The sequence below is a fragment of the Mustela erminea genome, chromosome 3 (assembly GCF_009829155.1).
Source record: "Mustela erminea isolate mMusErm1 chromosome 3, mMusErm1.Pri, whole genome shotgun sequence".
In the NCBI taxonomy this organism is placed as follows: Eukaryota; Metazoa; Chordata; class Mammalia; order Carnivora; family Mustelidae; genus Mustela; species Mustela erminea.
In genome coordinates this window covers 41,747,153-41,819,241 of record NC_045616.1, presented here as the reverse complement: position 1 = coordinate 41,819,241, position 72,089 = coordinate 41,747,153, and the positions used below count along the sequence as shown (strand labels likewise).

Here is a 72,089-nt window from a genome sequence, read left to right as displayed (position 1 = left end):
GTCTCCACAGAGCTATTAGGAAATCATACCATTGAATGAAAGCATAAATAGTGAAAGCTTTGAGGTCTGTAGGAAAAATGATGGCAATAATATTAGTCTAGAAAAGATGTGCAGCTCATTTTAGTCACACTTCCTGATTTTTTTTTTAGAAGTGTGTATCTCTGTGTATTCTTCAGCAAATTTGTAGGTACAAAAAATATTTGTACCCACAAATATTTACTAATGAATGATCATACTACGTATTCCAATATATGTGTCATTGCTGGAAACAAAGCAGTAAATTGTTGGAAGACATGTACCAAAAGGTAATACATGCCTTTGGTTTTAGAAGAGCTGATGTGAATTTATTCTTTCTGACATTAATTACTTAATCGATTCAGTTGGCTCCAAACTTAAGAAAATGGATTTCTGTCATTTGCCCAAAGAGAACGTGTCCTATTCTATCTGTAAAGGACATGCTCAAGAAAGTGGCAAAAGTGGCAGCAAGTCAAAATTTTTCCTACCAAACTTACTTTTCTTAAAGTATCAAAATACAAGTTCTGCATAAAAATTGGTGATGAGGTTATCTACATTGATCCCAAATAGCTTTTATCTTAGGTGTTATACATGTATGACATACATTTAGAGATTATTCCGATAAAAACAGACTTGTGATTTACATGGACCAATGAATTCCTTTTTTAATTTTTAAAAAAGATTTTATTTTTTTGTCAGACTGAGAGAGAGAGAGAGAGAGAGAGTGCAAGCAGGGAGAGCGGCAGGCAAAGGAAGAAGGAGGATCCCCACTGAGCAAGGAGCCTGATGTGGAACTCAAACCCAGAACCCTGAGATCGTGACCTGGGCTGAGAAAGCCTCCAGGTGAGCCTCCCAGGTGTCCCTGAATTCCTTTTTTTATTAAACTATTTTGAGTCTTGGTGACTTTTAATCAAAGGGATAAAGGACAAAGTAAGGTTGACAAAAGTTCAGCATTATTTAATACTCTTGTCAACAGAAATTTCCACAGTGAGGAATAATACAGAATTCAGGGATGAAATCATTAACTTTAAGCTAGTCTACTCTCCACATGAAGAAGGTGACATAAAAAGGCCTAACTACAAATTGTCAAGAACATAGTTTACTAAACATTTTATATGGGCTATCCATGGCTAGGACCATAATAAACTGAAAGTAGAAGCTTGCTTTAACAAAAATGGATACATTTCTTTCAACCAAACTTATTCTGCTTTCCTTTGTTGCTACTACTCATCGTTCAGATCTATACTTAAATGTCTCTTTTTCAGAAAACCTTCCTTCGCCTGACAAACTAAACCAGCGTGCTGTTACGATTTCTAGTTTTACCTTTTACTTTTGTATAGCTTTTCATTACGAATTAAGTTTCTGTACCTTTGTAGAATCATTCCACAGCACTACTCCTCACCCCTCGAGACGAAGTCTTGTGAGTGTTGTTTTCTTCTCTTTTCTTCTTTACCCGCTCACCCTTGTGCTTGCTCGCCCTCTCTCTCCCTCTCTTGCTCTCATTCAGTCCTGCTAGCTTGCGTTTGCTCTCTCTCTTTCTCATTTGGTTTGGTTTCCATCCTATCCTCAGCACCCAATATTGTGTATGAGACTTCAAGGCAGTACGTCAGTTATTTGTTAAATTGATGAAATGAATGGAAGAAGAGCCGGATGAGGAATGAGTAGCTGGTTGAATATCCATGCGTTATCTTCTCCCAGTCTGTAGGCTGCCTTGTGGTTTTGTTCATTGTTTCTTTCACTGTGCAGAAGATTTTACCTTGATATAGTCCCCAAAGTTCATTTTTGCTTTTGTCTCTCTTGCTGCTGGAGACGCGTCTGGTAAGAAGTTGCTACAGCCCATGTGAAAGCGGTTGCTGTCTGTGTTCTCCTCTAGGATTCTGATGGTTTCTGGTATCACATTTAGGTCTTTCATCCATTTCAAATTTATATTTGTATATAGTGTTAAGAAAGTGGTCTGGTTTTATTCTGCTGCACGTGGCTGCCCAATTTTCCTAACACCGTTTGTTGAAGAGGCTTTTTTCCACTGGATATTCTTTCCTGTTTCGTCAAAGATTAGTTGACCATAGAGCTGTGAGAGCCCATTTCTGGGTTGTCTATTTTGTTCCACTGCTCTATGTGTCTGTTTTTGTGCCAGTACCACACTGTCTTGATGACTACATCTTTGTAGTATAGCTTGAAGTCTGGAATTGTGATGCTTTCAGTTTTGCTTTTCTTTCTTGAGATTGCTTTGGCTAATCACAATCTTCCATGGTTCCATACAAATTTTAGGATAGTTCATTCTAGCTCTGTGAAAAAATGCTGATGGTATTTTGATAGGAATTGCATTAAATGTATAATTGCTTTGGGTAGTACAGACATTTTAACAATGTTTGTCTTCTAATCCATGAGCATGGGATGGTCTTCATTTCTTTGCATCCTCTTCAGTTTCTTTCTTAAGTGTTCTATAGTTTTCAGAGTACAGATCTTTTACTTCTTTAGTTAGATTTATTCCTAAGAATCTTACTCTTTAGTTAGATTTATTCCTGAGAATCTTACTGTTCTCAGTGCAATTGCAAATGAGATGAAGTCCTTTATTTTTCTGCTGCTTCGTTGTTGGTGTATAGAAATGCACCAGATTTCTGCACATTGATTTTATATTCTGTGACTTTGCTGAATTCATATATGAGTTATAGCATATTTTGGGTGGAGTCTTTCAGGTTTTCTATATAGAGTATCATGCCATCTGTAAATAGTGAAAGTTTGATTTCCTCCTTGCCAATTTAGATGTCTTTTCATTTTATTGTCTGATTGCTGAGGCTAAGTCTTCCAGTAGCACGTTAAATAGTAATAGTGAAAGTGGACATCCTTGTTTTGTCTGATAAAGGATTAGTACCCAAAATCTACAAAGAAATGATCAAACTCAACACTCAAAAAACAAATAACCCAGCTAAGAAATGGGCAGAAGACATGAACACCTACTTTTCCAAAAAAGACAACCAGATGGCTAACAAAAACATGAAAAGATGTTCAACATCACTTATCATAAGGGAAATACAAATCAAAACCACAATGAGATACCATCTCACACCTGTCAGGATGGCTAAAATAAACCACAAAAGAAACAACAGGTGTTGGTGAAGATACAGAAAAAGGGGAACACTTTTGTATTGTTGGTGGGAATGCAAACTGGTACAGCCACTCTGGAGAACTGTATGGAGGTTCCTCAAAATGTTAAAAATAGAATTACCCTGTGATCTAGCAACTGTAATAATAGGTATTTACCTAAAGGATACAAAAATACAAACTTGAAAGGATACATGAATCCTGACGTTTATTGGCCATTGTCAACAATAGCCAACCTATGGAGAAAAACCAAATGTTTTTGGTTTATACATATATATATATATGTATAAACCAAAAACATTTGGTTTTTATATATATGTATATATACATATATATACATATATATATACATGCATATATATATGTATATATATATAATATATACATATGGTTTTGGTTTATATATATGTATCACTATTTTATATATATAAATATTAAATATATATTTAAATATATATATATAATGGAATATTACTGAGCCATCAAGAAGAATGAAATCTTGCCATATGCAATGACATGAGTGGAGCTACAGTATATTATGCTAAACAAAATAAGTCAGAGAAAGAAAAATAACATACAGTTGCACTCATATGTGGAATTCAAGAAAGAAAACAGATGACTATATAAGAAGGAGGAAAGGAAAAAAAAAGAGAGAGGGTACAAAACCATATGAGACTCTTAACAATAGAGAACAAACTGAGGGTTGATGGAGGGAGGTGGGGGGGAGATGGGGTAGATGGGTTATGGGTACTAAGGAGGGCATTTGTTAGGATAAGCACTGGGTGTGGTACGTAAGTGATGGATCAGTGAATTCTACCCCAGAACCAACATTGCACTGTATGTTATCTACCTAAAATTTAAATTAAAAAGATAATACAAATAATACCCATGCCCTAAAAAAAATACATATTAATAATCACTTCTCAGTCCCAGCTCCAGAGCCCTGCATTATCAAAATCAAACCAAAGCCGTGATTGGACTGTATCATTGAATTTTTACTATATATATAACACATACACATAATGCAGCACATTATAGTTCAGTTGCTTTCAACGACTCAGCTGCTATGGATCACATTATTATTTTTTTTTTCATAGACTACATTTTTTTCTGTTGTTTCCTCCTAGGCAAATCCTAAAATTTAAGTAGCAAGGAACAAGGTCTGAACTCACTGGGAGTAAATCAGTTGCCAGGTACTATTTGTGAAATACAGAATAGAAAGGGAAAATTGCATGGAAGTTTTAAGATTGATGCCGGAGGGATGGGAATAACATTGAGTGTATGCTGGGTGTCAGGCCTATCTTATAGAGTTTCACAATAAATCAAGAGGTGGGAACTAATATCCCCATTTGGTAGAAAAAGAAATCTAATTTCAAGTTTAAATAAGCAGAGGGGCACAGCAGAAGCATGCTGGGCCCATAAAGTTTAAATAACTCACCCAAATAACGAATCACAACTTAGCATGTGTTAATTATAGAATGGTGTGTGACATTCATATGCCTCTAAAATGCAACCATGAGCTTTCCACTCTAACAAACGGCCTCCTTAGAAAAATTATAATTTGGATGTCTATTTTATTATTCCCATCAGTCTAGTTTAATAAATACATATGTGTGCTAGTCTTTCATAGCAAAATTTAAAAATGATTTAAAATTATCTTTGTTAGAAATAGGCAAGAAATATAAAAGCATCTGAGGGGTGTTCACTTTTAAGGAGAGGGCAACAAAAATGTGTATTATGCAAAGAATATGTAAAAGTGAGTGCAAAGTTTACAGAGCTACAAACTCTTTTATGAATCTCTTTAATGAATGTATCCAAGTAATGCAGTACCCAGTATAAACCAAAAAAAGACAAATAGAGTCTCAATAATAGACATACACATACAAGATGCAGTGTAAATATAAAAAGCTGGGTTATAAAAGAGCATGCCTTATATGATCACATTCATTACACAGATAAGGAGAATGATAGAGAAATACCATATTTAATCAATTCTAAAATGCTTATTTTGCTGGCGTTTCCATGGTTGCTCTCAGATCCATTTCTCACCCATCTCTTGCTCTGCTGGACCTGCAAACTCTATTCCCCAGGCTTCTTCCCAGCTGACTTCCTTAGTTTCAACTAATAGAAGGTAACCATGAGCAACTGGTGGAGGCAAAGGGAAAAGGCAATGCAAGTGCACAAATGACAACACCTCATCCCATTACGTGTCTGCCTTAGAAGTGAGAGCAGCTTCCATCAGTGGCAAATCTCCAGTCCTCTTACCTACATCTGTTTTGCCTTTTTAGTTCTCTAAAAATTCTCCAAGTAGTTTTCTATTAAATTCTTTCTATTGAATTTCTTGACATTACTTCTGTTTTCTGACTAGATGCTAACCGATGCTCACCTTGCTTTGTTATTCTAACATCTCTGAAATTGGAGTGGATCTAGCATTTTTGTTGATGAGATAGCAAAACTGACTTGTCTGCAACTGTCTGTATGTGCATCAAAACTTATAGAATAAGTATCAATAGCTTAAAAGAAGACTTCAGAGAAGACAATAGAATACTTTTTAAAAAAATATTTTATTTAGAGAGAGAGAGCATGTAAGTGGAGGAAGGGGCAGGGGAAGAGGGAGAGAGAATCTCAAGCAGACTCCCTGCTGAGCGTGGAACCCCCACACACAGCTTGATCCCATGATCCTGAGATCATGACCTGAGCCAAAACCAAGAGTTAGCAGCTTAACCAACTGAGCCACTTATGTACTCCAGAACACTCTTTTAAGAAAAACTGCATCATCTATGCCCTTATAGTCCAGCAGGTATTATGGGTAAAAACATGTACAAGGAACCCCTCTGAGACAAACAATGCATCAGCAGAATTTGTATTTCATGTAAAGACAATTTAGGAGTATCTTAACCAATTTGTTTTGCTCATATTTTCTTCCTTCTGCATGCATGTACAACTGTGATCTGTGACTAGAGTTTTTGCTAAATTGCCAAAAAAAGACCTTTCAATACATAAAGGTAAAAAATAATGTGTCATGGACAAGCATTTTATCATAGTTTTAATTGGAAGCATATTTCTTTCTTAGTGTTCATAATATAATGGAACATCTTATAATTGATGGTATCTTACATTGGATAAAATATGTACAGGCCCAGAAGGATTAGAGGGATTATTTCCAAGTTCAGTATAGGGGTTTATATGATTTTTTAGTTCTCTTATGACTTTACTTCCTTAATACTTTCTAAGTTATTATGTTAAAGTATTGTAAAAGTATTTTTTACAATAAGAAAAATCTTTTTTTAAACAGTAAAATCTGTATTAACGCTGTATTAGTCTGTCAAAATATGTATTAAAGGTGTATTCTAGACTCCTTGCTTATGTGGCAGAGTCTGCATTCAAACCTAGCTTCCTAATATTTTTCTGTTACTCTCTTAGGTTAATCAGCTGCTGGTTCCTTTTCTCATTAAAGGACTAATGATTATTGACATTTTCTTTTAATGTTAAGATGTTTAGGATGATCTCTTCTTTAAAAGGTAGGCTATATTTAAGTTTGAATATTATCCAATAAATTGATCCTGGCAAAGGGATGTACCCCAAATCTAGAGGGTTAAGGTAATATTTCGAGAAACACAAAGATCTTCATAAGATCTAGGACAACAAACTCTGGAAAGAAGTGAGAATCACAGGTTGAGATTTTCTTCATAATATCTCTGTTTGTCAAGATGATGAGATGGAGATAATACAGGAATGTGCACCTACAGAGTATCTGCAAAATTCCAGGCACTATTTGAAATACTTTACCTATATTTACTCATTTTATGTAACAAGCCAGTACTATTATTATCCTCAACTTATATATAAAGACTAGTACAAGAAGCTAGATTTACTTGGAGAAAGAGGGCAATAAAAATACTTAATAGCAGAATGTAAACCTTTACAGGCCTTGTAGAGATTGTCCCTAATCTTAGTGTCTGCCATGTGTCCTGGACACTGTGAACTAAATTAAGACCAGTAAATTACAAAAAACTGAAAGGATACAGTCCTACTCTATGAATGACAATAATAAAATAAAAGAATCTTTGTCATCACTTTTTTTTTTTAATTTATTTGGCAGAGAGACATCACAAGTAGGCAGAGAGGCCGGCAGAGGGGGAGGGGGAGGCAGGCTCCCCGCTGAGCATGGAGCCCCATGCGGGGCTCCATCCCAGGACCCTGAGACCATGCCCTGAGCCAAAGGCAGAGGCTTAACCCACTGAGCCACCCAGGTGCCCTGTCATCATTTATTTAAAAAAAAATCATTTCATAAAGGAAAAGCTTGGTTCCAGGGTAGATGAAAATAGACATGAAAATTGACCTCACTACTGCTGCATAACAAATTACTGCAAAATTTAGTGTCATAAGACAAGAAACTTCATAGGGTCACACAGTTTCTGAGGATCAGAAATCCAGAAGTAGCTTATCCATGTGTCTATGGCTCAGGGTATCTCATGAGGGTGCAATCAAGTTGTTGGGTGGTCTGCATCTCTATGAATGGAAATGGAGAATCTGTTTCCAAGCCCACTCACATGGCAATTAGTAAGAGGTTTTAGTTCCTCACTGTGTGGGCCTCTACAGGGCTTCCCCCAGATGGAGTGATCTGAGAGAGAAAGCAAAAGAGAGTGAAAGAGTGAGAAAGTTGGAAGCTATACTCTCTTATAACTTAAACTCAGAAGTGACATACCATTCCCTCTGTAATACTTGATTCACCAAACAGACCGAGTCTACTGTAATTCACAAAGCTATGAATACCAGGAGGCATTAGGGGCCATCTTTAAGGCTGGCTACACAAAGCCCTTGACATGAAATCTAAAGATTTGGGTTAATAAAATCATTTGGGTTGTAGGGGAGGATGAAACTTCTTCCCTTACCGTCTCCCAAATTCCTATAATTAGAAAATATCATCCTTGCTCTTCCCTTAGAGGTACTGGATATATTCCCGAATTTGTCTATTCCTTGGGAGACAGCGTATTTGAGAAATGAGGCACTGAATGCTCCCTAAAATCCTGAATTCCCCTGCTTCTGTGCACTTTCTAGTTAAAGCAATGAATTTACTAGAAAAGCCTATTGTTAATCAGAAGGTGAAGCGGTTTTCTTACTGGGAAGAACTGAACAGAACAGCAGAGCAATTGCACCTTTGAGATGCTACATTCTTCATTCTCCTCAAAGTTCCCATTTATCCTTCTGGGATCCATGAAATAGTTTAGCTCTTTGAGGACTTATGAATTCCTCTTTGATGTTTTCTTGAAAAGTTTTCTATATGCTTCAAGACAGAACACAGAATTAAGTTAGCCCCAAGGTGAACCTACACTCCAGGCTGAGAATTCACAGTCTGTTCTTTATTCACTCTTAATTAGTAGTAGAAGTGATGCAGTCTAGAATGACAATAAGGTGTGTGGTTTACTATCGTATAGAGAGGGTTTTATAAAGTGTAACCTTGTTTTAAGCTTGCCTCTTTAAACAGGATTTTTAAATAAGATACACATTTTTCAGTGTATTATTAAGTATACCAATGTATACAGTTTTAGAATAGACTCGCAATCCAGGGGAATTGAAAAAAGCAACAAGTATTTATTTCTGTGCTAAGCTCTACTGCTTAGAGTGACTACTTATATGGAACAAATGTAGTTCAAACATCAGCCTGTCTCTTCTTCATTATTTTAAGAGAGAGGCTCTTTTTTTTCCCTTATTGATTTTTCTCTGCTCATTACGGATCATTTCATCTCCCTTTGATTTGTTTCTCTTACTGATTTGGTACTTCTTGTAGGTGCTTCACTTCTCACTAATGGCAATTGTTGGCAATTGACCAAATATGACATGACTACTGAATTGAAACTTTTTACATCATTATAGCTCAATACTGGTAAATGCAGTTTTATATTCTCCAAATTAGCTCTTCCAATGGCATTAAAAAATGTAGAGGTTACCAAGGACAAAATCATAATAAAAATGTCCAACAATAAAATCACAGTTTAGATCTCTCCTGATACTATAAGGTAAAATACTTTTGCTTATCTAGAATTACGTAAAGAAGAAGATTCCACAAACACCCCTGTACTTGATGAATATCTATGTTCATTCACTCGGATTTTTATTCTACTTGGTAACAGAACTACAAAAATTAAATTAATACTATATGTAACTGTTTGGCCACTGAATAAATAAACCAAAGAAAGCACTTATTTTTTTTCTTTTTTAGATGTTGCATTTATCAAATCCAGCTTTTTGAATGTCGGTAATTGCTAACTTAGTCCATCTTGTCAGTATGGAAAACAGATTATATCTATTGTTTCCTAACCTGTTTCTAAGGCTAATCGGAGTTACTGACTCTTCATTTTTTCCTAAAGTTTGCATTTGCAATGTAACATTCTACAGAATATGTGCCTGTAGCAGAAAATGGAAATACATTCCTTTGTGATATGTGCATATTTTGGAAACATGGATAGTGAGATACAGAAAGGATGAGGCATTAAGAGATGGTAAGAGGGAAGAAGCTAAAACAAAATCTAAAAAAAATCAAAGAGTATGATGTATTTCATAAGTATTTTTGCCATACTTATGAGGGCTCTAGGAATGATATATACATCTCATAACAGGACACACTAACAGAAACTGTAGAAAATCTAAGATGCAGAGCTGTGTGTTGAGATTTAAATTTTTATTTGAACACAGACCTTTTCCTTTTTCTACTTGAGCATTTAAGTATATGATCATTTGTATGAATGATGTAAGGCAACACCTTCTTAATGACTCCTTTTCCCATTCTCCTCACTGGTTTCATTGTACTTTACTCCCCTCCCTGAATCCCTAGCCTGCAAACATGCTCAGTCCTTTCCACTCCTTCTAGAAAATGAACAAAATGATCAATGTATTTCAGCTTCCACTTCTTTCTCCTTTTTTGACATAGACTCTCAAGTGTAATCTACACCCACTTTCTTCACTCTTCTGCCTCTAGTGAGTCTTGAATTCACTGCACTGTATTTTTTTCCTCTACCACTCCACTGAAACTACTTGAAATTGACTCCTGGAATGTGAAATAGACTCCTTTTCACCTGTCTTGCTTTCTTTGTGATATCTGTTTTCCTAATTCTCCCCTCTTATAGCTTAACTGCCAGTACTATTTGGATTTTCCTTCTTAATACTTAAAATTACTTATCTGGTGGCTTACCATTAGTTTTTCATCTGCTTTCTTATCCACAGATAACCAACCATCTTTGTTCCTGTTTTATATGGTCCCTTCCATGATATCCACTATATAAAATTATTTCTTCATCATTAAACTTTCTCCTGAATGCAAGGCTCATTTTAGTTGACTTAATAGACTCTAAACATCTATACAGTTCTTCAATAGAAAGTATATTAGGTACAAAAATAATATTAATAACTATATTAATGTTATGATAGAAATAGTAATATATTTCATATACAATATCTGTTTTAATTTCTATAATAATCCCATCAAAAAAATTGCTCCATGTTTTATCATGAATGAAACTAAGAAAGATTAAGTAATGTGTACAGTGTCAAAAACCAGTAAGAACAAGTACAGTGATTTATTTATTTATTTGTTTGTTTATTTATTTTAAAGATTTTATTTATTTATTTGACAGAGAGAGATCACAAGTAGGCAGAGAGGCAGGCAGAGAGAGAGAGGAGGAAGCAGGCTCCCTGCTGAGCAGAGAGCCCGATGTGGGACTGGATCCCAGGATCCTGAGATCATGACCTGAGCCGAAGGCAGCAGCTTAACCCACTGAGCCACCCAGGCACCCAAGTGCAGTGATTTAAAGTTCACTATTTCATTTGAATTTCATTGCTAAATTCTACTGCTTCCCAAAATAAATTTTATGTAGAATGAAACCTTCTTTTCTGTCTTGTTTAAAGCTCAGTTAAGAGTTGTAGCATCCAATAGTCATTCATACCTGAAGTCTAAGAGATAATTCTGACCACAATAATACCCACATGTAATTTATATATGAATTTTGATAAATTGGTGACAAAAATATCTTTATATAAGTTCTTTCTCCCCCTACCCTTGTTCAGCCATCTATCTCAGTTCTAAGTCATTTTTCACTCATTACCTGAGTTATTCATAAATGTAAAAGACTTTTCATATTATTCCCTTGAACAAAAAGCTTTCAATTATTCTAATTGCATACAGGATAAAGTTCATACTCCCAATCATCTCTTTCACATCCCCATTATCGATTCTAGTTAGATCCCTTGCCACTCAGTCCCATGCCCTTTGGATTTAGATTCACTCTATCATTATTTGGTGTGTGAAAATGCCAGTCATTTCACACCTTCTCTTATTCTTTTGCTAAGTTCTTCCTTCTGTCCTTATTTTCTTCCCTGACACCAGTTCATCTCTATTCATTACTGATATATTTGAATTTTAATAAGTTGGTTATATGTGTATCTTCCAAAATAAACTGACAAGTTTTCAGGTAAGAGTCAGTTATTCATTTTCACAGATCCCCTCTTCTTCCCCTAGAGACTCCATTGTCTAGAATTTCTAGGACATAAAAGCTCAGACTAAGTTTTTTTTTTTTTTTTTTTGAGATAAGTTTTTTTTACTATCGTGGGATAATGAGAGAAAGTTTCAACATTCATATATGAAGTTTTAAGATCCGAGGGAGAGTATAAAAGTGAGAATAATCATAACAACTTTTTAAAATAAATTATAATGTGACAATGATATATGCAAAAATCTCACCATTACCTAGGAACATTTCAAAACAGTTATAACATGGAATTGACTTTAAACATTTTTGAAATAGAAAAACAGATTGTACCTAATGGAAATCAGAAAGGCATCACATTTTCTTAAAATCTATATCTTTATTTTTTTTTTTTTTTTTTTTTTTTTTTAGAGAGAGAGAGAGAGAGAGAGAATGTGAGCAGGGAGAGAGCCAATGGGAAAGGGAGAGAGAGATTTTTTTTTTTAATTTATTTTTTATTTTCAGCATAACAGTATTCATTATTTTTTCACCACACCCAGTGCTCCATGCAATCCGTGCCCTCTATAATACCCACCACCTGGTACCCCGACCTCCCACCCCCCGCCCCTTCAAAACCCTCAGATTCTTAAGCTGGCTCCATGCTCCATGCAGAGCCTGATGTAGGGCTCTATCTCAGGACACTGAGATCATGACCTGAGCCAAAATCAAGAGTCTGATGCTTAACTGACTAAGCCACCCATATATCCCACTATAAATGTTTTTAAAATTAAGGACAACTCTACAAAAACACAAACTTGACACAAAAACATTACAACCATGCCAGGGAATAATGGAATGAATAAAGTCTTATTTTAGCACAATTCATAAAAAAACAAAAAATAAAAGAACGCATAAGAAACTTAGTAACATAGAATGTAAAATCAACCAAGATAAGTAAGATAAATAAGAGCTTGTTATAGTAAATTTCTTAAAATTAAATACTAAATAGATTAAATATTAAATAGATTAAATATTTGCTTTGCATTTAGGAGACCCCTTGATTTAAAAATAAACACATTTAAATACTAGAGTAAAAAGTCATCTTAGAAATCTTCCAACAATGAGAGATAAACAGGAATGGAGTTTATCTGAATAAAGAGATACATGTTTTCCTACATCATCCTATTTCAGAGGATGTTTGCACTGGGTCGAAGGGCAGAAAGAAGTGCTACTAGTTAAGATTTACTATCTAGCCATTTTGCATTTGAAGGAAACTAACTTATCATGATAAAACTATATCCAGTGGGGGCACTGGGCACTTGTGTGGCGCCCTTAAGTCCCTTAAGCATCTGCAGGTTATGATCCCAGGGTCCTGGGATTGAGCCCCACAGCAGGCTTCCTGCTCAACTCAAGGAGGGCAGGGGCTGCTTCTCCCTCTCCCACTCCTCCTACTTGTGCTCCTTTTTTCACTCTGTCAAATAAATAAATAAAATCTTTAAAAGAAAAAAAAAACTATATCCAAAAAACAAATGTACACTCTATGCATTTTATAAGTAAAACACTAGAACCAATTCCATTTAAGTGAGGTTGGGGGGAGGATAAGGATGTCCATTAACACCACCAGAATTTCAGAATTTGATATTGTATTAGAGGTCATAATTGGAGCAATATATCAATTAAAATAAATATTTAAACTTAAAAAATAACAAGGCAACTTTTCATTATTTCCAAGAATATAATACTTAACTAAAAAAAATAAAATTATGCTAAGAAAAAAATACTATTAGATATTCCAGGAGAGTTTAGTGAAGTTCCAGGCAAATATTGATATATCTTTCAAATACTAAATCTTTTTGAAAGTGAAAAAATAATTCAAATTTACAATAATAGCAAAAACTATAAAACACACAGGCATAAACCAAACAAGAAATGTGTAAACCTATAAAACAAACTGCAAATCTTTGCTTAAATATATAAAAGTTAAAGGAAATATATACTATACTTTTAGATGAAAAGATTTGATATCATAAAAGCAAAATGATGCAACGGTAAATGCAAAACTCAATAAAATTCTCAGAGGGTTTTTCAGGGGAGGGAACAACAAATTTATTAGGCAGCTTATCTGAATGTGTAAATGTTCAAGAATACCCAGGAGATTTCTAAAAAAGAAGAAAATTAAAATAAAGCTGAAATTTTTTAAAATATGGTATTGATGTAATAATGGACAAAGAGGTCTAAAGAAGCTACTGAGGAGTTAAGAAAAAAAACACAAACATATAAAGGAGATTTGTATCTTAAAAGGAGAAAATTTTACTTCAATAGGGACTAAATAATAGGGGGATAATTCCAGTCTTATGCACTAATGAAAAATAAACTATAAATGACTGGGCAATTTAAAATTTTATGTAAAACATGCAGTATTAGGAAAAAATATATATTTTAATGTGCCTAAGACTCTTCTAACCATGATGTGAACAAGATGCTGTAGAAGATAGATTTGACATTAAAACTGTAAACTTCTGTATATTACCAGAACTATAAACAAAATTAAAAAAGTGACACAGGAACAAATATTTTCAACATATATAAAAGAGTTAATATCCACAATACATAAAGTTTCCACAAGTCATAGTGATACAGGCTGCTTTAGAAATCAAGAACCAGGGGCGCCTGGGTGGCTCAGTGGGTTAAGCCGCTGCCTTCGGCTCAGGTCATGATCTCAGGGTCCTGGGATCGAGTCCCGCATCGGGCTCTCTGCTCAGCAGGGAGCCTGCTTCCCTCTCTCTCTCTCTCTGCCTGCCTCTCCATCTACTTGTGATCTCTCTCTGTCAAATAAATAAATAAAATCTTTAAAAAAAAAAAGAAAAAAAAAAGAAATCAAGAACCAATTTTCACACAAAACGCAGAGATGAAAGTAAAGAATGCTTATCACTGCAGTGCTGCTAATGAGAAAATGTTATAAACCCTCTGCATGTTCATCAGTCAGGGAATTTAGATATATTTATCATAGTAAGAATGTTTTAAGGCATAAGTTTTGTGAAAGATCAGCTTGTTTCATATTCTTTCCAAAAGTCTGTAAATGTCTCTTTAAGTATTTTGGTGCTATATAAGGTTACTACATTATTATTTCAACATGCATATCTTTTATAACTATGGGGGTGAGCACTTTCTTACATGCTTATTGGTCATACTGGACACTCTCTTTTGTCAAGAGCCTATTCAAGTTTTGCTCACTTTTCCCTGTTCTTTTTCTTAGAGATTTGTAGGATCTCTCTCTATATATTTAGATTATGAATTCCTTGATAAAAGTATGTACTGAAATATTTTCTTTCAGAATAAAACTTGCTTTCTCACTCTGTCAGTGGTCTTTTCATAACAAAAGTTCTTAGATGTAATGAACACCAATATCAACAAATAATAACACCAACATCAACAGAAATGAGCACAAAATCACAGAATGACATGCACAAAATTGGCCATATTAGCTTTATTCATAATAGTCAAATTTAGAAACCATTCAAATGTCCATCAGCAAGAGAAGGAATTAAATTATAAACAATAAAATGGTGCATCAATAAAAGAGAAATTTTAGTTACCTACAACAACACAGCCCAATCTCACAACCATGGCTAAAACATCTCTAGCAGCACAGACACAGGTCTATACTCAAGGACAGAGATGGACTGAACAAAGAGAGAAAAAAAATGCATACATTTAATCCATTTTATGTGAAATTCAACAACAGGCAAAATTAATAAGTGGTAAGAGAAGCTAGAATAGTGTTTACTAGTGGTTCTCAACTAGGAGTGTTTGTGTCCCCCAGGGGACATGGTACAATGTCTAGTGGTTGCCATTGCAAGGGGATAGGGTGCTGGGGGAAGGGCAGGCATGCTGCCTATTTAGATACTGCCTTTCCTTTCCTTATTTTTCCTGCCTTGGACAGATACCTAGGAAGCAAGGGTGAATAATTAATTTAATAATTTAATAATTAATATCTAGAAAGCAAGCATCAAAACTGGGAATGGAAAGAAGGAATGAAGAAAAGAAAAGTCTAAAACAAGGCAGAACTAAAACTCTTGTTTCATAATATTAAAAGAGAATACAGGCATTGATAAGAAGGGAGAATAGAATAATGCAAGAGTCCTTTTTTTATACTTAGTATTTCTGCTTCATTCTTCCTAATAATTTTTTGTTTCTCCTTTATGCTACTAATATTATCTGTTTCACTTAAATTTTGAAATAGTTTCTTTATTAATTCTGGTTTGTTTAGGCTTCAGTATTACCCTTTATAGATTTGTTCTTCAGACTCCTGGTTAATTTTTTCCTGTAAACTGTGGGAGCTGGAGAAAAATCTAGGGATGCATTAACTCTGGCCACTCCAGATCCTCTGAATGATATGGAATGCCCAAGGCAGAGGGTGCCTGTGGTATCTCTGCATTCAAGCACCTCCATTTGCTATCCCATCAAAATGTGCCCTAATGGTTAGCAAATATCTATATAGCTCTTATAGGGGACTATTTTTCCAGGAGATCATTATATAAATGCAGTGGTTCTTAAAATAGACCGCACTTTATAATAACCTGGGATGCTTTACAAAATATGTCTCAGTGCCAGTCTCAGAGAATCTCACTTACTTGGGTTTTTTTTTTTTTTTTTTGGCCCTCACATCAGAATCTTTTTAAGTTCCCTACATGATTCTAATGTGTACCCAAGATTAAAACTAATTTTACAATCAGAAGATTCAATTTACAGAAAATAACACATCAGCCTGCTTTAATCTTTTCTTAGTAGCCTACTGTAGTGGTTCTTAAACTATAGCATGCTTCCAGATTATGCACTGGGCTTCTAAAATTAGAGATTGCTGGGCTCAGCCCAAAGTTCCAGATTCAATAGCTTTAACTGGCACCTGAGAATGTTCATTTCTAACAAGTCTCCAGGTCATGCTGATGCTATGTGCTCCACTCTCTAATAGAACAACTGTCCTACCATTGATGATTTATACTTATGGCTAACTTATAAAAAGTACATTAATATGTTGCTGGTAATTACTTTAGCACTTTCTAAACAAAATTATTTAAGATTGTGAATACAGCATGAACAGAATTTTAAGTTTATTGAATTAAGGTTTTTGTTTAAGAAAATGACTTTAAACTTTGGGGCACTTAAGAAATTAAAAAGAAAAATCCTAGAATGCTGAAAAACTCACATTAGAAGTTACTCTTCTGACCTGGAAATTTGGAAACTATAAACAAAATTAATCTATTAACCTTTGTAGTTATCTTAAAGTTTTTCTATATTTTCTTAGTACTTGCAAATATGCACATGAACACATCATTTCCTCATAAATCTCTATGAAAGATAATTTTAAACTTGCTATAATAATCTCAGCAGAGATTAAGCTATTAGATTTTTATTTATTATCTGTATTAAATAAACCAAACAAAATAATCACTTTGAAGAATGTTTTGTGAGGAATATGCCTGAAACAACACATACTGAGAGTTTATTAAATGATCTTGAAGATGTAGGATAATTATTTGTCCTGTTACATCATAACTCTCTAAAAATGCTAAGCCATAAATTGACTTACGCCCTTGGTGTTCAGATCACATAATGTAAGATTGTCCTTTAATACTGCATATTGTTTTGTGATGTCCTTTAACACTGCATATTGTTTTTCAGAGCTAAAAGCTAAAAATTGCTAATGAATATTAAATATTTTAGATGTGACTACTGTGACCACACCTAATGATTTATTTATGTTTTTTAAGATTTGTAAAACAGAAGCTTCAGAGCTACAACCTATAAAACTTTCACTTTCCAGAGGGCATTCTGACTGAGTCAGTCTTACATGGAATCCTCACCTGGAAGTGTATGCAATGGCATTATGCTACTGATAATGCTGTTAATCTTTCAAGGTGGCTGTCCAAAAATGACAATGAAGACTACAGAGCTAAAACAACCATTTTACTGAATCGAAACTTAGTGGGCTAGAAACTTGAAATGGTTTTATTTTTTCCTGTTCTTTGCCTTCAACCCGCCTCGGTCAAAAGTCTCTTTCTCCACTTTCCTCCTTAAGAACATCTTTGAGTCCCTGGTAGGATAAAAGGGATATTGTCCTTTAAATAAAATGCAGAGTATTTTGGTCTCCATGTGTCCACAGACTTCCTTAGAACACAGAGTATTTAAGACTCTTTATCCAGTTTTTGTTCCTAGTTACCAATTTCCAGGTACAGGCAAGATCTATTTACCATGCTGTTATACCAGTTTTGGAAAAACAAGTGTATCAGTCTTAGAGCATGAAATTCTAATGCAACTCTTTCTTTCTTCCTTTCTTTCTACTGCAAATCTTATAGATTTAATTAAATATTTTTCTGAAATATATCTGTTCAAAAGTTCAAAGTCAGTTGCTCTTAAATTTATATTCATTTATATAAATAAACTATCATTTTGCACAGTTTAAAATATTACTTGGAAAAATACAAAGTATTATTTAGATTAGGCTGGTAACATTACAAAATTGTATAATTAGGGGGTTTGAACCTCCCACACCACCATCACAGAGTTATCAAGATTCTCTATCCTAAAAAGGAAAAGGAAAAAGAAAAAAATAGGGGGGTAAAAAAAGAACTTAATTTATCTTAATTGGATGCTTTCACCAAATCTATGCTCTTCTGTAAAGTCATCTCAATGACAGAAGCTTAAATAGTATAGTTGACTTTAAATAGCACATAGTGAACTTTCAGAAGAGGTATGGATGACCTAAGTACATTAACACAGGACAGTTAGTGTATGCTCCTATTTGCAATTTGAAGAGTTAAACTGATAAAAGTTGAGCAAGAGATGTAAGCTGACTAAAGGCTAATTAGGGAAAATACACTAGAGGAAAAAAGTTTTAAATTAGATTCTGAGGGAGGAAGAAGCCCGGGGGAAAAAATTAAAGATGGTGTGTTCTCTTTGGAGAGTACGCACAGTGGGATAGTACATCAGGATTGACACAATAAATGTTGAGGTGAGAGGAAGGTCTAGCTTAAAAATCTCCTATTCTCTCAGGTTGGCCACTAACAATTCATTTCCCTGGTGTCTCCTCCCAGGTTTCAGGGGTGTCATTACTAAAATCAAACTCTTTCTTTTACTTAACATGTTGTGGGGTGGAGATTGGGGAGAATGAGAGTACCTTGAGTATGACAGATTCATGAAGGCAAAGGGGAGGTGGGGCTTCTTGAGGCTCACTGGATCTTCCCAAGCTTTTGAGCCCCAAGAAGACTGATGTCCCAAAGTCTGCTCTAGAATGTCTTTCCACATTAGCATGAAAAAGGACATTTTAGCTTATCAGAGATATAGGAAACATGCACATACTATGCATTTTTCTTAAACTAATATATCTGCTGTCACTTAATAACTCAGTTTTTAAATGAACACTTAAAAATCCAAATCAATTAATAATATACTTTCCACCATTTCTTTTTTTTTTTTTTATTTGACAGAGAGAGATTACAAGTAGGCAGAGAGGCAGGCAGAGAGAGAGAGGAGGAAGCAGGCTCCCTGCTGAGCAGAGAGCCCGATGCGGGACTCGATCCCAGGACTCTGAGATCATGACCTGAGCCGAAGGCAGCGGCTTAACCCACTGAGCCACCCAGGCGCCCACTTTCCACCATTTCTTATAACCTTTTCTGATAAGTGGTTCTTTTCTTCATAGGCATTCTGATTCAACAGAGTAGTCTAAAATCTAATTCTGAAATTCTCCTATTGTATCTATTAGACACAGAACTTTTACTTTTAACAAAAGACTACTCTCTAGTGACCAGAGAAGAATGTCTAATACCTGCTTTAGTCTGAACAGGCTAAGAATCTGCAGTTTGCAGACATATCTCTCTCACTTCAAAATATAAATCTGCAAAATTATTTTCCAGAATGAGATTAAATTTCCCAGACCTCATTACCACTCTTCAATAATATATAGTATTCCTCAGAATGACTTTTCATCACTAGGTTGTACAAAGATCTTTCAACCCATTTTGTGCTGCAAAAACAAAACAAAACAAAACAAAAACAAAAAAGAACAAAAATCATAGTAGTTTTCTCAGATTCAAATATTTTGAAACCCTAGCTTAACTTGAAGCTGCACTGAATCTCACAGGCATTCTTGTAAGAATCTTATTTTAATAGCTTATCTTTCAATTTAAAATTCTTAAGAGCAGAGATTTTTAGAAACATTAAAATCTCACTCATATAACAGTGTCCCACTCTGGTAGGAGTACTCGATGAAGACAAGAGCTTTGTGTAAAATGATATAAAAAGACCCTGATTTGTCAATACATTAACACAGAAGAGTCCTACAAAATTAGACATTCTTGTTTCACCTGTTTGAGGAAATTGTTTAAGGATAAATTTATGTGAGACATACAGAATTCAGATACAATCAAGTAAAATTAAAATCATGAATTCTTATAGTAACTTACTATTTTTATAGCATTGGTGATTTTCTACCCTTACCATACATAAACTCATACATTGTTTTTACTGTTTTTCTTTACAAAGCCTGGCAGAGAAGTTAGATATGCCAATTTGTCCAATAAAAACCAGTAATGCAGTTGAGGTTAAATAGTGTAAACTATATCACATGGAATAAGTTTTGTGTTATTTAGCCCTATGGATGAAGAGATTTTAAAAATGCATTTTGCTTATTGAAGGATAATTATTTAACTTAAAACTTGTAAAATTTTAACCCAGTATTGTACAACGGCATCTGCATTTTATTTGTCTGAAAATATCTTTATTTCACCATTGTTTTAGGGAAGATTTTTTTCCCACTGTGTAATTAAAAATTAATAGCTTTTTAAAATTTCTCTTGGCACTTTGAAAATGCCATTGCATTGTCTTCTGGTCTCCATTGCTTCTACTGAAATGCATGTCTTCATTTCTAATTATTTATCTATTTTTTTGTATTTAATGCATTTTTTTTAATCTCAAGATTTTCTATTTTGGACACTGATATTTGTGACTGTCTATATGATGGATATGTCTAAATGTGGTTTTCTTTTTTTTACCTTGCTTAAGGTTCTATGATCTTTCTGGCACTATCAGTGAAAGTTCTTCTGTTATCATTTTCTAAAAAACATTTTATTGCCGGTGCCTGGGTGGCTCAGTGGGTTGAGCCTCTGCCTTCTGCTCAGGTCATGATCTTGGGGTCCTGGGATCTAGCCCCATGTTGGGGTCTCTGCTCAGCGGGGAGCCTGCTTCCCCCTCTCTCTCTGCCAAATAAATAAATAAAATCTTTAAAAAAAACTATTTTATTGCCTCATTATATTTGGATTTTACTTTTGGAGCTCCAATGTGTATATATTAAACTGCGTAATATCGTCCCATGAGGTCATGAGGTTCTGTTCATTTTTTCTTTTTTTTTTTCATTTTTCTTGAATCTTTATATCTCTGTTCCTGAGACCATAATTTCTGTGTTCCAAGTCCCTCTAAACTGGAGAGGTTCAATCTCCAAACTGTCTCCTCTCAGAATCTTCTTAGGGCTTGGTTTCAAGCTTTTTAAAAGTGGGTCTAAAGTGGAACCTTTCTCTGGATGTGGCCTTTATCACATAGTTGTTCAGCCTGATTTCCATGTTGCTAGGAGGTGTTAAGGTCTATTCAGTATGCCTGGGTCAAACCCCAAAGTCCCCAGCACTCGTTAATATCTTAATATCTCTGTTCTGTTCTCACCTCTGCAGCACTCTCTTACAAGACTTGACCATCCATGTGTATGGTTGTCTAGCCCAGTTCTCAGTCAAGTACTTATAGGAAACACTCATATGAATTGCATGACCTCTATAAACTCCTTTTCTTAATCTCCTGCCCCACAGATTCCAACCACTTCAGACATTCAGAACTTTCATCTCTGCCTCTTTCGATGTGTGTGTGTGTGTGTGTGTGAGAGAGAGAACACGATCCAATTTCTGACTGAATTTCAGGTCACTGCATTGGAGGGAGAAAATACTCCCTACATAGAGGTCCAGAGCAACTAGAAGGTCACCTATTTCTTTCCTCCTAGGAACCACCATTTGTGTGGCCATTTTATTTGATATACTTAATTATAACTTTCGTTCATATTCCTTCTTGGCTATGCAGTGCTCACCCCAATAGCATCATCCTCTTATTCTTGAACTGTTGCCCTTTATTTAGCTGTCTATCTGACATTTCAATTCTGCCTTCATATTCTAGCTTTCAGTAAATTCTCTTGGCCTTCTGATGAAATAACAGTTCATGTTCTCTTTTCTGGACTATTGAACTCTATTTCCTTCTGGATTTCAGAATAGAGATAGTCTCCTTGATATGGAAGTTTCTGCCTCTTAAAATATAAGACATTCTTTCTGTCAGATATGACTATGGATGACTATTACAGTTGAACCATCTTCCTACCTTCCGTCATCCTTAAGTGACAAGCAAGGGGATTCTGACACCGGGAAACACTTATTGAACCTTATGTGCTATTAGACTGTACTAAAAATAAAACGCCTATCAATATAAATTTCCTCTTTTTCTTTGTTAACAAATAGAATTTAGCTAGAGACCAGAATATGTCCATCTAAATAAATATTAAAACTCCCAGATTCCTGCAAGCCCAAAGTGGCCATGTAACACTTCCCTTCACAGAAATGCATGTCAAAGGTATTAGGTAGGACTTTTGAGTAACCAGTTAAAAAAAAAAAAAAAAAAAAGACAAAGATGGCTCCAATTACCTTGCCACTCATGCACTCTGTTTCATGAAGGTCTGATCTTAAACTTGAGAAGAACATGACCCACAAAGCCATGAGATCCCAGAAGAATGAGAGGTGCCTGGAGTAAAAATGAACTAAATCTGTGGCCTAAAACCAAGCCTATATGAAGTCAGCTTGTGTCAGTCAACCTCAGCTTTACCAAAGATGTGAGAAATAAATGCTTATTTGCTATATGCCCCTGAGATCTTTTTGGTATTGATTATCTAGCACTGATTCTAACGAAGCTGGCTGAAACAATAAGCTAGACTCAAATATTGGAAACTTGTAAAGAGAAGATAGAAATGTAGGAGGAAATAGACCACTTCTACTGCTGCCTGGGTTCACTGCCCACCTCTATTTTCATTCAGCAGATTTTCACCCAATTGATTATCCTGTGTCTCAGTTTAATTATAAAACAGGAAAAATAATCTGCTTTTTTTGATGAGGATTAAACAGATAATAGTTTAACATATGATAATATGAAATCTAGTATATAATAGATATGTAATTAGTACTGAATACCAAACCAAAGGTTTTAGGTTTTTCTCATCAGACCAGTGATTTTTACCTATATTTTCATGGAAGACTGTTGTATGTTAGCTGAGGTGTTCCTTAATAAATCAGAATAATGGTGGCCTTTTCCCAGTAAACAGATTAAGTAAATTCATATAAATTCCTGGTTATAGAAATTTTTCTTCCCTATTTGTTTTAAAATCTTTATTGGTTGGCACAATTTGTTTGCAAGCCAGATGAAAACAAGTGAATGAACATGTGGTATTACTATTAACAGAAACAATTCAGAAACACTAATTATACTTAGTTTGATAATGTTTTTTAAATAAACATGTGTGGCCCAAATTGTAATTTTCTATTACACAAGAAAAATACAGTATTTTCTCCTAAGAATCTTGCTCCAGCTCCTGAGATGAAATTGAAAATATTTTTTTCATTATACTTTACAAATAATAGTGTTCTTTGAAGAACAAAATAATTTGTAGATGCTTTGCAAGCTTAAGATCACTGTTGTTGAGGACTCAGAATCTCTGGGAAAAGATATATTTTTGTTTGTTTGTTTTTGTTTTTGTAAGATAGATCTGAGCTTGAAAGTTTATGCTCATAGTAATATATAAAGTTTAACTGAAGGTAGAAAGGGCTGGGATCCAAGCAGGCTAGAGGATAGCCCTAGTAAGATGAAAAAATGGTTCTTGTCAGAAGCACAGGAGGAAAGAGTTAATTAATGAAAAAGTGGATAATTTGACAGCATCTGGATGCAGGTGGCAAGGGAAAGGAATGAGATCTTTGAACGTTACTGCAAATGAAAATCACTCTGAGAGCTTAGTAAAAATGCATAGATAATCCTTATCCCCATTCCCAAGAATTCTAATTCAGAATTTCTGGAAAAGTGACTTAGAACCTACAGTTTAAACATATTCCATTTCTGATTCTGATTGAGGTAGTGGAGAGTCACATTTGGAGAAAAAAATAGAACATGATATACTCTAATCATTTGGAAGCATTAGTTTGATTTTGCTATTTCAATTATTTAGCACTTCATATGTCCTAGTTTCTGGCAAGGATTGATGCAAATGGTAAATCAATGGTAAAGGATGACCCTAAGATTTCACTTTTAACCATCTGAGAGACAAATAATGCCATTAATGAAGATGAAGTACACTGGTAAAATGACATATTGTAAGGAAGGTAAAATGACATATTGTAAGGAAGGAAAGGTGATGCATTTTTTTGATGTGTTGTATATTGGACTTTTTGAAAGGTAGAAAAGCATTAAATACCAACCCTCTTCCATATATAGCTCTGAAGAAAGTTGTGAATAAGGGAGATGGAAAATCAAACAGCCATTTTATTACTGATAAAGGCCAGGCTGGAAGCTAAAATTAGGGTGTGTCACTAATGCTCTTCCTCACACTACAAACCAGCATTAAGATGCCTAGTCTCTGCAATTCTACTGGGCAGGAGCAATTGCATTATTCTATCACTTCCAGCTAAAGCATAAAGCAGCTAAAAGATATTATCTCATCCACACTAATCACAATAGCCCTTTACCAAAGTTTTACTATACAAGTTGTACTTGTCATTTATAACACACATTTCAGAATTCAGAATGAGTGCAATTACTTATTGTGTTACCTCTATTTGAACTTAAATGCTATAAAAGCAAGGATCACATCTTATTTGTCTACTGTCAGATACCCATAATTTAGCATACTGCTAAGCAAGGAGTAGAAATTCTAATCAATTTGTTGAATGAATAACCTTTCTTTAAAAAAAAAAAAAAAAAGAACAAATGATAAGCGCCTGGGTGGCTCTTTTGGGCAAGCCTCTGCCTTTTAGCTCAGGTCATGATTCCAGGGTCATCTGCTTCTTCCTCTTCCCCTCCCCATGCTCATGCTCTCTTTCTCTCTCTAATAAATAAATAAAACTTAAAAAAAAATGTTAACTTCAGGTCTGGTCAGGCGTTTTTTGTTTGTTGGTTATCTGCTCAAACCGAAGCTCCTTGTTATGGATGTCAAAATTAAACAGATAAGGAAGGTTTTATTCAAGATTATGGCAATAGAGAGGCCACAACTCGGTTCCAGCTCAAGCCCTCGGAACCTCCTGGAGATTTTAAAAGCCGGGGTAGGGTGCATCGTAGATCCTGTTTGCTAATTGGCCTTTCCCAAAGGAAATGCTGACTTTTCCCCCTAATTTTGTGAAAGCAGTTTTACGACTTGGCACAGAGTGCGAGCCTGAGTTAGGCTCTTCTACCCTTCCACACGGACTGGGAGAGAGAAGGGTGGCCGTCTTCTTCGATTACATTTCAAAAAGATGTTCCTTTACCAAGACAGCCCTTGGCGCTAAAACCAACGTGAATCCTTTTAAAAGGATTTCTATCTCAGAAGGGCGGAGAATGAATTTACAATCACGAGTTTCTAAAGTAAATGCTCTAAGGCAGGTCAGGGTCTTAGAGGCAGAAAGAGGTCCATACTTTGTACCTGAGCTGAGGTAAAGCCAAGCCCGTCTTGGCCAAGGTTTAGCTGTGTTTCTGCAGCTTGGCCCCAAGGAACTCAATTATGAACTTCCGCTCTCTCACGGTTCCCTAAAGAGAGCGGCTGTTCACTTGACACCACCTTCTTCTGTTTACTTTCCTACTTGTGACAAAACGGCAGGGCTTATCAGCGCCTTCTGGCAGGGCGCGTGCGCAGAAGACAGTACGCGCGTGACGTCATTGAACGCGCCAGCCCTTACTTGTTAGCAACCTAAAGCGTCCGTAGTATCACCGGCCGCGGAGATGTACGAACTTCCGGTTGTCCGGGCAGCTGTCGCCGCCGCTGTCGCCGCTGCTGCCCCTGCCACCTGCCAGGGCCGGGCCTCAGTTCAGGATTTGGTCACTTCTTCGTTTTCCACTGCGCCCATGGTTCCTCCTGGAGCCAGGGCGGCGGGCCCGGCGGCTCCCGCGTGGTGAGAGGGCGGTCGGGGGGACGATGAAGGTCCGGCACTGCAGCTCCTGTCTCAGCCACCTCTTGGCCCTCGCCCTCCTGCTGCTGCTATTGCTGCCAGGATTGGGAGGGCCTTTGGCTTTGCTGCTGAAGGCGGCCGAGGCGGCTCCGGACCGCGGGCAGCGGACCCCGCCACCCCTGCCCCCAGGCCCCACCGCGGCCCAGTCTCCGGGCCGCGTTCCTGTAGAAGCCGCAGGGCCGCGGGGCGCTGAGGGCGGCAATGGCAGTAGTCCCCGGGCGGGGCTTTCAGCAGACGACTCCGGAGGGAAGGCGGGGGAAGAAGACTCAGTGGGTGGGAGCCTTGCTGTGAGCCCCAACCCCGGCGACAAGCCTATGACCCAGCGGGCCCTGACCGTGTTGATGGTGGTGAGCGGCGCCGTGCTGGTGTACTTCGTCGTCAGGACAGTCAGGTGAGGCTGAGCCTCTGTGAGCTTCCCCTGCAGACCTGAGATGGGCTGCCTGGTGACCTAGCAAGGCAGATTTCTGTGACCTGGCGTTGCACTTGCTTGCCCGCATTATCAGGGATGCCCGCCTGAGTGCGATTGTGATATTTGTCTTTAAAAGCCTGTGGTACCAATGGAAGAAGTTAAACCACCAAGTAGTTTCTTTCATTTATAAATTATAAATTTATACCTCACCTCCAAATCTCTTTACCTGGCTCAAAGGGCACACTTCCCTTGAAGACGAAGCAATCTTGTATTGACCACGCCATCTTCTACTACTGTTCTCTTTCTCTTCTATATATTGTGTACTTTGTCATTTTGCTTATCAGAATGCAAGCCTCCTAAGGGTAGGATTCCTATTAGTAGCACCTGTGAGACTTAGAGTTCTTTGTAAAATCCTCTCGCTTATTAGAAAATTAGTATTATTTATTAATAGTACTGCAAAAGGCCTTGCGAATATTTTATAAAACTTGTAAAATTAAAAATTAAAAAAATTTAAGTTTATAAAATTAAAAATTTTTAAAAATTTATAGAATTTTATAAAACGTATAGGAAAAGTTATTCCTTATGAGCATTTTCTCATATTAGTCTTTAATCTGCCATGTAAGTGATTAGATTATAATATATAAAGTTTACTACATTCCACTGTTCTTGACCTGGAAAAAGTAACAACTTCCTGTGGTTCAGTCTATGTCTGTACCCCATTAATCGGAAACATTTAGCACTCATTTTGCATGGCACGAAGTACTTCAAAGCAAAATGTTAACAATTGCATGATGAGATGGGAAACCTATACAGTAAAAGAAGTTGAACATATTCAATTTTAATATTGGAGCAAATGTTTAATACCTAACAAAACTAAATATATGACTTCAAATATACAAAATTTTGAATTTGTAAATGGATAAATTTGATATTTCACTTACCAAAAAGGCTTTATAAAATGAATTCATCTATAAATAATAGTTCTAAGTCATTCAAAAGTTTAAATTTACAAAATTAACCATTTTGAGCCTGTTCTTACTACAGAATGCTTGATTATGGAATTCTTTAAATTTCAGATTTCGAACATATATGATGACTTAAATGACACCTTTCACCTCTTACCTGTGAGGAAAATGACTCAGAGGAATAAAGTGATTTATCTGTTGTCCCATGTTGTCTGATATCTTTTTTTTTTTAAGACTTTATTTATTTATTTGACACAGAGACACAGCAAGAGAGGAAACACAAGCAAGGGGAAGAGGAAGAGGGAGAAGCAGCAGGCTTCCCTGCTGAGCAGGGAGCCTGACGCAGGGCTTGATCCCAGGACCCTGAGATCATAACCTGAGCTGAAGGCAGATAGATGCTTAACGACTTAGCCATGCAGGTGCCCCAAGGTCTAATATCTATGATGATAAATTCCAGTGTTTTTGAATGTTTTTCCGTCTTTTTTCCCCCTTAACAGGAAGTCTAGGTCTGACATATGCTCAGCCTTTGGATTAAGTAGACCAGGTCATTATGTTGTTTAAGTACTAGGTTATGAATACAAGTAGATGATTGATTGCCACTTATTATTTACTTAATGCCATATAAAGCAGAAAAGGAGTTATATAATCAAATTAATGACATTTATTACTGTTATCAGTCGCCTTCATTTGATACATTTTTTATTACTGAAGTAAAATTGTTTTATGACATCAATTATATTTAAATATTTCATGTAGTAAGATTGACTTGGAAGAAATCTATAATAAGATTATAGGGTTGAAAATCTATATAATAAGGTTATTATTTAAGTGGCTTAGATGGTTACTATCTTTCTGAAGAGCTGACATAGAGCCAAGACATCACTATTTGTAGAATTCAAAAGAGCTGAGGAAAAGAGCTGAGGGAGCACTGTTGAAGTAGTTTTCACCTCTTGTGGAGTTTTGGTGTAGTATTAAAAAAAATAAACACTAGTATTTGAGAAGACTATTAAAGTGTTCCTCCCTTTCCCGGGTTCATATGTATGTGAACATGGATTTTATATATTTCGACCAAATAACATTGCAAATGATCAAATGCAGGAAAAAATGTGAACACCTGGCTGTTTTCCTTCTTCTATCTAGTTTTATTGGTTTAAGCCAGATATTAAAGGAATTTGAGAAAGTCTTTATCAGTGCCATTATTCACCTTTTTCAGTCTTCTTTTTGACAAGTATATTTTTTGTAAAAAGTTATGTTACCATGTAATGGATTTATTATTTTAAATGATAAATATTATAAAGTTTCTTAGGTTTAATATATTAACTATTGATATGTGTAATCCACATATAAAATAAGTTCTCTGGAGTTTGTAATAATTTTTAAGAGTGTAAAGGAATCCCAAGACCAAAACATTTGAGAACCACTGGTGTAAAGAGTATTATCTAAGCTAGATACTATTGGATACAAAGCCAGCAAATCCAGGTCCACTCTCTGTTAAAGGGGAAGTGAGAACATGTTCATAAAGTGTTAAAGACATAGCCACGATATGAGACTTTCTTCCTGATACAAAGATTAGAAGAAAATTGAAGGAGACATTATTTTTTCACTGTTACTTAATGCTATATCTATAATTCCTCTAAAGGTCCATAGTTCCTTGAATATTATGTTTCTTATACTTGTAAATTATGGGTCTGATGATAACTTTTTGGGGATGATTCTTATCTTTTCATTTTGCTTCTACCTAGTTTATAATCTTACTTATAAATCTTACTTATAAATCTTTACTTATAAATCTTACTTATAATCTTATAAATGTTTATTGCCATTGATTTTCTGTCTTTATTTCTGTAAAGCTTGGAAGGGTACAGCCTTCAGTATGATTCCATTGGATGACACACTAACATATTGCATGTTAATAGCCAAATTCTGAAATTTGGCTAAGAAAAAATGCACATAATGAGTTTAACCAGCATCTAATATACTCATTTATTCATTCTGAACCATTATCTGATATATGAACATTTAGTTCAAGTATTAAATTTAGGGTTGAAAATCTACAATAAGGTTATTATTTAAGTGGCTTAGGTGGTTACTATCTTTCTGAAGAGCTGACATAGAGCCAAGACATCACTATTTGAAGAATTCAACCAAGAAAAGAGCTGAGGGAGCTACCTGAGTGGCTTCCTGATGTTCCAGGCTTGATTGATGCTAACAGTGTTTGAGTAGTTTTGAGAATTCATACATTTGCTCCAAGATTATGGGATGAAAACTATTTATTTTGGTGAATGCCCATTTTGACTCCCCACGTTGAAAGTACTTCTAACAGCTTACCAGCATTAGTTTATTTGTGCCGGGGAGAAAAAATGGGCAAAAATAATTTCCTTAACTCTTGGGTGGTAACGCTGAGAATATTTTATTTGTAAAATACTTGAACTCCATGAAACTTAGAAGTTGTTTTGTTTTAATCTAATTCAATTATAATGAATATGTGACTGGAGATAATAATAATTCATTTTGAGGCTGAAAATATTCCAAAAAAACCCTAGATTGTCTCAGTAGAAATTGAAAAATATATATGGAAAAGAGTAGGCTTCCTAAGATTAAAATATATAGTCTCTATGAGAAAAGACTCCTTCTCTGTCTTATTCGGTACTATATCCTAAGTGTTGAACCTTATGTACAACATATGATAGGCACTGAATAAGTAGTTGTCTAATGAATGAATATTCTTTTTTTTAATATTGTTATAGGTAGGTGGTAAAGATTTGGAAATTTAATGGTAATTGCTTCTTATTGATAGAACAAAGAGGAATGAAGATCTCAATTAATAATACTTGGATTTCCTTCCTCTCTGTAAGACTTCTTCTCACAGTAAAATCAATAAAGCAAGAAAAAAATGACAGGGTTTTTTTTTTTTTTTTAGCAGGTATTTGATTATTTTAAAAGCAATTTTGGTATAACTTTGTCAAGAATGGTCTTGCCTTAAAAACAAGGAATTAGTTATTTTTTCATGCTGTGACAGTGATGCTTTTCAATGCTGTATTCAGTATGGTGTATTAGGAGACAAAGACTTAGATTCCAGTCCTGACACTTTTCTCCTCTCTGATTTTAGCAAGTCACTTAAACTAATATCTCTTGATGTAAAATGGGGAGGGGGGAAGCTATTTTATATAGTGAGATGAGCATGAAATTTAGTACACTAGCCTTCATTCAGGCAGTAAGTATTTATTCAGCTGCTCAGAACTGGGCATTGGGGATCCAACGTGAGCGAAATAGATGTTCTGCCTCCATGGCACTTACAGACTGGAGGAGCAGAGAGACACTAATCACACAATCAAATAGATAATAAAGAATGTGCAGGATCTCTGGAAAAGTAAAAAAAAAAAAAGTCAGGTCCTATTAATACTTAATGTTGTACTTAATGTTGACAAATACCCAATACTAATTTAATTTTAATGGTTCCTAGACCTATAAGCTAAGGCACTAAACTAGTTATTTTTTTTTTAAAGAACCTTACTTTGTAACTGAAACATTATTTTTGAAATTTTACTTATCATCGTGCTATCTAACATGTGTTAGTTATTTATGTACCAGATACAATGCCATGTACGTCATCGGCATTTTCCATTTTAATACCTGCCCAAAACCTTCAAAACAAATAATACTATTCTTGTAAAGTATTCAAGTATTACAAGTATTCTTGTAAAGGTAGAAGTAGAGGTTAAATAATTTGTCCGAGTGAACAAAATAGGCCTTGGCAGAACTGCATTGAAATCCAGCCCTATCTGAATTTTTTTTAACATGCCTATTTACTATACTGCTTTCTGTGATTACTTAAAAGACACCAAATTAAAGTGATACTGCACATAAGAATGGCTAGCTTATTTTCAGACAAAAATCAAGTGAATATTATATGCACAGTACCTTTCTATTTAAAACAATGCTTTTTGTGAACATTAAAAAAAAATTTATTTTTAAAAAGTGAGTTAACCTTAGCATTTATTGATAGTGTATCTCTGCCAACCTGAAATAATTTAGCGTTCTATCTCAACCCCTACTTCCCTTTCCTCCATCAGAGGTTTTCTTAATTTGTTAGACACAGTCAGGGAGTAGTGATATTTTACAGCAACTTCTGTTAATCTGATCATACATATTTCTACCTCAGTTCCTCCTGGAGCAATTCATTATTGAATTATGAACGTGGGATTGGTAATGATATCTTTTCCATCTGGTTGCTTAACAAGAATCTCCATTACAGAATTTATTTTCTTATACTCCCAGAGGACATATGGTTTCAGCACTACTTATAAAATCATAAGACATCAATAGAAATCATTCACTTTAGGCAAAAACAGGGAATACTTTGACTACTTAACATTTATGTATTTACTCACTGCCATTTATTCAGTAAATACGCTTGAGCGATTACAGTATGCTAGGGGTAGGCCCTGTGGTAAGAACCAGCGGTGCTCGAGATGAGAAAAACCTTTGCCTTCTTGGAACTTATATTCTGTGTGTTAATACATCCTTGGAAAGTGGATTTTTCTCAACAAGTATAAATTGTCCTGGATTGCCATCATTTGTTCAGCAAAGAAAGATATATTCAATGTTTTATATAGAGACTCAGAGCTTGGAAATATATTTAACAACTATACATTCTTAAAGAATTGATATTCTTTGTACAGATGCAACTTACCTTCCCTAACCATTTAGTCATACTCTTAAAATATTATGAAATGCTTATGTGGCTTTGTGGTGAAGTGCCAAAATGTCAAGGTGATTATGCATCAGTGCTATAAGCAGAATCATTGTGAAATGAAGTGGCTGGAGAAGACGCATAGAAACCCTGTGAGGACAGAGGCTATTTACTTATTTTTTTAACCCAGGACTAAGCACAGTGTTTGTACCTAGATATCTAGTAAATGAAGTAGGTTTGACCAGACAGAGAAAATAAATATTTAGGTAGGGAAAATAGTTACTAGGTTTTTCAAAAGAAATAACGTCCCTCATCCATCTCCTGTGTACTTTTCCTTTCCTGCTTCCTTCTAATTAATATTAAAGGGTTAGGTTACTGCTTGTATCACTCACTATTTTGGTTAAACACATGAAACAGTCCTAGATAACTAAGGGGGATATTTTTTAATCCCAAAAAGTCAGAGAGTAACTGAAGAGTTAGGTTTTGGTAGTAGGTAGGAACTACAGCAGTTTAGGAGGTAAGAAACCAAAACAGAAGTTTCTTTCCACTATATAGATGTGCAGTGGTTTTCAGTCTTTTTGTCTCTCAGTTCAGGAATTAAATTCCATGGAAGGAGAAATAAATTTTACTTACCTCTTGGCAGAGATGCTTGCAATCCTAATTATTAACTCACCAGACTGTGTTTATTGTGGTACAGATACTACCAATAAAGGAATATGAATGTAAGCAGGAAAAGAATACAGTTACCAAAAACAAGAGGTGTTTACCTCCCTGATCCACCTTTGCTCCAGGTTTCAAGGAAGGATATAAATTATTCATACCCATCTTGCTAAATATATATATATATATATTTTTTTTTTTTTTTCTTAATACAGCAGTTTAAAGTACAAGTTCCTATGACAGGCTAAAAAAGTGTACTGCATTTTGACCCTCAGTTGGTAGTCACTAATCACCTTCAAACTACCAAGTGTTCTTTATTCTACCAGAGGAGTCATTATTCTGAACAGTTTGGCTGCATTTGTTACTTATCATTTAATTTTTGAGTTATTTTTGCTGCCTTGACCTCTTTTTCATTATGCTGTCCTGATCCCATTTCAGTGTAGCCTGATGAGCGGTCAGATTCCCTGAGTTCTAATCGTAGATTTACATGAGAATATGCATGCTGTATGTCCTCATGTGAATTAAATGGCAGATCTAAGGTTCAGCCCAGGTTTTGTAAAATAGAGAAAACGATAGGATTTATCAGAAAGGATTGTTTCAAGAATCTATACAAAGTACTTAGCACAGTTCTTGGCACATAGTAACTGCTCAATGAATTTTAGTAGTGATAATGACTATTTTTTTTTTTCTTTCATTACTGTTTTCTGATCTCTTCCACTGGTCTTGTCTCTTTTTTCTCCTGGAGTAATCTTGGCTTCAGGGAGTGCTTTTAAAGCTTGTCTCTCCACTCTGTTTTCTACATGTGATCATAGGACTTTCTCTACTTAAGCAGTGTTCATCAGGTATACAGTTTTAGGAGATAAAAGTAAGGGGGTTAATTTATTGGGGGTATTGGGCCTAGGGCAACCCTTCCCAACCTTTTTCATTTCATGCCACCCTTATAGATTGATATCCATGTGGGGTGAGTGTTTGATAGTATTTATCCTGTCTCTGTCCACTTTGGACAACCAAGGGCTAAGGGGTTTTTTGTTTTGTCACATCAGTAAATCATTTGCATTTATGGTGCAGTTGTTGGGAGAATGTTTGTAACGTGCTGAATGTGGACTATGAAGAAGTGGTTGGAGAAGTTACTATGTTGGCTACCTTTAAATTCAGTCAAATTGTTTCATGATAAGTTTGCATGACTATTATGTCACTTAATGAACTGTTCAGGGTACCAGATAAGTTTGAGTGACATAACAGTCTGGGTATGGGAACTTAAAGGATAACTAAGGTGTTGTATTTTTCCTCAGGGAGCTTAACATGTAGTGGAAGAGTATCACTACTTTTTGTGATAAGAAATTGAACTTTGAGGAATACAGTTGCAAGAATAAAGCTAATTGGGGGAGGCTGGATAAGGCTATTTGGACAGTCAGTTAATACAGCAAAAACTATTAAATTTGTGTAGAAGCCTGGAATCTTTATTCCTAATCAACATGAATGATCTAAAAACTCTCTCTATAACTGAATCTACTTTTCAGTCGGCCTTTTCTCTTTGGATATGTTTTGTCACTCTTAACAATTTTAGCTAGAAGTATTGAATAGGAGGGGGGTGATGTACATTTAAGAATATAATATTGAAGTATATTCAAATGTTGGTAGTAGGAAAAGAGCCAATAAAAAAAAAATGAAATGTTGAAATTAAAGGAAAGGAAGGTCCTTGAGAAGACATGGAAAGAAGGAATCTAAAAAAATCCTATGTGGTAGGAATAACATGGGTGAGAGGGAGAGATAGCCTCCATTGCAGAGATATCCTTTCATTTGCTTCTCTGGTTGCCGCAGTCTGGTTTCTACTTATATTATTCTGGTTTTTGGTTTTTTGTTTTGTTTTGTTTTATTATTTTTTATTTTTTTTAATTTGAGAGAGAAAGTGAGAGGGAGAGAGCTTGAGTGGTGTGGGTAGGAACAAAGGGAAAGGAAGAAACAGTGCTGGGCTTGATCACAGGACCCTAGGGTCATGACCTGAGCCAAAGGTAGACACTTAACTGACTGAGCCACCCAGGCTGCCCTCCACTTCTGCTATTCTGAAAGTGCCCTAGCAGGAGATAATTAATAACTTTATCACATCAGTTTAATGGACACTTTATTATCTTTCCTGTAGCATTTGATATTTTATCATTTCTTTCAGCTTCTGATTTTCTTAACTCTTCCAGTATTTATTCTCCATGTTATCCATGAACGTCTTTCTCCACAGACCCTTCTTCCTATTACTAGCGTTTTTTTATACCTCTGACCTGGAGAACAGAACTGCATCTTACTCATCTTTGGTCCCTAAAAGCCCCTGCCCTGTTTCTAGAAGACAAATATTTATTAAATGTTTGTGGAGGAGAATGACTTTCACCTCTTCTATATTTGGGTATTCTCTGGGCGCTTTCCTTAACTCTGCAGTTTAACTGGCCGTGTGTTCTGAGTATTCCATCCAAAATTCGCTTCTTTAATAACCACCTCTAAGCTATTGATTCCTTTCTTAGTTTCCATCACTTATGTCCAGCCAACTTTTACTGGAAATACTATTCAAACTCATAAAGTTCAAATGAAATCATCATTTTTGTCCCCAAACTTTCCCTGCACTGTTCTGTAAAGGTAAATGGTATCAGTAAATGGTATCACCATATACATGGTTTTTTGTACTGGAATCCTGAGCCACCCCAAGTCTCCCTTTTGTTTACTCTTTGCATCCACTCAATGGATGTGAAATGAAAATGAAAATACAGTTTCATTTTCTAAATAGCTCTTGACCACAGTTACCACTTGGCTAGCTCTGTTGATACCACATTCCTTTAGGATCACATTATTTGGCTACTCTGTTATCATCCTAAGTTATTTCTTCACCCCTAAGCCTGTCTCCCTTCCAACCCACCATCCTCACTAAACAGCTAGTCTTCCTTCTGAAATGTAAATTTGATCATGCTTACACTTGTGCTTTATGGCTGTACAGTATGGTAGTCAACTAGCTACATGGGAACTTTTAAAAACTCCAGTACATTAAAATTGAATTCAGCTTGTTAGATGCACTAGCAACCTTTTAAGAACTCTGTAAACACATGAGTCTCCTGGCTGTCTACCATATTGGACTGCATAGTATAGAATATTTCCATTATCACAGAAAGTTCTATTGGGAAGTGTTATTCTATGGCATCTGATGGGATGAAGTTCATATTATGTAGCCTAACATTTAAGGTCCTCCTCAGTCTAACTTTTTTTCATTATTTTCCATGTTTATTTTGTTTCCAGTCTCAAGTGTGCCATATTTTTATGGATGTGCATTTTTCAAACAGAGAGTTTACATGCATTTATCAAATCCTAGATGTCTTTGAAGGTGAAAATAAAACATCAGTTGTATCAAAAAACCTCTGTGGTCCCAGAAGACTTTGTTGTCTTGGTCCATTCAGGGTGCTATAACAAAAGTACCACAGACTAGATGGCTTATAAACAACAGACATTTCTTCTCACAGTTCTTGGGTCAGAAAGTCCATCATCATGATACTGATGGATATGGTGACTGGTGACAGCTTACTTTTTGATTCATAAACAGTGCCTTCCAGTTGTAACCACATGTGGTGGAAAGGCAGGGGTACTTTCTGGGGCTGCTTTTATAAGGGCACTAATCCCATTTATGAGGACTCCACTTTCATGACCTAATCACCTCCCAAAGACCCATCCTCCTAATACGATCACCTTGGGGGTTCGGTTTCAACATGAATTTTGGAGGTACACAAATATTCAAGCATAGCACCAGTATAATGGCAGTATTTCCAGTAAACTGTAATAGTTGGTTCACTTGTCTGCCCTCTGTACACTATTTATTCCTTAGACCTTTTTCTAAAATAGAGATTCAAATGTTTCCTAAATAAGTAGCTGAAGGAAATAGGAACAATGTATGGAAAAACTAAAGCAAAGCATGGAAGTGAAGATCAGAAATGTGAGGTAGTTGGTGCAATGGGTATTAACATCAACTCTGTAATAATCCAGTTATTTTAATTTACTTCACATACTCTCTATATTTGAAGAGCTGTGGACTCATGATCTGTGGTTCTCCAGAAACATCAACTGGGACTGTTTAAAATACATAGATATAAGGCATATATTTACGCAAGATAATATGCATTATGGTTATCTAAGATAACTGCAGTCATCAGCATGAATTGTAAGTGTAACTGGGAGATGCATTTGCTGGTAATTAAAAAGGTTGGATTTGGGACAAACAGGGGAAACTTGATTGAGATTCCTCTGGTTAGTTACTACAGAGTTTTCCTGAAAGTGAAATAATCAACAAATGTGAATTTTGAAACTTTAGTACTAATACTCAAATGGTATATATCAGCGCACTTCACTAGTATACTTGGGCCAGTTGTTAAAGTCAGTATCCGTCTTGATTACTTGATTTTTATGTCTTGCAGTTGTTAAATAACTAAATATCTAGTTGTTAAATAGCTAAATATCTTGAATACCTCTTCAAAGATTAAGTTGTTTTATCATGATCTCCATTGCCCATGTTTGTATATATCTTTTATATTACAACATTTGCCTTTAATTTTATTTTTGGTAAAGAAACTCTCAAATCTATATTTTTAAAATTATTTATGCTCTGTCTTTTCTCAAGCATGAGAAATAAAATAAAAAGCTAAAATTGGGTTAAAAGTTACTTCTTGATAAGTTGCATTGCTCAGTATGATATAAAACAGCATGAAAAATACTTCAGTCATAAATTTGGAATCTTAAAGTCATTTTCTTAAGAAATCATTTAGGGTTTTCCTAGTCATTTCTCAGAGATCTTTACTGTTATTTTCTTTAATACAATTTTTCCCCCTGTAATAAAAACTAGGCAGAGGCTTGGCAATTCTCAGAATAACATGAAGATACAGAATCTTCTTAGGAGATTTTGTTTGGCACATAATGTTATTCTTTGTAGCCAAATTGTGTTGTTTTTCTAAAGTAAAAAATATTAAAATATACTTTGGTTTGTCTCTAGTTGATATTTTAATTTTACTTATTTACTGATTTTCTCAGTAATATGACAAAAGATTGAAAAGGTAAAAAATAAACTTCCTGTACTAGTTAATTTGCATACAGATGTGTACATGTGTACTATCCCACATAGGCTTATATTCCTCCAGTTAATGTGATAGTTTTAACCTTCTTTTATTACCCAAGTCTGTAAATGTCAATTCATGTTAGCAACATACTACATTCTGAATATTTATAACCTTATGTTATTATGTATACACTTTTTATTAGGCATAATAGACACACACCTTTAATTTATATAGGCTTATACAGAACTTTTATAAAATTTTTTTAAAAACATGTTACTCTATTCTCACCTCTGAGGTAGATGATTTTATAGACATTAGAATGGACGTGAGAGTCTGAATATTTTAATCAGGGCAATATAGGTTATGCTGAGGCAATAAACTATCTCAGTCTCAGTGGCTTAATGCAGTAAAAGTTTATTTCTCCTTCAGAAAATTCAGCTGCAGGCTTGGGTTGTCAGCAGTTCAGCTGACCTTGATTTTAGGATTTTACCATTTCAGCCTAAGCCCTCCACAGTTGTCAGAGCTTGGTAAAAGAGACTAAAGAATGTACAAAGGCTCTTGACTGACTTAGCCTAGAAAGGAGCCTAAACTGTATGAAGAGCTGCAAAGTAAGAAGGAGTGGCTTCTACTTTTTACTTTCTTAATAAAAGTTAAGTAATTTAGTAATTTAGGGCTACTGTGACCCATTATTTCCTTTACTATGTATACCTTGCAGCCTCTTTATGAGCTAATCTCCATCACAGCTTCAAATTGTCTCATGTTCTTGTTTGCACCTATGTGTGTGTGTTTTCTTCTACATTGATTTCCTATGGTATATATTCTAATTGGCTTATCTTGGTAGACTTATCTTTGTAGGCTACATCATCCGTCATGATCCAATCTAGAGACTGACAGACCTTAGAAAAATTGCCTATCAGAGGCAATTTCAACCACATCAAGTTGTGGTTGAGAGTAGGGGGTTCTGCACTGTAGAACACACCATTAACTGATGTTAGCCATTCAGAAGAGCTTGTAGGCAAAGTAATTTTTCTTCGAGAGGCTAGGGCTAGCGGACATGACAGGTCCCGTGTTGGGAGGCCTTGTGCATTGTTCTAATGTTGAAATCTTATCTTTTTTAGTGGTAGAGACCAGCTACACTTTGACTGAAACACCTAGGACTTCAGAGTCCAGTTTAAAAACAGTTGTGTTCGGGACGCCTGGGTGGCTCAGTGGGTTAAGCCGCTGCTTTCGGCTCAGGTCATGATCTCAGGGTCCTTGGATCGAGTCCCGCATCGGGCTCTCTGCTCAGCAGGGAGCCTGCTTCCTCCTCTCTCTCTCTGCCTGCCTCTCTGCCTACTTGTAATCTCTCTGTCAAATAAATAAATAAAATCTTTAAAAAAAAAAAAAAAGATTTAAAAACAGTTGTGTTCATGAATTTGGGCTGCTGAATCTCTGAGGAGAGAAAAAAATGAAAAGGTTATGATCTAGATGGAGATGAGACTACTGGGTTACTGAAAAAAAAAAGTGTAGAATGAAACTGATAACTTTTAGTGGACTTTTTTTGTGGCACTATATTATTTTATTGAAAACTGCAAAGAAAAAAAAGTGATTATTTAGAATAGGGCATTGGTAATAGAACCTGCCTAGAAGATTCTTAAAAAGAAGAAAGTTAGAAGCAAATACATATTTGAGTGGTGAAAGTTTGGCAGCCTAACTCAGAGAAGCTAAAATGCTAAGTGCCCTCATCAGTTAGGAAGTTTTTACCTATAGGTAAAGCAATCTCCTATTAAAAGTGACTTTAACAGAGGACATGATTTGTTGTTGTTATTTACTTATGAATATGGGCAGGCTAAGATTTGGTTCAGTGATTTTGTAAGATTATCAAGAATTATGGGTTTTTTTCCATCCTTTCCCTCTATAAGATGGCTATCTTGGTTTTAACGAGTTTGTTTCCACAAAGTAGTGTCTCAAACAGGAAAGAAGAAGAGGGCCTGAAAAGAGGCCTTCTCTTCCTATGTTCTTTTTTTTTTAATCAGGGAAAAAAATCTTTCCCAGAAACCGCACTCTAGAGTCATACCATTCTGTCTCATTTGTGTGAACTGCTTTTTCTGCTCAGCCCTAGACAATGACTGGCAAAAGGAAAATTATATTTTCATGATTGGTTTACACCAATTATTATGATCATTATGTATCTCTTAGGGCTGGGCCCAGTTGCTCTCTAAACAAAATCATGATACTGATAAAACCGAATAAGGTTTCCTTTTGGATAAACAAAAAGCATATTCTGCTGCTGTGATCAAAATTTAGAGATGGTTAATCAGAACATAAATGCACTTGTTAATGCAAATAGCTGCCAGGTTATTACTTTTTACTATGAAAGAATGAACCAGAAAATGTAGTTCACTAAAATAATATATTCATTTTGGTGTAATGTAAGGTCATTGTATTGGGGATCAGAAGACTGTTTTGGTAGCTGATTTCGTGACCTCAGTTAAAATTACTTCGATTCATTAGGAAGACAGTTTTGCTTAATGCTTAAGATCCCAGACTTAGGAGTCAAGTGTCTATGTTGAACCCTAGCTCTACCATTTACTATTTCAAGTTTAATTTTTTTCTAAGCCCTGCCTTTCTATGTTAAAATGAAGGTTTTTATAGACTGTTGTGAGGATTGTATCAGGTAATGCTTGTAAGCTGCTTGGCTTAGTGCCTTGACATATGCGCATACTAGGTAAAAATTAACATTATTAGTAATTTTATATGTCTAGAGTTGCATTCATAATATATTTTGGGGGTTTTGCTGTATTTTTGGATACCTCTTCATATACTCTATGTAGTGTTTTATATGTAGAGGTAAGTCTGACAAGGTTAGAGATAAGGTGGGATATGGAGAGATTGTAAGAGAAATCTGCTGGGAGCAATGGTTGATCAGAGAGTAGGAGGTGAGGTAGAATGAACATTGGAAATGCTGATTTGTAAATAGGAATTTAAAGTTGGTTGGTAGGGGTGCCTGGGTGGCTCAGTTGGTTACGCATCTTCCTTTAGCTCAGGTCATGATCCCAGAGTCCTGGGACCGAGCCCCATATCAGGCTCCCTGCTTGGCAGGGAGCCTGATCCTCCCTCTCCCTCTGCCTACCTGTACCCCTGCTTGTGCTCTCTCCCTCTTTCTCTCTGTCAAATAAATAAGTAAAATCTGAAAAATAAAAAAATATAATAATAAATAAAGGTGGTTGGGAAATAATTCCATGCTGAATTCTTAGAAGTGTAGGTCAGAAGAATTATCAAGCTGTATATCTTAAGCTTTAGTACCTGAAAAGTATACTAGGAAATCCATGAAAAGACCAAGGTGAGAAGTAAACAACGGGGTTATGTGCTCTGCACTCTCCTACAGGACACGTCCTAGCTAAGTTATATAATACTTATTTAGGATTTATTTCACCTATGGCTGTCTACCACTATACCATCAAATAGAAGACAAGTCTAAACACAGGAATTGATTGTTATGTACTGAATTATGGGGAACTGGATGAGAAAAGGGATTGATCAGAGAAAACAACATTGTAGTATTCTAAACATAGATGAATATGCATTTGATTTTTTTTTTCCAAAGTTTTGGGTGTTAGCAGTGAACATTTTACTGGAGATGAACCGTGGCAGGATACCTCATTGGGAGAGTCTTCTTTTCAGTGCTGCACTTAGTCAGGGTCATGATAGTGACAGAGCTTGATAGCTGATGGGCCAGTAGAGAGGACCGAAGAATAGTTATGAAAACAAGCCAAAGGAATTTTAAAAAAGCATAGTAGCCTGAGAACTTCAACATGGGATCAACAGCTCCTGAGAGCATTGCTGTTTTACGTCAAAGTGGAAAAGCCATAATAATCTTGAGATATCAAAAAGAATAAAATTAACTCATTTATCCAGTGATATCTTTAGCATTGCCTACAGTTACATTCAAATACCAAGAATTTAAAAGAAGGCCAAAAAAAAAAAAAAAAAAAAAGTCCCTTTGGCTTTTGAATGGATAAACTTCAATTATTTAAGTGTAAAATGTACATTTTACAACATGGTAATTGTATACCCAAAAGATAAAAATGAAACTACTCAGAACAGGGTGCAGGTTGAATATAGGTGGTTCTAATTTGGATATGAGAATCACCTGGGCTTGACTTAAACATACCAAATGAGTATCTGAGAAGTCTTGGAGTGAGTACATGTTTAATATGTTTAATTATTCTAGTCCTTTTTTTTTTTTTCCTGTCCTGAGCCAGAAGGATGTTATCCATATTATGATTTAAAAATTGTGATGAATTGTGGAACACTACATCTGAAGCTAGTGATGTGTTGGCTAATTGAATTTAAATTTTAAAAAATTAAAAAAAAATTGGCTAGCTCCTATAGGTTTTGCTGTGGTGTATTTTTGGAGATGATGTTCTTTTCAGGCTTCTCTTATCGCAGGGGTAATGATTAACATAAAAATTGTAGGTTTTGTTGTTATACATAGAAAACACAATATATATTGTCAATCCATATATTTTAGTTAGTTCATTTAATAGATAGTAGGCATCTGCTTTATGCCATTCCCTGTGTACTAGGGGTATAATGGTAAGCAAAAACACCTGCTCCCATGAAACTAAGTCTAGTAGGAAAGACAAAAAGGTTACACAAAAAAGTATGCAAGTGTATCATTTATAAGTACTTTGAAGGAGATGTACAGGGGTGCTGTGGAAACCAATATTAGGTGTTTATTTGTAACCTAGCCAGGTGGATTAGGGAAAACTTCTCTAAGGAAGGTGGAGCTGAAAGGTGAATAGGCGTTAACATGGCAGTAGTGTGGTGTGTGGGGAAAAGTGTGAGGCCAATGACAGAGAACACATGGCCATTATAAGGGAACACAAGTTAGAAGTCTTTGTGGCTGTAGTGCAGAAGGTGAAGCAGAATGTAGAGGAAACAGCAAGGTGAGGCCAGCAAGGTAAGTATGAGCCATCCTGTGTTGAACTTTATAGGCCATATTACACAATTGTTACTCCTGAACAATAGGAAACCATTGGAGATTTTAGAGGATGGAGGGGAGGTTAGTGGGTGACCAGAGCAGATAGAGGTACACAGGTATTAAGCTATATCAAGTCAAGGTGATTGATTATAGCAGTGATGAATACTTTAAGTGAATTTGAATGATTCTCAGGAAGTACAATCAATAGGACTTTGTGATTGTGACAGCCCCGGAGATAACACTGATCAGACTTCCCTTTAAGAGACCCTGCTGCAGGAAACATAGTTGACTGACAGCCTCCAGCTGTCACAGCTTTGGATCCATCATTGTATCCATGCCAGGGCCATAACTCTTAGGCCTTTTCCAGCCAGTGACTGAGTGTGGCCAAACCTAGCCATCCTGATTAACAGAGGACTCCTTCCTCTAATGGATAATCTTTCTTTGCCTAAGGACATCCCATTGGCTGGTCAAAACTTTCTCAGAATTGCATTGTAGTCTACTGCTCTTCCTACCCAACTCTTCTTTCTTCCCACTCTCTTTCACAGGCCGCAGGCCTGCATTAACGTTCATAGGATCTCCTCTTCCCCTTTTCTCTCCCTCTCTCTTTGGAGACCTTCCCGCTAATAAACCTCCTATGATCTATCAGTTTGCCAGGGTTTCCTGCTGTAACTGGTGACTTAAACAACAAAAATTTTTTACTTCACAGTTTTAGAGGCTAGATAACTGAAATCAAGATATGGGCAGGCTTGCTTCCTTCTGAATGCTGTGAGGGAATGTTCTGGACTGAATGTTTATGTCCTACCACCCACCCCCCAAATTCATATGTAACTGTATTTGAAGACAGGGCTTACAAGAAATGATAAAAGTCACATGAGGCCATAAGGGCTGATGCATCTTATAAGAAAAGGAAGAGATACCAGAGCTCTCTCCCTACACACACAAAGAAGAGGTCAAGTCAGCACATGTGAAATGGTGGCTGCCTACAAGCCAAGACAAGCCTCAGAATGAAACCTGGTAACTTGTTCTTAGACTTTCTAGCCTCCAATATATTGACAAATTTCTGTTGTTTAAGCAATCAATTTTATGGCATTTTGTTATGGCAGCCTGAGCAGATTAATAAACAAAGTTCTGTTCAAATTTCTCTCCTTGGCGTGAACATGGCCATCTTCTTCTCCACTTGGTATTCTTTCTGTATGTGTGTGTGTCTGAAAACTTTCTTCTTTTTCTTTTTTTCCCCAACATCATACTTGATTAGAACCATTTCTGATGACTTTATATTATCTTAATTGACTGTTAAGACTTTATCTTGAAATAAAGTCATAGTCTGAGGAGCTAGGGGTTGGGATTTCAGCATATGAATTTGAATAGTTCAGCTCATAACATAATCTTATTTTTTACTGGTTTCTGCTTCTTGAAGAACTTGAAAAGACAACTGATGGATTGGGTTTTGGCAATGGGGAATGAAGATGAGAGAGGAATCAGATTAAAGTATTTTTATATATATGTATTCAGTTGAGTTGGATTTCTTGATGAATCGTAGACAACTAAAATTGTGGCTCACTAATTTTTATTTGTATTTTGTTATAATGGCAACGTAATTAGTTGCAAAATCATTCTTGATCATTATTTTATTGTTTTCCCATAAATAGCTAAGACAAAACTTTTTTATCAGTTTTTTATCAGTTTATCACTTTTTTTATCAGTAGTTATACTTTTAGTTATTAAGAATTATTCTGCTTTATCATAATGCCTCTCAGATAGGAGAATGTGTGTATATAAAATGCCCAGTAAATAATATATTCCTCAGTTTAGTTTTGAATGTATTACAGAAATTAAGGAGTTAAGGAAATTAAGGAATATTACTTAAATCTTTCCATACTTAATACCCTATAGGCTTTCATTTAAAAGAAAGGAAAAAGAATAAAACCAGATGGGCACAGCAAGTTATATTGATCAGTTTTCTCTCTTTCATAGAGTAGTAAAATGAAATGGAGTTTTATTCTGTTGTGTTTATTTTATGTGGCCTCATACATTTTTACATAAAATTTTATCAAGCTTATTTTAGCAGTTCAGCTTTATTTTTATACTGTAGCTTTTAAATGCTATTTAAACAGAAATAATTCTTACCAACCTGAATATAATGGAACATTGAGGAATCTATAACTATATTAGAAAGCTGTTTGAATGATAACGTGATTATTTGCAGTGGATCTAATCAAGATCATTTACCTGTGCATGCCATGTGATGAGTGAGTATCACTCAGTATTATCAACCATATAGTTATTATCTTTTGCCCTTTTAATCTTCCATATTTTCCTCTACACATTTATAAAGTCCCTACTTTTTTGTTAAGAGCCAACAAAATTCGTTTTCATACTGCAGTATGCATTTACTATGTGTAATAGAAAAGTGTAATATCTATAATTATATGTGTATAATTGTCAACACACATAGACAAGATTGTCATGAACTTACTGAAAACATTCATTTGTGAGAAAAGAACTATAGCTGTTAAAATTGTCTGAATTTTAAAAGCCCTCTTACACCTTTGTTTTAAAAAAAGGCACACTGCATGTTAAAAAAGAAGAGTATTCTTTTTACTTAAAATTTCAGTATACTTTTATTATTTTATGTTTGCATTTTATGTTTAATATTTATTATTTTAAGTAGATAGTTCATTGAATCAGCTCAGTAATTTTGAAGCTTTACAGATGTTTTTTACCCTCCCTGAGAAAAATCACTGCATATGGATATATTTGATGTTTTTATACTCAAGTTGCTATCACAATCATGTAGCCATCAGTGCCTAGATCTTTGGATTTAGGGAACTTTTTTTTTTTTTTTTTTAGAAATTGCATTTCAACTTTAAATTCTGTTTAACAATATACAGTTGGTTTTTTTTTTTTACTTGACTTATTCTTGTATGAATTAGTAACATTTACTAAAATACTGACTTCATTTAAATTGAACTGCATTCCTCCACTTACTTGGTGCCTAACAGTGTACTTTCTGTGTATATGAAATAGTTTCTTGTTTTTAAAGAGCTTAGGAAGCTCTTTGTGTTTGGAAGACACTATTTTATATAAATGATTAAAGGGGAGTGCAAGCTAGAATAACAAAGGGCTCAAACCGATACAGTCAAACATTTACACTATACAAAGATAGAGAAAACAGCATTGCTTGCCAGATTAGCCAGTCATTGAAAGATTGGGAATTCATTCAAGAGAGGATGAAGACCTTGGGAGCGGAGAAGAATGTCAGCTGAGATAAAACTGCAATAGTCCTTAAGGTCTGTATTTGTATCCTTCTCTTTTTTAAGCCTTGCCAGAGTATCCTGTGACTGGCAATGGCTAGGATATTGACAGATTGACTACTTGGTATATATATGACCTGGAAGGATCTTATTTTTTTCTGAAAATAAGTCACATGACATTAATTTCTTGTTTACTGAAAATGAGAGAATGTTTGAAAAGCCATATATAGTGTAGAAACTTGAGTGGAAACCTGGCAAAAGGGAAGAGGAGAAATCCTAACTCTGAATATCCTAACTTAGATTGCCAAGTAGCTTTACTCACTCTTGTGTATTAACTTTTTTAACCCAAAGAGTGCTTGAATATGTTATTCAGTTATGTGGTTCAAAAGGACTAATAATGAACTGTAATCCCCAGACCTTTTTATTCCTTCTTCCTGGGTCAGTATTTTTCTTAGTTTTTTTGTAAATTACTTTCAGAAGTAATTCTGTTGTGTTTATTTTTTATGTGGCCTCATACATTTTTACATAAAATTACATTTTACATTTTTCATAAAATTTTACATAAAATTTTTACATAAAATCACTGGTTGGTACGCTGTGGAGCATCAGCCAGATCTGGTTCACTGACCTATTTTTTTAAGAGCTATGAACCAAGAATTTTTTTTTTTACATTTTTGAAGGATTATGAAGAATTAAACTAACAATGAAAGATTAAGGTGACTATGTGTGGCAAGAAGCCATATGTGGTCTTTAAGTCTACAATATTTATATTTGATCTTTTGCAGAAAAAGTTTAGATTTCTGATCTACATAGGGTGTGTGTATGAATGTGTGCACACACACATACATACAAACATGAACACATATATGTACTTGTTAATATATAGCTTATACTTCTTATTGCCATTATTTAAGTCTTAACATTAGTATTAACTCTTATACTGGTTGCATTTGTAGTTTTAAATACTGTACTTAAACCTCTTGTTTCCTGTCCCATCACCTTTGGGTAGACATATAGATAGATCTATAGGCAGTGACAGGTAGAAGCTTTTCTTGGGTTTTATCCAGGCTTAGTATAATTTTCTAAATTTTCACCACTGAGACCAGGTGCTTCACACTCAGAAGCTAGCACAATGCCTGATGCTTAATAAAATTCAAATATCTCTTGAGCAAATGTTCGTGTATATCTGTGTAGTACATGTATGTATGTGTAGGACAGTTTTTCTCCTAGGGGATTCCCATAGTCACATTTGCAGAAACTTGTATAGATAGCTCTTCAGAGTTGGCCCGGTAGTCATGGTATTTGTTATCACACTGTTACATCAAATAAATTGACCCAGAAACATACATTTAAGTAAATTTCCATGTTGTCACTTACTGAAATATCTTCTATTTTGTTCTTAATCTCCCATAGATATTTGTGTAAAACATGTTTTCTTGTGTGTGGATTTGAGGTTATTTCATTGGAGGTAACTTGGGCTCTAATTATAGGGTAGGATTTGGAGCACTGAGCTAGAATATGATATCACTCAGACCCTGAATGAATATTTAAAGAGCATCTGAATCAGACACTGCTACAGAGTAGTAATAGAGTGGTGAACAAGACATGCATAATTGCCCTCATGGAACTTGGTGGGAGAGAGGCAAATGAACACTCAAATAACCATATACATAAGCAAATATAAATGCAGATTGAGGTGAACACTTTGAAGGAAAAAATCAAGTTATTTGAGTTATCTAGAGCAGTGGTTCTGAAACTTAAACATGCATCTTACTAATGAGAAGTGTGTGTTAAAACATTAAAACATGAGTTTGTAGGCCTCAAGGTCAAAGTTTGTCATTTACTAGGTCTGAGTGGGCATGAGGATTTGCATTTCTACAAAATTATTGGTTGATAGTGATTCTGCTGATCCAGGAAACCACACTTCAGGAACCACTAATCGTGGTTTTCAGTACATTGGAAAAACTTGTAGAACTTCAACAAAATATTGATGCTTAGTTCCTTTTCTGTGGAAACTCTGAACTAATTATGTGGAAATAAGGACTAAGTATGAAGCTTTTAAAGATACCCAGGGTGATTCTGATGTGCAGCCAGGTTTTTGAGCTACTTAGTGCAGAATTTGAACATGTATATACATAATAGGTTTCTTAGTGGGGCAGAAAGTACCAAATCCTGCCCAGTAGTAAGAAGGCATGAGGAAGGTAGGGAAGGCTGGAATAGAAGGCTTTCGTTAAGTATGTGGTACCTTAAGGATTTATCTGTCCATACCATAAGCTGCTAGAGAAGAGAATAGGTCAGACAGAAAAAGTGGTACAAGACAAGTAGGATAGATTTTGTTTCATAAATAATCCTAGATAGTAAATTGTTTCCATTTCCGAAATGCAGTCATTCTGATACTGAGTGCCTCTGATGTCAGCAACCGAGGGATTGTTTTGTAGTTTACAAATCAATATAAAGTAAGGGTCATCAATGCTGTATTCAAATAATTTTTATTGATCAATATGTTCCGTTTAATAGGATGAGAAGAAGAAACCGAAAGACGAGGAGATACGGAGTTTTGGACACTAACATAGAAAACATGGAGTTGACACCTTTAGAACAAGATGATGAGGATGAAGATAACACTTTGTTTGATGCCAATCATCCTCGAAGGTAAGTAACTGTTGGGCAGTTTCATTCCATGAATTAGGGAGGCAAATCCTGGATAACTAAATTGAAAAAATAAAGTAAAAGAATACAGTATTTCATTTAGCAGTTTTTATCCTAACAGATTTTATTTGTTTCTATTTCATGATGTTCTTTGTGCTACCCAACCGATAGTTCACATGTATATTGCTTTGCTGAAATAGGTTTAAGTAATAGAATACTATCTAGAAAGAAATCTGTGTTAATAGATCCCCTTGCAGAGCTTTGTCCTTTTAACTGCTACATTTCAAAGTAATATGTATTAAGTCTTTCGTGTGTGTGAGAGAGAGAGGGAGAAAGAAATATTAGTAAAATTGGTTTTCTTTTTGCATTCTGAAGATATTTTGATTTTAGTATGTGCTCTTTTATTTGTAAATCATACTTTCACTCAAAATTGTGGGACTGATGGTCTGCTAGTTTTGCTGTGGTATCTATTCCCAGATCTGTTGTTGCTGAGCGTTAAGACCCTTCCTAAGAGATTTGCATAAGCAAAATTACATGGTTAAGACTTAGTTTCAAAGCAAATGGAATAAGGAAAGGAGGTAGTAAAGATTCCACTCAGTAGGGAAAGACATGTTGGAATACAAGGGAGACTCTTTGGCTAAAGGAAAACTAGAGTCCACAATCAAGTACAAGAAGTACCAGGAGTACAGAAATCTTGGGTTTTTATACACGCAAGGTTGGGAGGATCAGCTCTGGCAGGACATAGGGATATGCAAGCTTTCGTTGTTGTTGTTGTTGTTGTTGTTATTTGTTTGTATTTGAGAGAAATATGTGGAGTTTTACAATCTGCTAAAGAGTTTGGTATTACCCTGCTGTTTTTGGAGAACCATTGGTATCGTTTATGTGGAATGTATGTAATCAGAAAATCAGATTTATGTTGTGCAGTAATACTTCTTGTATTAGTGGAAGTTGGCCTAGAAAGATGAAGGATGAAGAGAGACCAGGGAATGTAGGAGGCACATAAAGAAGGGAATGATTCCCATGAGATACAATTACCTATAGTTCTCTTTTGTTTTGCAGCCTGCATCATCAGACATTTCTCCAGTACTTATCCCTCTCTTATGCCCACTTTTCATGAATTTTGTATTCTGTTAAGGAGCTAGACATTAATTAGGGTTACATGAACAAAGTATAAGGTGATATGAGAACTTGTAGTGGTGACATAGAACAAATAACCAAAAACTAATGGTCCAGAGAAGCCTCTTGGATATGATATGTTAATTGAGACCTGAAAAAATGAGTAAAAATTAGCAGAATTAAAAGTGGATATAGGGGTGAGGGTTGGAGAGAGAACAGTAGGTACAAAGTACCAGAAGCCAAAGAGAATATAGAGTATTCGAGGAACTAAAAGAAGTTCAATAGATGCTATATTAGTATTTATAAGAATAAACAATTGAGTGAATGAATAGTTTCTGAGCTTTAAATGCAAAAATAAAAGTGATGGGTAAGGCAGAACAAAGAATCAAAAGACAGATCATGATCCATGGCAGTCAGTGAGAAGTCACTCAACAGGTTATGAAAAGTCACCTGGAAAATTTTAAGACAGGGGAAACATAATCAAAGTTCTATTCTGAAGATTGCGTAGATGGAAGAAAAGCAAGACAAGGAGTAAGGCAACCGGGAAGACCAGTTAGATGGTACAAGTTCATGGGGTGACTGACACAAATTCATGGGGTATCCAGTATCAAAGCAATAGCAAGAGAAATAGAAAGGAGTAAATTATTAAAGAGACTTTGAGAGGTATTATGAACACAATTTAGTAATTGTGTTTGGGGAGTAGAGGAGGGAAAAATGGCTATACTAATGGAGAAGCATGTTTCAGGGGTAATGATAATTATCAGTGATACCAATGATAATTGATAATGACATCTTCAGATTTTTAGTAGTGTGACCCCATATATTTAAAAAAAGGCTTAGAAAAAAACTTTAATATAGATATGTTTAAAGTAAGAACAGCAAATAAATGCTGCTTACTTACTCATTTATGCATGCATGCATGCATTCATTCATTCATCTAAGGAATGAATGATGGAGCAGCTATTTATATAGCAGCTGTTGAATGTCTGGCACTGATCTGGCCACTTGGGATACACTACAGTCACAAAATAGAAAAGAAAAAAAAAATCCTGACTGTGTGACACTTAACTTCTTGTATTGAAAAGGTGAGATTAGGAGATTGACAGTTCATTTTTATTTTCATTTGTCCTTATATATCCTTCAATGTTGATTTTTTCACCTAAAATATGTGATCTTTTCTCAAAAAGAGAAAAGAAACAATTTGCCTATTTAGGAATAATTTCAGAATTTCAGAAAGTTATAAGAATAAAAATAGTACAAAGAATATCCTGTTGTTCTTAAATCTAGATTTACCGACATTTTACTTTGTTTGTTCTCTTGTGTGCTCTTTTTCTATCTTTTAATACAGATACAGAAGAATGCATATTCCTCATTTTATATTTACCTAATATTCTGGTGTTTCCTTATAATTAGATTCAGATTATGCATTCTTACCTGAAATACTGTATAGATCATGATATGTCTTTTTCAGGGTTTCCTGTCTGGAGACCCACAGTGCCCTTCTTTCTTTCATTAGCAGTAGTAACTTTGATGCACCTGCTTAAGGTTTTCCCAGTTTCTCTAGTATGTTACTATTTTTTCTCCATTGCAACTAATAAGAGGTTTTAAAATCATGAAAATATTGTTTTTATCAAAATTTTTCCCTAAGTTTAGCAGTCAATAGTCTTGATTCTTGCCTGATCTAATCTTCACTGTGAGAATTGCGAAATAATAATTTTCCAGCTTCAACATTTCCTTCATATTTACCAATCAGCGTTGATATTGTAGTGTAAGCAAGAGCTCTCCCTCATTCCTTCTGTTTCATTTATCTAACTATTGACATTATGGAGTCATGATTTTTCTCCCTTTTCAGTGGTTTAGAATCCATTCTCTCCTTGCCAGTGAGAGCCTAGAGCCTCTTCAAGCTGGCTTCTGTGCCCTTGTGACTTGCTTTCATTTTTTTAAAGCAGTTCCTCATATTCTGGCCTAATAAGATGTTCCAGGCTCATTTTATACCTACCCTGCCCTAGTGGTAGAATTAGCCATTTCTCCAAAGAGCCTTGGTTTCTTTGAGTGGCCAAGTGAGCGCTTCATTACTAGGGTGTGTCCTTGCTTCTTGGCCCCTTCAGCAGACAGGTCTGTGAAATGTGTGTGTATGTGCACATACACATGTGTGTCCATGCACATGCATACTCACATATGTATGCATACTTTACATAGTATTACTTCGTACCTCCCATTCTACCTTGCTGGTCTGTTGCCACTGTGTTCTTGCCTTCTTCCTTTTCCATAGTGGCATTCTCTTTGTTCCGTCATTAGAGTGACTTCCAATAATCTTTTGGATCCCAACATCAGCATTTATTCATTTACTCAATTCTGTAATAAAACTAATACAGTTTCAAAATCGCTTTTCCTATGGCACTAAAATAAACAAGCCTCCTAAGAAGGTTTAATATTTGTTTCTTCTCTCTTCACAAACCCATCTTGCCCAAAACTTAGAGTTTATTATTAGATATATAAGTGATTTGGGCCTGTTTCTTCCTCCCTCTTCAGTGTGTTTATCATAGTCATTTGAAATATAATTTAAGTAATTTGAACTTGCTTTCTGTTGTAGATTTTTTCTTCCCTTTCCCATTTTCATTGTCATTTTTTTAAAGATTTTTTATTTATTTGTCAGAGAGTCATTGTCATTTTAAGACAAAAAATACCAACATGCCTCCCAAACTAAAAACTGTACACATTTTTTTGAAGATTATACATGCACATACACTCAGAGAACTGTCTTTCCCTCTTGTATTCTTTCCTCTCCATTCTCATCATCTTACCTCTTGTATGTAATCACTTTCATTATTTATCTGGTCTATCTTTCTTTTGATAAAAGTTGATAGAAATATGTATTCCTTAACACTTTTCTTTCTTACACAAGAGCTAGCCTGCAATATATGTTCTTTTATACTTTTTTGTTGCACTTTGTGATATCTCCTATAACTCAAGGCTGTATAAGTTTATAGAGATATTTTTCAATTTTAACATCTGCATAATGTCCCATGCTGTGTAGGTACCATGATTTATTCACTCCATTGCCTATGCTTTGACATGTAGGTAATTTTCAATTACTTTGCAATTACAAGTTATACTTCAGTGAATAACCTTGTGCATATGTGTTTTTGTATTGTTGCAGGTCATTTTCAGGGTGAATTTCCAGAACTGGGATTATAGGTCAAAAAGGGTGAAAACAGTTTTAACCATGAAAATGAGAGGTGACTATGAGGCATCCCAGTGGACATGGCAAATTGCATAGATTCATTTTTTTCATTAAAAACAATGAAAAACTGTCTGTTTGTCCCCAAATACTTTACTAAGCTATGGGGATATGGTGGTGAACAAAATTAGACAAAACGCCTATCCTCATTTTAGTTAACAATGTAGTGGATATGCATAGGCCAGAATAGAGAACAAAGACATCCTCGCTAGACTTGGGATTCCCTTTATTATTTTTGACCTTGCCAGAATCGGGGTAATGTTCTTTTCCAGGGCACACCTACTTTTGCCTCTTCTGCAATGAGCAATAAGATGGATACTTCAAATATTGAGCAGTTTTCCTCTTGTTCTCCTTTTTTTAATTCTTCACACAATATTAAACATCATTTAAATAACACCTACACTGATTCTAGTCCTCTGCTTCGATTTTTTTTTTTTCATAGTCTGTGCAATTACAGACTCCTTTTTCTGACTCTCACGGGAAGGTAGACACATTTCTACTACAGTCTCATAGTAGAAAACAGTCATTTTCTGCTGCTGACTACAGTTTCGTAGAGATGTGTTAATATTTCTGTTACCATCTGTAACTTAGAGATTATTGTGTGTGATAAGATACATGGTCCAAACTCTGCTACTTTATTTGAAGCTGATTCATTGGGCAAGACTCTCTCTGATCTTCTAATGTTAGTGTTAAAGATTAAACATGCATTATGCCATCAATTTAGTCAACATTTCAAATTTATCCTGTGGGAAAGATACATATAGATCTTATTGTGACTGACTTAAGTAACATTATCAGGGTTAATGCCCTTTGTTTCTCCCGTTAATAAAGGGGGAATATCAATATTTCTATGGAGAGTGTATTGTAAAGTACTTTTAGGCCCTGAAAGAGGACTTCCACCAAAGACTTCCCAGCAGTCTTATATAAATGGTAGAAGAAACCAGGAGAATGGATGATGATATTGGTAGAGATATCTTTAGAAGGATAAAATCAGAGGACTTACCACTGAGCCCAGGTGAGAGCCTGGACACAGTAGAGTAACATAACTACACTAGGAGCAATTCAATAGTCACTTGCTAGTATCTACTTGAGTACAGGATATACCGGCACTGTACTAGGCTCCTTACATACATTATGGAATCATCGAGACAGTCTTATAAAGTTGTTTCTTTTGGTCTTATTTTAAAGATAAGAAATCTGAGGTTCAGAGAGTTGAAGTAATTGAGGCTTTTCTTCCTGCTGTAATTTAATTCTACTTCTTAAATATTTATTTGATTTATACCTTTATAAAGAGAATAATTATAAATTCTCTTCATTCTGTCTTCTATATCAGCTCTTGCTATTACTCTTTATTTTGCAAATGAGGACCCTAAAAATGAAGAATGTAGATATTATGATTTGCCTACCTTGCCAACTGCAATGCAGAATCATATTAGTTTACAGTATAACTGCTGGTAATTCTTATGGAATTAGCTCTTACTGATGCTGCCTTCATTGTTTAAGTGTTTTCTAAAATTAGTTCCTTTTTATTTTCCAGGTTCTATCCACAGAATAACAGGAAGCAAGTTATTTCCAGAGAGGCAAATGAATTTCCTTGCCTATAATTTTATCACAGCATAAAACTATCCTTTTGTAGTCAGCTCTTTCTGAGAGGAGTATTTTTATTGTGGTTTTTAATACATTAGAATTTTAACGATTGTTGTTGGTAGTTAGAATTTGGGGTAATTATTTTTATTGTTTCTTTATATTAGATGGAACCATATGAAACTGCCAATATATGGTTTAATCTAAATTTCAAGGAAATTTATTATTTCATATAATAGTATGTCACAGATAGGGCTGACTCTGAACACAGTATATCAAGGCTCTGGCTCCTTTTCTTTGCAATCCCCTGGTTCTGCACACCATGTGTTGGCTTCATTTTTAGGCTGATTAATAGGATGGTGCGAGCAGTTCCTATAATTATACCTAGAATGGTAACTTTCAGTGGAAGTTAGGGGCTTGCTCTCTTGTGTACCTTCCTTAGGAATGAGAAGGATTTCCCCAGAAACTCTTAATAGAGCTGTTTTTTTTATTTTGTTTGTTTGTTTGTTTTTGCTTTCCATATCATTGGCCATGTGGCCATTTCTAAATTAAAACCTGGGAAGAAAAATGGAAGTACCATGATTAGCTCAGAATTATGATTGTGTTTGAATAGATACTGAGGAGTTAACCACCATTGCCACTATATCTAGCACTTTAAGCATTGAGGTTAATTTAATCAAATTGGGAAAATGTAGGAATGTGAAAAAAAATATCTTGAACAACTTGGTTAATGTAATTTTTCTCAAATTTGCTATTGACATCCTAATTTTGTATATTAGGGTAATTTCTTATGTTTGATTACTGAAACATTTTGCACAAAGATTTTATAAAACTAAAAAAACGAATGTCGATTCTTTAACTGTTTTGGGTGTTTCAGCCCTCTTGGATAGAAAAACTAATGAGGAATTAGCATATGCTGACCAAAAATTACCTTCATTTTCTCAAAGAAAAATATTGGAAACAAATACTCATAACCAGTCCCTAAAAGTTTAAATCCATGCTTTACAACACAAAACAACAAATGGGAACAATACTCTTTTGCAATTTTGTTTGATTTCTCCTGAAAAGTAAAATTATTAGTATTTTATGATGATGTACACTATAAGACATTTTAACAGTCTTTGTAGCAGCTTCTAAAAGCTGACACTTACGGGGTGCCTAGGTGGCTCAATCAGTTGAGCATCTGCCTTCGGCTCAGGTCATGATCCCAGGGTCCTGGGATTTAGTCCCACATCGGGCTCCCTGCTTGGTGGGAAGCCTGATTCTCCCTCTCTCCGTCCAGCTCCCCCTGCTTATGCACATCTGCTCTCTCTGTCAAATAAATAAATAAGATCTTAAAAAAAAAGAATAGAAGCTGACACATACCATCACTTCAAGCCTGTTTTAGTAATTTTTGTCAAGTATATAATTTTTAAAACCCTAAATTTGCTTTTTAGCTACTTTCGTTCTGCTTCATTAAATTTAATACCGTATGTCTTCATTACATTTGTGCTCAGTGTTACTTGACCACAAAATATTTTCTGACAATTAACCTCAGCATATCAGAATTAGAAAGCAGATTTGATGAAAGTATTTAACAAGAAACACTCATTAAGATCTTATTCAAAAAGAATTTCCAATTGGAAAACAGTTCTAATTTCTAAAACACTACTTTCAATGTGAAACTTAACATAAACACTAAGGTTATTCAGAGTAAATGGATTATAGGAATGTGTCAGTTACTAATGTTTATGTTAGATAAAAATTGGTATTTTAGGAAGTCTAGTGGTGTGTTACTAGTAGGATCATCTGTACTTTTTCTGCTTTAAAGGGTGTTATCCTACATTTGTCATTACTTGAATGATAAAAATAGTAAATGATAAAAGGTAATAAAAGAGAACTGTAATGTTGTTCCTTTTTGGTATGTTTTACGTTTCTGTGGACATCAAGCCTTAGAAGAAAATTTGCCTTGCTCCATTAATAATTAGACATTGCAATGTGCTTATTAGTTAAGAACATGAATCATTTGCATATTATTTTAACAAATGCTCTGTAACATCAAATTTTATTTGATAGTGCTATTTTCTCCCTCATTGCCCGATCTAGAGTTGTCCTGTCTAATTCGATAGCTACTGGCCACATGTGGCTCTTGAGCATTTGAAGTATGACTAGTGTGACTGAGGAACTGAAGTTTTAATTTTATTGAATTTCACTATTAATTGCCAGATGTGCCTAGTGGCTGTTGTGTTGGACAAAACAGACCTGGAGCAAAGTATGTTTGACTGATCTGGTTCAAATTAATTCTATTAAATGAAAGCTTATCCAACAGTTAAATCACAAGTTTCTTTTTTTTCTTTTTATTATTATAATTTTTTAAAGATTTTATTTATTGGAGAGAGAGAGAAAGCACAAGCTGGAGGAGAGGGAGAAGGAGAAGCTGGCTCCCCTCTGAGCAGGTAGACTGTTGCAGGGCTCCATCCCAGGACCCCGGGATCATGACCTGACCCAGGGCAGACACTTAATTGATTGAGCCACCTAGGTGCCCCGCAAGTTTCTGTTTGTATAGCACTCGATCCATTTAGTGAAATGTTTACTGCTTTTGTTCAGGATTTATATTCTGTGATTGTTTGGATTGCAGTCTCTCTCTGGTGATATAGATGGGTATGGGAGGCAGACCATAACTACTCATGAGGCTGATATGTGTGAATAGGGCTAAAGACAATACAGGGACAAAGATCTCAAGTTTATGGACAGAAAAGTTATAAACATAGTTAAGTCATTAACCTTTCCCTGTATTCTCAGATAGTATTCTTTAAAATCCACACTCTATCCATTCTTTAAAATCCTTAGATACCGTATCTTTAAAAGAACTTGAGAGAGAAAACAAAACAAAAACCCCCGATAGCTCCAAGAATCTAGTATTTGCAATTTTTTTTAAGTTAGTAAAGAGTAACAATACTCTTGCCTCCACTAAGACAGTTTAGTTTTGTTCCTGAACCTGATGTGCATTTATTTGTAGCTGTTTTTATAGTTTAAGATTTTCTGAGTTAGCTTTTAAGTTATCCTTGAAAATAGTGTCTTTTCTTTTAGTATCATTGTATAGTATGAAGGGCAGAACATTCTTGAGGTTTGAAAAATACTCAAGCTGAAGTTTCCATAAAATTTATTAATAACTGCAGTTCACTTTACCTCACAGAGAAGCATGGTGATTTTTTTTGTGTTAAGAATACTTAACATGAGGTCTACCTTCTTAAATTTTTAGGTGTACACTACAGTTTATTAACCATAGGTGCAATGCTGTTGGACAAATCTTTAGAACTTACCCATCTTGCATAACTCAAACTTTATACCCATTGAATAGCAACTCTCCATTTCACTCTCCTCTCAAACGTAAGCAACCACTTAATGTACTCTCTGCTTCTCTATGATGGACTGTTTTGTATTTTTTTTTAACTACGTTTTTAGTTTTGTCTATTTTAATAAAGAGCATAGAATTACAGAAATTTTTTCTGAATTCAGGAGTTTTTTCAAGTCACAAGAAGTCTGTAGTAGTTAGCTCCTGGTATCGATTCAATGGCTGTTTGATCATAAATAGTGAGGCAGTTTTCTTCAACATTTTCTCATGCTTGTCTTATCTTGCTTAGATGACTGCTGTAATTTCAGCCATTGCATCTGTGTTTTAGACAACAAGAGTCTGGGAGGCAAGAACCCATCTTACATCAGGCTCTTTATCAGGAAATCAAAATTTCTCGGAACTATCCTCTTCTTCCCAACAGTCTTTTACCTGCCTTGCTAACAAAAACAAACAGAAAGACAATATTTTTATTAGCAATCAAAAAGGAGATAGTAAGTGTTGAATAGAGAGCTTATAATATGTCACCCTGATTATTCAGAATGTTTTCTGAAGGTTAAATGTGGCACCTGGTAAGAGAAATATTTGGTTTTGAAGGCCACTGCATAAAGGTATGAGTTCTAATGAATTGTTCATGAGTAGCCGTTGTGCAGAGCGGTAAGAATAGGAATTTAACATCATAAAGAGATGAGGTTGTTTTGTTTTTGTTTTTGTTTTTTAATACAGTGGGAATTCTGTAAATGGCTGAACAATAGAACATTTGACATCTGATCTAATCCTTAGACTTCAGTGATTAAATCCTCAAGACTGAGAAGTGTTATGGTAAAATAAGGAGCCGCATAATATGATTATGTAGACTCAAGTGTATTTTCGTGAGCTTCTGCCATTGACAACTGAATCTCCTTAACTTCAGTCTCCTGAATCTTGGCTCTTCCTTACCAAGTCACCTGACAAGAGCCTGATTGTACTGCATCCCTAAATGCTTTTTCACCTCTTGGGCTCTGTAAAGGTTTCTTTTTTCATCTTGAAAACTTCCATAAAAAGATATGCTTAATCTCTTAGAAACTGTTTTATCCCATTATTATGAAGAAAGACTTACCCAGTAAATAATTGATCAGTGGTACTACAGTTCAGACTTCCTTTCTAGGCCACACTTTTTTGTCCTGTAAGTGATTTCCTTGCTGTATTTGTGGCTCTATAATAAGAACAGGGAATTATGGTTATTGTTTTTCTCCTTTATTCTTTTTTGTCATCACCATCTTACCCAGTATCAAGCAGTTTTCCTGACAGATAATAACTCAGTATATGTTCAGTGATTGAATGAATGTCATTTTTTAAAAAATGTGCTTAAGTATTAAACTTAGTAGCACACACAGCCCAATATATTGCACACCCTATTTTAAATAAATCAAGGCAGTAAGTATCATGGTTACCTATGCCTGCCTTCACTTGAGACTATCTTTGAAATAGATTTGTCTATACTTGTTCTGCATGTCACTACCATAGAGTGTGGTTGAGGAAGGATGTGATGTTCTTAGAGATTTTTAGATCTTAAATTCTAAGTGGTGAAAAACTTTAACCTGTTAATTTTAGTAGTTATTTCCAACTTAAAAATTATCAACTCAAAATTTAAGCAATATTAATTGAAGATTCTCTATGCCTTTCCCCCACTCCCTTCACTCTAAGGTGATAAAAGTTGCAGAGAGGTTTGTACCATTTAAGATAAGACTAATTATTATTAATTTATTTATTTATTATAAGAGAATTATAAGATAATTAATTATTAATTGATTATTAATTATTATAAGATAAGATTAATTATTATTATTAATTTTAAGCTGTTACACAAAGAAATAAAAAATAGTTTTATTATAAAATAATACAATATTTTCATGTAATGCAGGAATTGTGCATATTATCTTCTCAATACTTTCACATTCTTCATTGCTTCTGCCTTCACATGCATTTCTTGGTTTGTAATAGCTCCTCAGAACAGAAATTAGAGTTTCATCTACCTGGAACATTGGGACCTCTTCTCATTTTTAAAGACATGGTTGTTTCTTGGAAAAATATGGAATTCATACCATTGTTCCAGTAATAAACTTTGGCTTCACCGACAATAAACTATAGCCTACTACTTTCATTTTATGTACATATACAGTAACTTTTGCTTCAGTGATGATTCACTTTATTATCTTTTTAAAGGCATTCCAAATATTAAACTGATCCCTTGTAAAAATGCTTGTAATTCTGTTGAAGTGACAACAGCTTGATCAACTTTGTGCACATATAGGCAGTGATAACTGTGTAGTAGCAATTCTAAGAAGCCTGTCATCAGTTGGAAGATGCATCTCAAAATCAGAGATGTTAAAATATGAACAATGTGTTTTAGAAACTGTGAAATATAGTCTCTCCATACGAGGAGGTAAGCTTACAGTATTGCTAGGTTTTGGGGTGTGAGCCTCTGGTCCTGCCCCTTCTGCCAAAAGAGCATCTTGTTAACAGGTCCACATGGATTAAACTATGTAATCCTGGGTCTGTCCCCAAGTTTCTTTGAGTCTCCAGTCTGTCTTGTACAGTTTTACCTCTCTGGGCAGTGGGAACCCTTGGTTATTTTCCTCATGCCATGCTTAGCTCCACATTTTTCAAATTGCTGTGAGAACTCTGAGAAACTGAGTTTAGAGTAGAAAATAAGAGAGTTCACTGAAGATGTGATATTTGAGTTGTAGTTATTTTTAAAACTAGTGAGTTATTCAAATAAGAGCCTTATGAAAAAGGAAAGTTGGATTTCCAGTGAAAGCATTGCTAAGGGATTCCCGGTATGAGGGTGTATGCATGTGGCATGTTGTGAGGCTCTTTAGAACACAGGCTATGTCCTAGGGTCATGGAAAATCAGTCAGATTTAGGGCCAGACCTAGAAGGCCATGTTAAAATATATATATATTAAGGATTTGAATTTTACTATTTGTGAAAATGGTCATAAATCATCAACTGCTTTGGAGCTGAGTGATACCATGAGATACATGTTCTAGGAAATGGACCCTGGTAACCTTATGAAAAAATCAGAGGTGGAAAGAAACTAAGGTCTGATATCTTGAAGCTGTTTCACCTGTTCACTTGAGAGGTATCAAAGCAGAAGCAAAAGCTAGTTTAGGAGGGGAGGGAAATGAAAAACTGACAAAACAGTAGTACTCAATAGAATGCAGGGAGGACCTCAGTGTCCCCTACCTCCCTCAGGTGGAATGGTGACTATAGGTTGTGTTACAAATGTTTGAGTTAAAAAGGTTCAGAGGAGGGGCGCCTGGATGGCTCAGTGGGTTAAGTCTCTGCCTTCAGCTCGGGTTGTGATCTTCTGGTCCTGGGATCGAGTCCCATATCGGGCTCTCTGCTCAGTGGGGAGCCTGCTTTCCCCCCTCTCTCTGTCTGCCTCTCTGCCTACTTGCAATCTCTCTATGTCAAATAAATAATCTTAAAAAAAAAAAAAAGTTTCAGAGGAAGACCAGGTTTAAGGCTAGAAGATAATGGGTTTAATTCTTGTTGGGTTAAAAATATTTCCTACCGGGCATGTAGAGAAAGAACATCTTCTTAGATATTGCTGATCTGTAGTTTAGTCATGCCAGAAAAATTAGGGAATGGTGGTTCTGCATAGCACATTTTAAGTGTAGTCAGGATGAAACATGTGGGATGGAATTCTGAGGAAATCCCAACTAATGCAATATTCTAAGTAGGAAAGCAGGTTGTAGAGTCTGGAAAGTAAAAACGGTTCAGTAAAATGTTGGATATATGTAAAATAATGGACAGGTATGCATGTTCACCTGTTTTGGGGTTGATTATGAATCTTAAATTGCATTCCTGAAACTATACATTAAGAGACTCTTCATGTACTAGGTATTTCTTGATTCCAAAACATTTTATAAACATTGTTAAATGTTGCCTAGGTTCTCAAAAGTGGTCTGAATTCAAAAGTCTATTTAATTCTACAGTGGGGAATTAGGTACCTGTCATTTTATGTTCTCACTCTGCTAAATGGAACTGCAAGTTTTATTCATCTGATTTTTTTCATAGTCCACAAGTTCATTATGGAAATGATCAAGAGTTTCAGTCAAGCTAAAAGACAAGAGTTGTGTAAAAATGAGGACTAGATTCCATTGTTTCTTAATAACATTCAGAATTTTTGTTAAAAAACTTATCCTCAAATTAAGATATATAAGAATTTCATTGGCTTTAGATTGTTTAGTGAAGATTCAGACAAAATAATAAATTAGAAGAGAGTATTAGTCATTGATATCTCCAACGAATTCTAAATTTTATTGGTGATTATGAAGAAAGATTTATTAAGTTAGTAAGATCCACACACCTTTGCTGTTCTTTTCCTCTAAATACTTTTTGTTGTAATACTTTTTACCAGCAGAAGTTTTTTGGAAGCTGTGGTTTAGATTAACAGTACAGCCTGATGTGTAAGTAGAATTAAGGTCTATAAAGATGTGATAAAAATAATAACCTCATATTACCATAAACTAGTGAGTAGAGTAAGAAAATAGGCAAACCTGTGGAAAACCTCTATATGGATACATTTTCAAACTGTATTATAAATATTAAAAACATTTTAGGGGGCACCTGGGAGCCTTGGCAATTAACTCTCAGACTCTTGGTTTTGCCTGAGGTCATGATCTCTGTGTTGTGAGGTAGAACCCCTGGTTGGGCTCTGCTTTCAGTACAGTCTGCTTGGGATTCTCTCTACCTCTTCCACTGCCTCCCCTGTGCGTATGCGCACATGCGCATGTGCTTGCTCTCTCTTTCTCAAATAAACAAATTAAAAAAACACATTTTGTTTGTTTGTTTATTTCAGAATATACTTCCAGGCCTGCAGCTTTGGTTAAATCCGTATTTCTGAGAGTTAAGAAAAAGGATTAGTTAAGAATTTTATTTACAGAAACTATAGAAAAAAATAACTGTATTGTTTACTTAAGTCAATTGAGAATATTATGTGAGGTTATCACTTTAGTATAACTAAAATCATTTTTGATTATCTACACTAATTATATATAAAATCCCTGGAAATATTAGAATCATATTTTGAAAGATAGAATCTGATATAATTAATACAGGCAAAATAATCATGTATTTTATGAGTGCCATTCATTATAATTCCCCTAAATATTTTCATTACCTTCCTGCTACTCCAATCCTTTAGGAATATTTTAAAATGTGTCTTAATTTGTTCCAGGATGAGTATTAAAATTTTGTTTTTGTTTTTGTTTTTTTTTCTTGCAGATAAGAATGTGCCTTTTGATGAGAGGACTTCATCTTTCTACAATGAAGAGCAGAATTTCTATGTTTAAGGAATAAGAAGCCACTTTATCACTGGGGGCGGGAGGGTATTTAAGTTACATATATTATGAAAAACTTTAATTTGTTGCAATAAATACTGTATCATTTTGTTATGTATGTATGTATAGAAGTGCTCTTAATGGGCTCAGAGTTGTTGGGAGTGAACTGCACTATAATAGAAATCTGTGTGAAAATTACTTTAGAGCAGGGTGTTTTCTGATCAGTTACTGTTTCTTACTTACCATATTATAAACAGTTTTAAATATTAGTTAATGTTGTTTTGTTTTGGGGTTTTTTTTTTTTTAGAGGGTTTGCCCATTAGTTGTTTTTTTTCCCCATTAATTGTTTTTTGCTGAAACTAATCCCAGCAACAAACTGATGTGTAAAAATAATTTAAAATTTCTTTACAGAGATGTATTCCCCATTTTTGTGGGAAAAAGAAGCCAAGTTTATTACTTTGCATTTGGTTTTTTTTAAATATTAATAAATGAATTGTATGCAAAAAATAAATATGATTTAAAATTACTTTTAAAGTGGTACAGACAGAATGTGTTTACAAAATAAATCCAAAGAGTATAGTGTTCTACATTAACAAAAATATTTTATATGGTTTCTAGAAACCTTCAAAAAAAGGTTATTGCACTTAGCAACTTAAGATACCTGCTTTGATTAGATATTTTAGAAAACAGTGAATTTCAAAGTCACTTTATTTACTTATAGTATTATGAAAGATAGAAGTAATAGAATAGCCTTCTAGTAATATATTAAGGTGCGGTAGAGTAAGGAATTAAAGTGTGTAGACTCTGGAGTCAGACAGACCTGAATACGGAGATTGACTTAATAGCTCCGAACAAATTGTTTAATTCTGTTGAGCTTCAGTTTTTCACATTCTAAAATTAGAGGGGAACTTACAGGAAAAGCATGGGTCGCAAATTTAGTTGCTTATAGAGGGTAGGGAGGTAATGTAAATATGTGGTGTCTGTCAGGATAGGTTTGGTCATATAGTAGTAACAGATGGTCCCCAAATCACAGTGGGTTACAACAAAGATTTATTTCTCACTCATGCTGCCCATTTGTTATGGACTATGATTTTGCTCTTCGTTGTCTTTTCTTCAGGGTCAAGGCTAATGGAGAAACTTCTGCTTGGAATATTGCCTCGTAGCTAAATGTCCAGATGTGTGAACTGCATGCTAGTTCATAAGCTTCTGCCCTAAAGTGATAAATTTTATTTCCATCTACATTTTATTGGTCCAAACAAACCCTAAGTCTACTCCAGAGTTCAACAAGGCAAGGATAGGTAATCTTCTAGCAATGAGGTAAGTTGAAGTATTTGACCACCCAAAATGCCAACATAGTTTTACCAAGTATGCTAATTGGCTTTAACACAGTGAGTCAGGTCCTCCTGATGTCACTGTATTTTTATATGTTGTGTAAGGAGGAATTAAAGTGCAAATATATTTCCTCTTCTAAAGGGATCAACCTCTGTTTGACTCCCATAATAGTTACTTTGAGGAAACACTTGCTTCATGCTACTAAGTCATAGTTTTATTTCCCAAGAGAAGTTAGGACTCCAGATTTCTTGTACGTTTCCTCATTTTGAAGTATTATTGAAATAGAACACATTTTTGGATTTAAGTTTAGCTCCATTTTGCAATATTTGAAAATCCCATATAATAGTATATGTGATATATATGTATTATATGTAATAATTAATCTACTGATCACTGTTATTTATAAACTGACATTTGCATTAAAACTAAATGGAGTAAAGAATCAAATCTACCCTAGAATAAGAATTCTGTTTAAGATAAAGTAATGATAATTTTAATAAATGATCTCCAAGTTAGGTTTAAAGATGTTACTAAAATGTTTTAAGCAGCAGCAGCAACTTTATTAGAAATACACAATTTCACTAGGTGACTGACTCCTTTAGAGAGAATATCCTTCAACTGAATATGGAAATTCTGGCATGTTTGTTAAATATGCTCTTATTTCATAACATTCATATAGTCATTCCTGAACTGCAAATCTACTCTTAAATAATCATCATAATAAGACATGCTCTTATTAAAATGCCAGGTAGTGTGCCAGATTTTAGCTTCATTAGGTATGTAATAAGCATGCCAATAAAATGGTTAGAATTTTCATCTACAGAGCTGTATATACATTATAAAATAGCTGGGGATCATAAATCTTGTGAAAACCTGTTACTTTTCTCCTTTCCCAGTTTGTATTTCTTTGTGGCTATTTTGTTAAGAGCCTAAACTAAGAATTAGAGATCAATAGAGAGTAATATAATTGTGTTCATTGTTCAGGATTAGAGTAAATTAGAGAAAGGGTAGTTTTGTAATAATTTATAGATGTTATACACTGAACTGACCAATGGGGATGGAAAATTAAGTAGCTTCTTTCTGCCTAATTTCTTGTAATTAGTAGGTAGAAAACCAACTACCTACTAACTACCAACTACTGTACAGTGAAAACAAGCCCTTGGGCTTGGTACTCAAACTGCACTCAGTCAGCATCTAGGCAATTACTAGCATTAGTTCCCTCACTGAAGGTATAATCTATTACCTTGTATCACCTATCTTTTTCTTTCTTTTTTCTTTTTTTGCTACTTTAGTTTTAATTTTATTTATTTTTACTCATGTAGTATAACTTTACGTAATTTACCTCTCTAAGTAAAACAATAAAGGAAAGATAGTTTGTCTTTCTCATTTTGGGATGTAAAAAGAAATTATAAAAAAAAAAATAAAGAAGGGCGCCTGGGTGGCTCAGTGGTCTGAAGCCTCTGCCTTCAGCTTTGGTCAAGATCTCAGGGTCCTGGGATCAAGCCCCACATCAGACTCTGCTCAGCAGAGAGCCTGCTTCCTCCTCTCTCTCTCTGCCTGCCTCTCCACCTACTTGTGATCTCCGTCTGTCAAATAAATAAATAAATAAATAAAATCTTTAAAAAAAAAAAAAGATTGAAGGGATGAATGTAGCAAAATAATCTATTCTGTAGACATTTGGAGTACTCCCCCGAATATTCCTCTGGTTACCGTGCCAAGGCTACCCTAGTCAAAGAAAACTTTCAGTAACTTTTAAGGATCAAGCAAAAAATAGAGGTGAGTGGAACTCCTATTGCTGAACTTTGGGTGTAAGCCTGCTTGGAACAGAACTCCTACAATGCCAAATAATAATCTGGAAGGCCGTGGTCCAAGGCCATTTTTGCTGGCTATAAGCGTGGTCAACGGAACCAGAGGGAGCACACAGCTCTTCTTAAAATGGAAGGTGTATATGCTGGAGATGGAACAGAATTCTATTTAGGCAAGAGATGTGCTTATGTGTACAAAGGAAAGAACAACACACTGACTTTTGGTGGCAAACCAAACAAAACCAGAGTAATCTGGGGAGAAGTAACTCATGCTCATGGAAACAGTGTCATGGTTTGTGCCAGATTCGAAGCAACCTTCCTGCTAAAGCCATTGGCCACAGAACCCATGTGATACTGTACTCCTCAAGGATTTAAATTTAATGAAAAGTAAATAAGCAAAGGCATAGATCTATTCTCTCGTCAAAAAAAAAAAAATCAAGCAAAATTCTTTTTATAGATGTTATGCTTGATTTAGTAAGATAGATGTTTGATATTTTCTCTCTTATTATACTATCAGTCTCTGGAACAGAAACTGAACATTTTAAATCCACAGTCTCCAGTGTTTTTTTTTTTTTTTTTTCTTTACCTACCATGGCATTAACAAGTTACAAACCAAGAGGTAAAATAGAAGGGAAGAAATTAGGGGTGGGAAGATCCTCCCCAAAACTTTCATGACTAGCTGCTTGAGAAATCCTGAATGCTGTGTATTCCATTTAAAGTTTCTGTCATAGAGTCATAGTATAGATATATGGGCGGTTGTCTGGCTGTCTTTGTTTTTGTTTCTGTTTTTTACATATGACTCTAAATTTGTGTGTTTTTATTTGGATTTCTCATTATTCCTTTTTTTTCCCATTTAAAAAAATTATTTATTTATTTTTATTCTATTCAGTCTTTATTCTTAATATACAGTTTCCTTTAGTGCCTATGCCGTGTCATCCAGGCTGGTAAGGCAAAATTACTCAGATCGCTTTGGTCAAATAAGCATTTGAAGCAAAGTAAGCCAAACATCTCTGATAGTTATTTCTGTTAATCTGCCATGGTCCTTTTTGGAGCAACTGGGGCCCCACCTATTGTTATGACCTAAGAAGGATTAGGAGTTCATTTCACCCTTTGATTCTGCTTATCCCTTTGCCTGAAGAAGGTTCCTGGGCTGTGTTGTTTGTTTGTTTTTCCTTAATCTCTAAAACAAAAATAGTAAGCTTCAGACTTTAGCTCTTCTCCCTTTAAATTATGTATTTTTCCCACTGATTCTGTTGCTACTCTTCATCTGTTCAGAGTCTACTCTCCTTTTCTAAAATTTTTATTTTACTCAGGAAGCTCTTCTTGGGCTAATAGCTTCTCGTGGGTAAATCAGCTAAAATTTAGGTATTCTAGTACCAGTATAGTCAGGGAGATCCAGGAAGCCTGCATAATAACTTGTTTCCAAGCAACAAATATGTGACCTTTGATTAGCTGGTGTTGGTTTGTCAGATTTGCAATACACCATACCCAAAGCTATGGGTTTAACAAATCCTAGGATCTTAGGTGATATCAATACATACAGTCTTTCAGAAAAGATAAATTCTCTATCTTTTCTGCTGTTGATTATTTCTTTCTTGAACTATGGCAAGCCAGGCTCCAAAAGTAATCACCCCAATTCTTTGCTTATCCTTTTAATGGATTTCAGTATTCTGTGTTCAAAATACGGATAAATTAATTTTATTTCACAATATTCCATAGTTTGGGGTTGTTTTTCCCCTGCAACTTCCTGTGACTAAATAGGCTTTGACAGATAGAGGTAGATTAATCAAGTTTATTTCTTTTATTGCTCTTGAATTAGTTACCTGTCAAGGTACTCAACATTATTCCCAGCAAAAGCACCTATTTTGGATATCTGCTCACAGTGTTATTTACTTTTAACTTTTTTTATGATGTACATGGCTTAAAAAAAAATTATATCTGAGGGTCTGAAAGCCCAAACTGTTAGTAGAACCAATGGGACTCTTCATAGAAGCGTTGAAGAGCTAGATTTTTTTCTGTAGGCAGCGTGACGGCTCCTAGCCCCAGCAGTGGCGGGGAGGTGGGGGACGGGGGGTGCAGATTAAGTACACATATCCTGGTTCCACACACAAAAATTCTGGTTATATTGGCATAAGGGGTGGCTTAATTAAGCATCTGTACCGCTAGAAAGCTACATGAGCGATTATTTTGTAAACTCAGATTGAGATCTTTTTCCAGTCTAAAGATTAATCACATTGTGATTGAGAGCAGAGCTTCAGAGTCTAACAGACCTGTACTGAATTATGGCTCCATCATTTTCGTCTTGATATCTTCAGTATTTCTTTTTTCACAATCTCCTAATCTCCACCTATAACAAATAGCTCAGACTAACTGAACACTAGTGTGCTAAATGCTTTAGATTTGTTCATTCGTTCAATCCTCACACTAACTCTTTGAGAGAGAGATTATTATCCTCACTTTGCAGATAAGGATACAGAGGCTCAGAAAGATTGGAGAATTTGTTTCAAATCCAACAGCTAGAAAGTAGCAGAATGGCCTATTGAATATGAGTTCAGGAAATTTGTTTTTACTAATGTAAATCTTACTTTGTTTCCAAAGAAAGGATAAGGTTGTTTACAAATGTACATACAACAAAAAGATAAAATCCGTTTGTGGAGGTGAGGAAATTGAGGCACAAGGAAAGAAAGAATGGGTAGGAAAGTAAGATCATAATGTGATTTTATTTTCTCTTATCTATGCTGTGAAATTCTCTACACTTGCTATAAACATGCCATAAATGTCACTGAAGAGAGCAGCAAAGCTATTCAGTTATTGCTAGTACAGGGACTAGAGGGAAATTTTTCACGGTTTCTCAGATAGTCATGTAATGAAGGTCCTCTGGGATACAGTAATGAACTCTTTCCTCAACGTCTTTACAGTAAACTCACAAAATATATCATGCACATCTTTTAAATAATGTTTTCTAATATAGACTGGGAGCATCACACTCCAATATAATTCAGTACGACTAATTTCACAGGAAAGCAAAATAATCCTGTTTGTGTGCAACTACCTGCTGATTTATACTAACTGAAGGGTAAGTCTTAATGATATTTAAGGCAGCCTTTCCCACAATATTCTATTTAAAAAAAAAAAAACTATAAAAGGAATCATTTCTTCACTTCTCTGATACCCTCTTTATTTGTTCATTTGTTTGCTTTTCCTTTTATTTGTAGCTCTCTTTGCTTTTAGGTTTCCCCCACATCCTCTCCTCTCCACACTTTGATCTGTCCTTAGGCATAACTGCTCATGACTTCAGTTATCATACAGACAGTGTCAAATAAAAAATTGCACCAGGCAAGGAAGACTTCATTAAAGACTCTTACAGTAGTGGACAAAATAGAGGTCAGAACAAAATCTAAATACCACTGAAACAAATATCAGAAAGGCTCTTAAGCCCTAAAGTACTGGGGTTGTAGGGGAAGTTATAGGCCATATGTGTTTGCTAATTGGCTTTATCCAAAGGGAAAAGAAACTTCTCATATCTTTATAAGGAGAGATACTTTTGCATCTTGGCCCCACTAAAGTTGGGCTCCTACTCTCCCACAAAAACTGGGGGAGGGGGTACTGTCTCCTTTGATGTTTACTTATACTTCCAGCAGATGGTTCTCAGGTCCCTAAAGAAAGACATTCTGGGTTGTAAGGCTGTCAAGAGTTCTTTGTTTTGTTTTGTTTTGTTTTAAGGTTTACATCTCAAATGGGCAGAAGACTTATAATTATGTTTAAGTAAATACTCAAAAAAAAAAAAAAAGGTATGTCAGGAATCATGAGTTAGGAAGAGGTCTATCATTTTAGTCAAGCAAAGGGGAATGGAATGTTAAGGCCATTTCGGTCAGCAGGTTGCTCACAGGTGTATATTTTCTTAAATTTCTCTGACATTTAAATCCCATATATTTAAACCCCTATATTTACTTCCCGCACCATGTGGATGGCCCATAGAACCCTCAAATTCATGATCATCCTCACACAAAATAGGCCTTACTCTGTGTTCCCATTCTCAATAAAGGACACCAACAGTCATTCAGGTATGCAAGCCAGAAGTCACGGAATCTTCCTTAGCATCTCCCTCACCTCCCATATTCAGATCAATACCATGTTCACATACACATACAAAGAGACATTATAGCCATAGACAATTTAATTTTTTCCAAATTAAAATTATGGGGCATAAAAAAAACTTATGAGGCATATACTATACGGGTTAGATTATTAGCATCTCAGTATGCCATTTTTGTTGTAAAGTGAACAGAAGTGTTCTGTTAGAAAATGCTAACTCCATTACTGGCTACTATCTCAGCCAGTGTGCACACTGAATTACAGTCTTCCAACCAGGCACCTATCCTAATTAGGCTCTTCAGTTTCCGTTAGAGACTGTTAACTCTATCCATATCTGCGTTTCAGTCTGGAGCATTATAGTGCTGGATTTTATCAGATTGATGGATCAAAAGCACACCAGCAAGAAGTTTTTTATGAAAATTGATATCACTGGCCACCAATTCCTCTGAGTTTGAATTTTATTTTTCTAACTTGCATTATGCCTTTGCTGAAGAGAGATGTTATAAAATATTTAGCTGTGAAGGATAAGGTTATATTTACCTTGTTAAGAATGAGTAAGCTGTATATGACATCACATCATTTTTTTTTCTTTTTATAAGGATATGAGAAATATTTCCTCCAATTCAGTGTCAGAAATATTAGGGTTCCCACTGAACAGCTAGTTTAATATTTACTTTAGTTACTCTGGCAATTTTATAATTGTATGACTGACTCTTTTTCTTTGCCCATAAAACTCAAAGCTGAACTAGCAGCCCTGTTTAGCAAAATACAACACCTTTATGGAATTGTTTTGTGTATTCACCTCATTCCTGAAGTATCAATTTATTTACATGGCTACATGTGACCAAAAACCAAAATAAGAGATTCTTTTTTTTTCTTTTATTTTGAAGTCAGGAAGTTTGTGGTTGCTAGTGCTTCTTTTATAGTCCAAGGAATTCAGGGTCAAGGTCTCTAAAAATGTCTTGGTATTTCCTTCATGGTCTCAAGATGATTATTACAGCTGTAGGAATCATGCCTTTGACAGCAAAGAAAAAGAAGAAAGAACCAGAAGAAAAATCGTTGATCCTGATAACAGGTGATTTTTGCTATTATTTCATATCAAACACTCTCAAAACTTAGTAACTTAAAATAATTTAGTATTATCATAGATGGTTCTGTGTACTAAATAGGCTCAACTGGCTGTTCTTACTTGGGATCTCTCATGTTTGCTGCCAAATTGTGGCTGCAGTTGGAGGCATGTTAGGCTTTCTGGGCTCTATATCCAAGGTGACACATTCCCATGGCTTAGCTGATGCTGGCTGTTATCTGGGAGCTCAGCTGAAATGCTTACACATGGCTTTGGCTTTCATAGCATGGCAGCTGCGTTCTGAGATAGTGTCTCAAGAGTAAGTGTTAAAATGAAGGCAGCAAGGCTTTTTATGACTTGGTCTCTGATGTTTGAGAATATTGCTTCTAGTCCCATTCTGTTAGTCAAGAAAATAAGAAGTACTCAGAACAAGGAAAGGAAATTCGAACCTAGCTAGTCATGTGAGAAACAGCATAGCCATGGAGACAAGGAATCAATGGTGGCCAGTTTTATAGAGTATCCACCACGATCTGCTCTCTAGCTACCAATATTCATGTCCCTTCCACATGCAAAGTAGACTAATATTCCCAAATTATGACATTTATGACTTTGGTTTAAAGTCCAGGATGCATCATTTAAATCAGGTTCAAGAGGAGATGAGTTCCACTTTCTCAGATG

General features: G+C 35.2%; 1 protein-coding gene and 1 pseudogene across 2 annotated transcripts; both read left to right on the top strand.

Moving 5' to 3' along the window:
- The first annotated feature begins 25,590 nt into the window (after positions 1–25,590).
- FAM174A (family with sequence similarity 174 member A) lies at positions 25,591–63,639 on the top strand. Of its 2 annotated transcripts, XM_032335664.1 has the most exons (3): positions 25,592–26,231; positions 48,380–48,514; positions 63,058–63,639. In XM_032335664.1, exons 1-3 carry the CDS (start codon positions 25,807–25,809, stop codon positions 63,059–63,061), a joined length of 564 nt encoding a protein of 187 aa, XP_032191555.1. In that variant the 5' UTR covers positions 25,592–25,806; the 3' UTR covers positions 63,062–63,639. The 2 variants fall into 2 exon arrangements, with proteins under 2 accessions (XP_032191556.1, XP_032191555.1); XM_032335665.1 differs by lacking the exon at positions 63,058–63,639 and having other exon boundaries at positions 25,591–26,231; positions 48,380–48,518.
- A 2,657-nt stretch (positions 63,640–66,296) lies between these two features.
- LOC116587188 lies at positions 66,297–67,046 on the top strand (annotated as a pseudogene).
- Positions 67,047–72,089: the final 5,043 nt, after the last annotated feature.

What these genes read in the sequence shown, in the direction of transcription:
- FAM174A (XM_032335664.1), top strand. Translation starts at nt 25,807, where the DNA reads ATGAAGGTCCGGCACTGCAGCTCCTGTCTCAGCCACCTCTTGGCCCTC. An exon ending in TTCGTCGTCAGGACAGTCAG is followed by an intron (nt 26,232 to 48,379) that starts GTGAGGCTGAGC and finishes TCCGTTTAATAG; the next exon opens with GATGAGAAGAAGAAACCGAA.